This window comes from Hordeum vulgare, chromosome 1H, assembly GCF_904849725.1.
Source record: "Hordeum vulgare subsp. vulgare chromosome 1H, MorexV3_pseudomolecules_assembly, whole genome shotgun sequence".
Classification (NCBI taxonomy): Eukaryota; Viridiplantae; Streptophyta; class Magnoliopsida; order Poales; family Poaceae; genus Hordeum; species Hordeum vulgare.
Window position 1 is genome coordinate 143,389,984 of NC_058518.1, and position 72,089 is coordinate 143,462,072.

Genomic DNA, 72,089 nt, shown 5'->3' on the forward strand with positions numbered 1-72,089 from the left:
GGCATCCTTACACGCAAGAAAATCCTCAGCTATCTCTCCCTCCATAACATAATCCTCAGGTATATCAGGCAATTCATATCTAGGAGAGCTAGATCTAGCAGGAGCAAAAGCAGGTTCTATCTCAATAGTATCGGCAGTTTCAGAAGCATCACAAGCATTGGTAGTAACTCTAGCAATATGAGCATCAAGGAATACCCCTAGTGGCGTACCAGGCAAAGTAGTATCTCTAGCAGTACCAAGCATAGCATCATCAGGCAAAATAGAATCTCTAGCATCATCAGGCAAGGCAGTATCAAGCATAGCATCATGGATAGCAGTATCAGGCATAGCATCTCTAGCAGTATCAGGCATAGCATCTCTAGCAGTATCAGGCATAGTGGCATCATAAGCATCATCAAGCACAGGCGATATATCAAGATTTCTAACAGGAGGTGGTGTCGCAAACTTACTCATAACTGAAGGTGAATCAAGTGTAGAGCTAGATGGCAGTTCCTTACCTCCCCTCGTAGTTGAGGGCAAGACTTTGGTTCTTGGATCTTTCAGATTCTTCATAGTGATCAGCATATATAAATCCCAAGTGACTTAGAGAATATAGCTATCCTCCCCGGCAACGGTGCCAGAAAAATGATGCTTCCCTTCCCCGGCAACGGCGCCAGAAAAGAGCTGCTTCCACTTGCTCAACAATTAGCAATTGTCTTGCAATGGCCCACCAGCATGTGGGGTCGCGACAGTTTTCGAGGGTAGAGTATTCAACCCAAATTTGTTGGTTCGACACGATGGGAGTGAAAGGATATTGTCCAGTATTAGCAATTGAGTTGTCGGCTCAACCACACCTGAAAGATTAGTATCTGCAAGAAGGATATAAGCAGCAAAGGTAGTATGATAGCAACAATGCTAGGAAAGAATCTGTTGACGGTAGATTATTCCTAACTGAAGTATCAATGGCACCCGTAAAGTATTGTAGCAGATAGTAGCAGTGTAACGAGTAACAGCAGTGGCAAGGAACAGTAATAGTGACAGTAGTAGCAAGTAGCAGCTGTAGCAAGTAACAGCAACAACAAGTCACAGTAGTAGCAACAGTAGTTGCAGCAGCGGCAGGACAAAGCAAGTAACAGTAGCAGCAAGTAACAGTAACAACAACAGTAGTAACAGCAGTAGAGAAAAGCAAGTAACAGCAGCAGTGGGACAAACTCGTAGCCAATGGATCGGTGATTTGTTGGATGACATTCATCATGCAACAATTATAACACTGAGAGATATGTGGCTAGCTCTCGTTCGTCAATGTGATGTAGGCATGCATTCTGTGTGTAGTCATACGTGCTTAGGGAAAATAATTTGCATCACATCTATTGTCCATCCCTCCCATGGCAGCGGGGTCCAAAGGGTTACTACGGGATATTAAGGTTCTCCTTTTAATAAAGAACCGGACCAATGCATTAGCACTTGGTGAACACATGACCTCCTCAAACTATGGTCATCACCGGGAGTGGTTCCGGTTATTGTCACTCCGGGGTTGCCGGATCATAACACATAGTAGGTAACTACAACTTGCAAGATCAAATCTAAAACACACATATATTGGTGACAACATCATCATTTCAGATCCGAATTCATGGCACTCGGGCCCTAGTGACAAGCATTAAGCATGGCAAAGTAGTAGCAACATCAATCTCAGAACATAGTGGATACTAGGGATCAATCCCCGTCAAAACTAACTCGATTACATGATAGATCTCATCCTACTCATCACCGCCCAGCGAGCCTACGAATAGATTACTCACGAACGATGAAGAGCTTCATGGAATTGGAGAGGGAAGAAGGCTGATGATGACGATGGCGACGATCTCCTTGATCTGGAGCCCAAAACGGACTCCAGATCTGCCCTCCATGGCAAGACCGGGATGTGGCGGCGCCTCTGGATCGTGAAACGCGATGAACTCTACTCTCTTGATTGTTTCCGGGATGAAAGAGAATAAATAGCGCTGGAATTGGGGGCGGCAGAGCCACGTGGGCCCCACAAGCCTGGTAGCCGCGGCCAGGGGGGAGGCCTTGGCTATACGGCTTGTGACCCACTGGCCCGTCCCTTCCGGTGGATCTTTGCGCAGGTATTTTTCATATTTTCCAGAAATATTCTCCGTAAATTTTTAGGATGTTCCGAGAACTTTCATTTGTGCACAAAAACAACACCATGGTAGTTCTGCTGAAAACAACGTCAGTCCGGGTTAGTTCCATTCAAATCATGGAAATTAGAGTACAAAACAAGGGCAAAAGAGTTTGGAAAAGTAGATAGGACGGAGACCTATCATGGGCTAGTTGAGCCAAAGATAATATCATCCACATATATTTTGCACACAAATAGTTCACCATCAACTCTTGTAGTGAATAAGTTTGCGTCAATTTTACCAGTCCCAAAACCCTTTTCAATGAGAAACTTTGTTAGACATTTGTACCAAGCTCTAGGGGCTTGTTTAAGACCGTATAAAGCTTTACAATGTTTGTAGACATGATTAGGTTTCTTAGGATTCACAAAGCCGGGAGGTTGTTTGACATAAAGTTCCTCCTCCATTTCTCCGTCTAGAAATGCACTTTCGATATCCGTTTGGTAAAGTGTAATATCATGGTGATTGGCATAGGCGAGAAGAATGTGAATGGCTTCAAGTCTAGAAATGGGGGAATATGTCTCACCGTAGATCATACCTTCGACTTGCATGTATCCTTGATCTACGAGACGTGCCTTGTTGAGTACAACTTGACCAGTTCATCTTGCCTATTCTGGAAACCCCATTTTGTACTTATTATGTTGTTCTCGACCTTGGGATTTTCTACAAGTGTCCAAACTTTGTTTAACACCCATGATGTCATCCGATCTTTATTTTGGCTCGGGGGCTTGGACAGGGATAGAAGCACATCTCGTTGTTTTGCAAGAATGGGTATCGTTACAAGTACATGTACACAAGGGATAAGTATATGGATTTGGCTTACACTCGCCAGAAGCTACAACATGAACATCACAATACATCAATATATTCAATCACCATGCAGAAGAGCAGGGTCCGACTACGGACGAAATCAAACAATAAAAGAACGATGTTCATCCATGCTATCCTAGGCTACCGGCCTGGAACCAATCCTATGATCGATGAAGAAGATGACGAAGAAACTCCAAATAGAACGATCATCGCGCTCACGTCAAAGTATCGCCTTACATGTACCTGCAACTTTTCTGTAGTAATCTATGAGCCACAGGGACTCAGCAATCTCATTTACAAAGGTATCAAGACTAGCAAAGCTTAATGGGTGAGGTATGGTTAAGTGGTGAGGTTGCAGCAAGCACTAAGCATTTATTTGAGTGGCTAACTTATAAGTACAAGATTAACAGGGGGGTGATCTACGCATAAATGAACATAAACTAACAATGATATTGACGTGATCCTGAACACCAACTTATGTCAAACATAACCCCACAGTGTCCTATCTGGGATACAGAGCTCACGAGAAGATATAGTCACGGGTACGCGGACAGTTGGCATATTTTAATTAAGTTTACTTAAAGTTTTCTAAGACTGGGTGTTACACAAAGTTTCCAAGTTGCCTCATAACCACGGCACGGCTTTCCAAAAGATTTAACCCTAAAGGGGTGCTCCAACTAGTCCATCACAAACTACCACAAGCTGCATCGGAAACCTTGACCACAGAAAATCCGTGATCTTCTCGGATTCCTCATGGTTAACCTCAACCTCGAGATAGCTCAAAGTATCCTCGGAATCCCTCGCAAAAGACGTTCAAGAAAGGAAAACAAATCTAGCAAGACCGCCTGATGTAGCGACGACCCCGATAAGAGTCGCGTATCTCATTCTCAAGACACGTCGGATAAGCTATGCCTATGGGGACCTGGTATAAATCACCAAGTTGCCCTGGGTTGGCCTGCACAGTGCTCTGGGTTGGACCAACACTCATGAGGAGAACTAGCCCGGGGGTTGATTAATTATCGAAGGTGCCGGCGGGTCCCTATGCTTTTTATTAGTTATTAGCCAATGTAGTACCAATGTTGGGCCTCGCCAGAAGAGTTTTATCCCGAAATGAAAATCAAGGCGGTCCCCATAACAACCCCAAGCATGTTAGGAGCGCTCAATATGGAACATAACACCGGTACACAAGTAATTAGGGCTGCAAAGATGGAACAAAACACAGAGCAAGAAGGCCAAGCCTTCCACCTTTTACCAAGTATATAGGTGCACTAAATTAATTAGGAATAATATGGTGATATAATAAGGAATCCATGTTGCACATGGAAGCATCTGAACCTGAAATTAGCAACGCTATAAGAAGGACTGAGCAAACGGTAACATAGCTAAACAAAGGTTCGCCTGGATGTGGAGGGGATAGAGGCTTTCATGGAAATGTTGGGAGGCTTACATCCAAGTGCTAGGTAACGTGACATAGCAATAGAAACGAGACAACTAGCATGGCAATGATAGTAGTGGTATCTAGGGAAATTATTATCTTGCCTGTGATCCCGCTTGGAAGAAGAACGAATCCGTGAAGTAGACATACCAACGTAGTCGAATCAATCCTCACACTACGAAGCGGTTTCGGAACTCTATCGAGAATAAATAATTTGGAAACAACAATCAACACACGATAAACAAGACAACATATGCATGACATGATGCACAAACACATATGATGTATGTCTGGTCTAATTATGAAAGGCATGGCAAAGCACATCAATCAATTCTACACATTAAGTGAAGCTCAATATCCAACGAGTTGCATATTGACGAAACTCCATGTTCAAATCATTTAGTTCACTCTCGTTTATTTACACGACAAGCTTAAATGTTGTTAAACATGGCAAGAGGTGAAGTATAAATAAACTACACTATCTAATCATTTTAAATGAGGTCGGAAACAACATAGAGCATTTCCAAAATGACCCCATATGTTAATTTCAAAATTGGTTCAGATCTGAACTTAACACATTTTATATTTATTAAACATCAAAATAAAGTAGACCATGTGATTCTACACGTCATTATAATCGATTTACACATATAGATCATCTAAAACGGAGTTAGAGTCTAAAATATATGATCATCACCAGATAATATGTCATGGATGCAAAATGTATGCAAATGACAGCCACAAGCATGTTAACTCATGAATTTAACAAGATATTATGGAATTACATGAAATTCTACGCAAGTTTAAATCAGGCCGGAATAACGAATAATAATTTCGGGAATTCCCCATATGCAAATTAAGATTTTGATATTGTTCTGCCTGTAACGCCATTTTAGTTGTTAAACTGCAAAATAAATGCCACCATGTTATTCTACACATTTTTTAGTCAAGTTACATATATAAAACATTGTAATCAGAGCTACGGTTAATTAGTAACGTAATAAATCATTTTAACATGGCAATTATTCAAATTAGATCAAACAGAAAGCTTAAACATTTTTAACATGTGTTAAAGTTGTAAATTATTAATCTACACAAAATTCTAAACATCTTTCATGTGTAATTTTCTTAAATCCAATGCATAGTTATTTTGCTATGAAATAAATCATTTCAATATGTCATCACACAAAACAATGCAAACGACAAGTTTAAATATTTTTAACATGTGTGGAAGTGGAATATTATGAATCTACACGAAATTCTGGACATTTTACGTATATAAAGTTTTTTACATGCGATGCACGGTTAATTAACTATTGGGATTTTCCTGTAACTATAAAATGCACTAGTTAAATGGATAAATTCGCAGAACGTAAAAAAACAATTACGGGCCTAATCTGTTGGAACTTGGCTGAACAGGGTGGCGCTGAATAACTAAATGATACAAATGGCGATGGGTAGCACCACGCTCCTAACCATTGCAAGCTTGGCCCATGGCGGAGAGGAGGCTGACGCGGCTTGGAGTGGCACTGGGCCTAGGAGTTGGAGCAGGCCGTCTGTTGTTGGGCCTAGCGCGACACAGGGCGGACTGACGACCCATGTGGGATGGAGGCGTCCGAGCCACTCGGGACTCTCCCTCATCCTCCCACACGAGAGCAGGGGACATGGCGGTGGTGCAGCTTCCCCGCGTGAAGCTGGTAGTTGTGGGACACAGGGGCTCTGATGGGCTCAAGGACGGGCGGATCCGGCGGCGGGGCACCACATCCAGGAGGAGCGGGAGCTAGGGGGCGCAAGCAATGCGGCGGTAGCTCGGGGAGGCAGCGGGATGCGAGAAGGGCAATGTCGAGCAACGTCTTGGCGACGATGGGGTCTAGCGGGGCGACGACACCGAAGAGGCGCTCCGATTGGTTCTAGCGATGGCGGCGTCTGGTGGCGGGGGGGGGACCGAAGAGGCAAGGTGTGGCGGCATCAGAGCAATTTGATGAGCTTCATGGCAGTGAGGCAAGAAGGGCACGGGCGGATAGGTCGAGCCCTGATGTGCTCGGATGGGTTTCCCTCAGGGTCGGGCGGGCCGCGGCTAGCTGGGGCGCTGGCGGGGGTGCGTGGCGGCGCAGGATTGGTGGAGGCGGCAAATCGGGGTGACATGGCGTGCCCTGATTGGCGAGGGTCGAGGCTGAGGTGGCGGCTAGACTAGCTGCGGCATGACAAGTGGTGGTGGCAAGGCTGGCTGGCATGGAAAATGAGGCCAGAGGTTGGGGAAGGTCAAAATTGGCAGGGGAGGTGTTTAAATAGGGCAGGGGGATAGGGTTATTTATCTTAGTCTGTTTTCGACCGTTTGATCATGATCGGACGGTCCGGAAGTGAAGGGGGGCTAGCTGGGCTAGTGGGCTTAGTAGGTTGGTTGGGCTGAGAAGAGAAGGAAGTGTCGTGGGTATAAGTCTGACAGTAGATGTGTAGGGTACGAAAGGATGGGCAGAGCCTTAGCTACGGCGAGGTTGTATGAGTTCATGCCCCTCTACGGTGGAGGTAATAGCCCTACGTCTCAGTGATCTGGGAGCTTGTTGTCGAGTGGAATATGGATTACAGTGAATTGCTAACCCTTGCACCAGTGGGGAAGGGCGGCTTATATAGAGTGCGCTGCCCTTCACAACGGTTCGGTGCACAAGGGTGGAGTAGTGGCGAATAAATGTCTACGTTACAGGTAACGTATGTCTTAAATGCTAATAAAGGCACATGGAAACGTATGACCGTTTCCCTCCAGGGGGGTTACGATACACAGAGTGGAATCCAGTCGGTTAGTTTGATACTCTCCAAATGCTCATCTCCGACTGGATGATGGAGGATTCGTCACCGACTGGATGATGGGAAGTCCTTAATTCAGTCGGAACTGACTAAGGGCCTTATCCCTTATGAAGGGTAGTCCTTGGGTAGGACTTATAGGGCAGGCCTATGACCCTACCCTAGGACTATAACCCCATCAGGAAGTTTGTGTCCGGTGGCATGATTTTTAACACCAAAACACCCGACAATTAAACCGGTATAGTGTCGGTTATACATTTAACGGTTTGGGTGTCAACTTGATTTCGATTGCGATGAAATATGGCAAGCAGCCTACCTACACTGTATTAAGACCGCGCACCAACTTTCAACCCAATCCGAGAAAGTTTTATAGACACTTTTAAAAATAATATTTGAATGACATCACAGGCGCGTTCGTATGCGGTTGGTCCCAAAACGGTCGACGCAAACAACAGGGAGAACCGGCAACTGACAACGGATGCAATTCTTGAAAAATGATGATAACAAAGTGTCAATGCAATGCAGATGTTGTGAATGATGCGATGATGAATGCAACAACCAAGTCATTCACACATTGGCAATAAAATAAATGGGGAATCTTTTGGAGAGTCGGTTCCGGTCTATTACACTTTGTTCCTCTCGGAGTTGTGTACATCTTCATGCATGGCATTCACCCAATCTGGGTCTTGAAGTGCTTCTTCAACCTTCATAGGCTCACAAAAGTTAGCTAAATTATATTTAGAGCGAGTGACTCTACTGGTTTGTATGGCACCGAAGATTTGATTCAGCAGATGATCCTTGTCCACTCTTGCTCGAACTTGTGACAACTTTTTCTTGTAGGATGGTGGATCTTCCTCATCATCTTCTTTTTGTCATTGTCGTTGACGGTGTCATCTCCTTGAGGTGGTGGTGAGGAAGGTTGAGGTGGATCTTCACGATGTACTTATTCCTCTTCTTCATCATGTCGTGTACCACTCATGGATGCCTGCAAGTCATTTTGTGGTTCGCCTTGACGCGAAGTGGGGGCTTCCACTTGAGTTGATGAAGTGCTCTCCTTCACCTCCGTGGGACGAATCTTGCCGATAGTTAGATATTGAATGGTTTCTGAAGGTTCCTTATCTCCTACATAATTTGGCAATTGTTTGACTTGCAAACCATTGGAATCAACAAAGTTCACATCTACCATCTCTTCAACTTTTGAGTGAAGTTGTTGTAGACCCGGTAAGTGTGGGAGTTCGATCCATAATAAAGTAGGAAACCTTCATGAGATTTAGGAGAAAATTTAGAACGACAATGATTGTCAAAAATATAGCACTTTGAGTTGAATACCCGAAAGTATCCAACTTGGGGTTTGTTACTAGTGAGTAGTTCATATGTTGTTTAACCGAGAAGCTTGTGTAAGTAGATTCGGTTCGTGGCATGGCAAGTTGTTTCCATGGCTTCTTCCCAAAAGTGCCTTGGCATCTTGTATTCGTCAAGCATCAATATGGCCATATCTATGAGAGTCCGATTCTTCCTCTCAACAATTCCATTTTGTTGAGGTGTGTACGTGCCGAAAACTCATGTGAGATACCCTCTTCATCAAGAAAAGTATCCACATTTGTGTTCTTGAACTCTGATCCATTGTCGCTCTAAACTTTCTTGATCTTCACTTCAAACTGATTTTGAGCTTTTCGAGCGAAGTTCTTGAAGATATTTTGTGCCTGCGACTTATCATCAAGAAAGAATACCCACGTAAATCTGGAAAAATCATCAACAATGACTAAACTATAAGAATTTCCACCGAGGCTCTTGTAAGCATTGGGACCAAAAATATCCAAGTGAAGAAGCTCGAGTGGCCTTCTTGTAGTCATGACGTTCTTCACGAGATGACTTCCACCGACTTGTTTTCCTGCTTGACAAGCACTACAAAGTCTATCTTTGTCAAAGATAACATATTTAACACCAAGAATATGACCACCTTTGATAAGTTTGTCAAGATTACGCATACCAACATGTCCTAGCCTTCTATGCCATAAACAACCTTTAGAAGATTTTGCAATAAGACATGTACGAGGATTGGATTTTTTAGTGAAATCGGCAATGTATAGATCACCTCTACAAAAACCAGTGAAGACCATGTTATGATTATCACAGCGAAACACTTGGCAGTCAACTTTCGTAAATAGCACATTGAAACTCAAGTGTGCTAGTCTAGATACAAAAAGAAGGTTGTAGACTAGGATTCAACAAGCATGACATTTTGAATGGAACTATCATGAGATATGGCCACCCCACTGAGACGAAGTACCTAACCCTTGGAGTTGTCACCAAAGGTCACATACCTTCATGCTCCATGGTTTGGTGTGATCTCATGAAACATGTCTTTATCTCCCGTCATGTCATCGGTGCATCCACTGTCAAGTATCCACTCCTTTCCTCCTGCCATGTAGTCTCTAAGGTTTGCCAAAAGACTTAGGTTCCTCATGGTCTGCTCATACTCAATGTCAAACTCTTCATCTTGATCATAGTAGCCATGCTCCACATTGTTGTCGTCAATTGGTGTTTCCTCGTCATAAGAATCGAGAGATCCGTTATGATTTTTGCCATCAGAACGGTCAAGTTTATGCATGATAATTGCTTCTACAATGATGTTATTAATTGTAATGACATCTCCTTTAGCATGCATGAGGTCACGAAGCTCAAATAGATATTTATCAAAATTACGATCATTGGGCTTCATTTTGTGAAAAGCAATGCATTTATCGAAAATGGTATCAAGATTTTTCAAGGAACAGTTTGGATATCTTTCCTGTAAGTTTTTCCACAAACTATAAGCACACTCAAAATTCTGCATTTGATTAAGCACATTTCTTGGCAATCCTATAATTATGAGATTAACAACTTTAAGATTGCCAAGCACATATCTTTCCTGTAAGGGATTAATGAGAGGCACATATGGATATTCAACATTCTTGATTGAATGGAATTCATTAAATATATCAAGCAATTCATCTTTCCATTGTCTATAGTACTCCCCATTGAGAATAGGCACTCTACAACTAATATTCCCCAAACTAGACACATCCGTCTTCCTCCAATGGTGAGAAAACCAAGGCTATGGAGACCAATGCTCTCATATCAATTGTGGGATCGCTAGAAGGGATGCCTAGACGGGGGGTGAATAGACTACTTGCATAAATTAAAACCTAAACTTTTCCCAAATTTGATTGTTGGCAGATTTTAGCAATTCTAACAAGTCTATTGCACCCTATACATGCTAGTCAACATATATGGTAGCAGAAAGTAAAGACATTGCACATGTAGAATAAGCAGTATAGTTTAGGAAGATCAAACGCAAAGGTTGACATGGTGATTTTTGGCATGGTTCTGATAGGTGGTGGTACCGTACCTCCACGTTAGTGGAGACTTCAACCCACGCAGGGTAAAAGTTGCAAGAGTCCATGGAGGGTTCCACACACAAGGGGTCTATGAAGAAGTGGCCTTGTCTATTCCACCATGGCTTACGTCCATAAAGGACTAGCCTCACTCACGGTAGATCTTCATGAAGTAGGCGACCTCCTTGCTTATACAAACTTCTTGGTTCAACTCCACAAAACGAAGTAGGAGGCTCCCAAGCGACACCTAACCAATATAGGAGGCACCACCCTCCAAAAGATAATATATGTGGTAGAACGATGAACTCCTTGCACTTCTGCTTTAAAAGATAGTTTCCTCGACACTCAATCACTCTCTCACAAATTTGGCATGGGTAGGAGAGATTGATTTTGTGGAAAGGAACTTGGGGAGTCTAGAGATCAAGTTTCAAATGAATGGATTGGAATATCTTGATCTCAACACATGAGTAGGTGGCTCTCTCTCATAAAAAGTAACTGGCAAGTGTGTGTGTTCTGAGTGCTTCATGTGCAAATGAGAGGAGATGGAGGGGTGGATATAGGCATCTCCCAAAATCCAACCATTACAACATTAAATGTGGCTATTTTTGAATTCTTTGTGAGACCGATATATGCATCTCGGAGGTATTGATACAATGACCTAGAGTAGTTTCCAAATCTGAGTGAGACCGATTCCAAAAATTGGAAATTCTTATTCTTGGAATTGACACACCAGCAAGTTGGTCACTGATCTCGGTGGCACCGATTTGAAACTTGGTGGTACCGAGAGATTAGGGTTTGGCAAAGGATCTGTCTAGTGGAAAATCGGTAGGGTCGAGTGGAAAATATTGGTGGCGCCGATTTTGATGTGTAGAGTATGAATAGAGATTCTGTGAGATAATTGCTGAGTATTTTTGGTGGCTATCTCTAAGTACTTGAGCAACCAATTCATCATAATACATCACCCCTTTTAATAGTATTGTCTTTCCTATGGACTGAAGAATGATTTCTCACAAATATGAAATGTAGAGTCTTCTTGCTTGAAGCTTGAGCCAATCCTATTCCTTTCCTTGCATCAAGGGGCTTCTCCTCAAAATCCTTTATCCAATGCTCTCTGTTGACTATATGTGAAATATACTAGGTAAAATTGTTAGTCGAAGAGACAATGTATGTTGTCGTGAATTATCAAAATCACCAAGGGAGCATAGGTGCTTTCGCCATGGCGTGATTACTCTCATGACTTCGTGATCCAATGGCATTTCTTCAAGTGTCGAACCACTGATGATTTGTTCATCAGGTTCGATGATATGAGGGATGATCTGTTCTGGGCCATTGGATCCATCGTGTGTGTCCTCATCTTGCCATACCACAGGTGGCTTGAAAAGCCATTCCAAAAAGGTGTTCTTAGGTACAGGGTCACTCTTGGTGCCATGCGGGCGAGGACGTCAGTAGCTTGATTGTTGTCTCTGTAGACATGGTGGAATTATAATCCTTCAAACAATGTGGATACTTTAACGATGACATTTCTATATGCTACCATCTTTGGGTTTTTACCATCGAATTCACCACTGATTTGAGAGATGGTCAGGTTAGAGTCTCCCCATACCTCGATCCGTTGTATTCCCATTGATGTTGCCATATGAAGTCCATGCAACAGAGCCTCGTATTCGGCTGCATTATTGGAATCAGTGTACATGATATGCAGTATGTATTAGATGTTGTCGCCAGTGGGGGATGTAAGTATAACTACATTCCCCAGTTCACCAAGCATCTTTGATCTGTCAAAGTACATCATCCAATGGGAGTATTTACTATATTCTCTGAGGAGCTCGGCATCCATCCATTCGGCAATAAAATCAGCCAACACGTGAGATTTAATACCTCGGCATGGTTTGTACGCAATTTTGAAGGGGGAGCTCAATGGACCATTTGGCTATGTGGCCAGTGGCGTCCCTATTGTTAATTATATCATTCAGTGGTACTTCAGATGCCACCGTGACCGGACACTCTTGAAAGTAGTGTCAAAGCTATCGGGATGCCATGAAAGTTGTATAGGCTATATTTTGGTAATGTGGATACCTAGTTTTGCACGGGGTGAGAACTTCTGATACGTAGCAGACTGGTTTATGCACCCGTAACTTGTGACCCTCAGCCTCTCGTTCGACAACAATAATCGCACTGACCACTTGATCTGTAGCTGAGATGTACAACAACATTGGTTCATCTATGTCGGGCACTGCTAGTATAGGATTATCAGCTAATAACATGTTAATTTCTTCCAATACATTCGTTTCTTCATCCGTCCATTTGAAGTTTTTGGTCCATTTGAGCAGTCTCTAGAGTGGCAGTGCCTTTTCACCAAGACGGGAGATAAAGTGGCTCAAAGTCGCCACACAGCCTGCTAGTTTTTGAACGTGCTTCAGCTCCATAGGGATTGCTAGTTAGTATAGGGCATAGATTTTAGCCAAATTGGCCGCTGTTCCTCTATGGGAGATGATAAATCCAAGCAGTTTACTAGCAGGAACTCCAAAGACGCATTTATCCAGATTGAGCCGTCTATCGTAAGACCACAGATTATCAAAGGTTTGCCGGAGGTCGTCCACCAGCTGGCTGACGTGTTTGGTCTTGATGACCACATCGTCCATGTATGCCTCGATCATTTTTCTGATTTGATTTTCTAGGCATTTCTGAGTCATGTGTTGGTATGTGGCGCTTGCATTTTTAACCCAAAGGGCATTGTGTTCAAGCAGAATGGCCCGTAGGGGTTGATGAAGCCGGTTGCGGCTTGCCCGGACTCCTTCATTTTCATTTGATGGAATCCACAGTAAGCATCGAGGAAGCACATTGAGTCGTTTCTGGCGGTGGCGCCGATGATCTGGTTAATGCGAGGTAAGGGAAAAGGATCCTGAGGGCAGGCTTTATTCAGGTCTTTGAAATCAACGCACGACCTCCAAGGTTTGTCTTTCTTTGGCACCATGACCAGATTTGCCAACCACCCGGGGTGTTTGATTTCGTGGATGAATTCGGCTTCGAGTAGTTTTTCTTAGTTCTTCACCCATAGCGTGACGCTTAGTTTTAGAAAATCAGCATAGCGCATGTTTGGCTGGCTTGAAGCGTGTGATTATGTTCACGCTATGCTCCTCTAGTCTTTGTGGGATTCCTGGCATATTTGAGGGGTACCAGCAAAATATGTCATAGTTCTTGTGCAGGAATGTGTGTAGTGCTTCGTCAATCACAGGGTCTAGCCGAGCTCCAACGGACGCTGTTTTGTTGGGGTCCGTTGGATGCACCTGAAATTTGACGATTTGAAGGATGCGGATTTGGGCCTCTTACTGAGGATTATGTTATCCCTATCTACCATTGAGCAGAGTGTGGTTAATTCATCTATCGCGAGAGTCTCGGATAGTGCCTCAAGGGCGAGCGATGTTGTTTTGTTTTCGGCCCGAAGAGCTCTATGTGGGTCACTTATAATTGTGATCACACCATTGGGCCCTAGCATTTTGAGCTTCATATACCCATAATGTGGTTTGGCCTAAATTCTTGTGAATGCATCATGCCCCAATAGGGCGTGATAACCGCTATGAAAGGGCACAGTATGGAAGAGAAGTTCTTCGGACATTTAGTTCTTAGGGGTGTCAAATACCACGTCGAGAGTAACTCATCTGGTGCAACGTGCCTATTTTCCGGGGATGATCCCTTGAAAGGTGGTGTGGCTTTGTTCGACGGAAGATTCGTCGAATTGCATTTAGGTTATCCTCATAAATGAGGTTTAAACCGTTGCCGCCGTCCATTAGCACCTTGTGGAGTCTAAAGCCGTCTACTATGGGATTGAGGACTAGGGCGGCAGGTGTTCGGTCAGGGAGGGTTCTCGATTGGTCTGCCTCGCCGAAGGTGATGGGTGTGGTTGTCCATGAATTCATTGCTCCCACCTGGTGTATTTGGTCGGGTTCTCGAAGAGCTCCCTTCCTCTGAATTTTGGAGGGAAATGTCTCATAGATTGGTATGATCTTGACGTTGTTATCCGGTGGCATTGTTGAATGCCTATTTGAGGGTGAGACCCCGAGGATGGCCTCTTCACTCTTTGTGACTTGCCTAACGACCCAGCAAGCTCGAAGGTTGTGAGTCGATTTCGTATTCAGCAGGACGGAGTGTATGAGGAACGGCTTATCAAAGAGTTCGTTAATGACAGTTTAGGATCCTGCAAGGGGTTTATTCTTTTGCTCGACAGGCTCATGTTCGTCCAACCGTCGTGGGGGTACGTGCTTCCTCCGAGCTCTTCTAGGTTCCCCGTCATGGATTGACTCTGTGCACATTTGTTAAACCTCCCAGGCGCTTTCCATGGTGCAGTATTTGCGTACCAGATCCGATAGCTCGATGAAGTTTTGAACATGGTGACGAGCAAGGCAATTTAGGATTCCTTTTACATGGCAGTTATGCCAGAATGTTGTTATGGTTTCCTCGTCTCTCTAGTCCGCTATCCTGTTTTTGACAAGCAGGAATCTAGCCCATAAGTGTTGGATCATTTCCCTTGGCTATGGTTTAATGTACAATAGGTCCCCTCTGCCAGGCTTTCCCATATAACTTGGAGAGTACTCGACGTGGGGGTGGGTGGGAAAAAATATGTATCCCAATAGGGTGCGAGTCCGAAGATTTGAAGATCATGTCATGTACAATCATGGAATCGGACCAGGTTCGAGGTCCAGATTAGCACCCGGGCACTGCGGCATGAACTCCAAGTCATGCGCTGAATCGGGGTTTGATCCTGAACTTCTCTGGGGCAAAGTCCGGATTCCGAACTAGAGGAATGATCTTGATGGTCAGAAACCCGAACATAAACCGTTCTTAGCTCCGATGGTTGAGAGGGCGAACCTTCGGTGGAGTCCTTGAGGGTAGCGACCAAGAGTGTGATAGGTGGGGCGTAAATTTATGTGTAATCGGGTTTAAGCCCAGCTGGTCATAGACCGAGGGTTGGTCGTCGGTTATCCTCATGTCTTGGATCCGGCCGAGTAACTTATTTAATGATGGGATATCGCTGGATTCCATGCTCCTAGAGTACACGGGGTTGATCTGCAGTACCGCTGCGCCATGGGCATTTAAAGTCGCGCCTGGACAGTATTCGAACGAATATGATCTAGGTGTATTGATTGGATCGGGCTTTAAGGCCGGACCCAGGGTGGAGGCCGTCCAAGTGGCAGGATTCACCATTCCCAAAGTTAAGGCGTCAAGACTTGTGAGGTGTTCAAGGGGAGCTAGAAACTTCGTCAGAGTTAGTTCTCCGCGAGAGTTGGTGATGAACTCTAGGTTCTCAAACCTGATCTCCTGATCGGGGGCGAAACTTCCGACCTGGCCAAGGTGGTCGGTCGGATAAGCGTGCAGCATGATGCTACCGAACACGAAGACCTTCCGAAGGATGAAAGCATCCTTTTTGTAGGCATCACTGCTGATGATTATGTGAGCCATCGATCCTTTAGCGATCCCATCATGTAACTCTCAATGAAAGAACCAATGTCATTGTCAAAACCGGCGGATCTCGGGTAGGGAGTCGTCAGCTATGGATCTTGGATCAATGGGGAACAGGAAACACAAGGACAATATTTACCTATGTTTGGGCCCTCTCGAGGAGGTAAAAACCTACGTTCTACTTGATTATATTGATGTGTATGACAATTACACAATCAATCTACCACGAGACCAGATGAACTAAATCGTAGATGAGTAGGATGATGGTCCCTCCTTCCTACGAACTAAACCCTCTGGTTTATATAGACATCAGGGGTACCTGGGGTTACATATGGTCGGTTGTCATCAGGGAATCAACATCCGATCATGCCATCTTGCCTTGGAGGACACACCAAGGCACCAAAGGTTTCCTTCGTGAACACGGAGTCGCCTTATATCCAGGCCTTCAAGTAACAGTCCCACAGTGGCCCGCGTGTCCGGCCCATAAGAGATGGACCGGCGGCCCAAGGATCCCTTAGTCTCGGACTCCCTCACACGTCACCCATGCCTTCTCACTATCTGAGTGTTGGAGCTTGTCCGACTGGCAAGGAGACGTCTCAGTGACCTCGTGGATTTGAAGTGTGCATCTGAATGCAACTGTAGTCATAAGTCTTCAATGACAGTGTGAGCTTAGGTGGGACCTGGATGTCTAATCCATGACCCTATCATTCGTATGTAACCACATCACTACGGGGGGAGGCACTGTTGTTTAGGTAGTTGGGAAGATGAGCTCCGCGTGACAGTAGCCAGAAGCTCGGGCACGAGGGCAACTCTGTGTGGGGGTACCTGGAAGGTCGGGCGTGAGGCGAGCATGGTGCAGCCCACTTGGCACCATTATTTTCTAGACCATTTATTATTTAAATGCCTATGGTGCCTTCACACTATTTGTTTGGGTATCAAATGAACTCCAAATCATTTGGAAATTTATATGTGGTCCCTCTATATTATAAGGACACAAAATACTTCATCCATTTCACAATTTGTTTAACTATTGAACTTGAAAATAACTCCATTCACTTAAATTAATGGGTTTGAAATACAAGTGCTAGCTAGGCTTGTGCTAAAATTGCGAAATAATTTGGATAACTCCCAAATATCACAAAAATAGTGTGTCAAAGATTTTAGGGATGAGTCTCGATGTAGAAGATCAAAAGGGAGAAGAGGTTTACTCATTCACCAATTAAAAGATGGTGAAATAGAATATCAAATAAATTAATGAATGCAACATGATATCGATGCAATGCTTATGAGATGTTGATGCGGGGCACACCCACGGTGGTCGATCATTCCACACTTCGAGGGGGGGAAGAAAGGAAAATCAAGAGAAACACAAGAACTCAAGAACAATCCTCAAATAACACATCCACTAGATCCACATAAACACATGGGGATACACGATCCAAAGTCAATGATAGGATACGTGTGATGATATTCTTCCCTACAAAGAGGGGCCTCGTATCCACGGGGGGGGGGGGGGGGTCTTTTCTATATTAGGGGCCTTGGCAACACATGATGGACATCTCCATGGAAGGAGGATAGTAGATGGAGCTAAGCTCGACAAAGAGTTGTCTAAACATTAGCTAACCCTAAAATGAGGTGGGGTAGGTCGATATATAGTGCTAGGGACGATGGGGTGTGTTAGGTGGGGATACAAGGCCAAAGCCTGTCACGCAAACAGGTGGGGCCGGATGATCCGAGCGTCGGGGGTCCGGTTGGTACGGCTTGAGCGCGAGTGTTCCGAACTTTAGCCCGAGAGTTAGCCGGACGATTCAGAGGTTGGTCCGAACGATCCGGGTCTCCAACCCGAGACTTAGCTGGACAATCCGAACCTCACGCGGGATGAGCCGGGCGACGGTCGGATGATCCGGGCCTGGTTCCGAATGATCCGGGCTCGCCCAGTCTTGCTCCTTCTCGTGTATCTTCTTCATCTTGGCCTTGGGGATACCTCCTTGGTTCTTCGTGTCCATCTCCCTTGTACCTAAGAACACATAGAGTTTCATTGTGGGGTAGCATCCAAGTCCCATTAATATTGATGTCTAGCACGAAGAGGAGAGTTCACCTTAGCTTCAATGTCACAAGTGTGTGCTCTTGTCATAGGACCACTTGGTGTTTGTTGAGGTAGTGTGGACTCCATGGGGATGATGGTGGGATGCTCCGCATCATCTCCCCGTGGGAAAGATCCATCCTCGTATCAAGTACTTCATCACCATGAAAAGGGGAAAGGTCCTTGATGTTGAAGGTGTTGCTCACATTATATTTTTCATGCGGGATGTTGATCTTGTAGGCATTGTTGTTGTAGCGTGCCAACAGCTTCAGAGGTCCATCCGCTCGAGGTAGTAACTTGGACTTTCGATCGGCGAGGAAGCGGTCCTTACGAAGATGTAGCCACACAAGATCGCCGTGGTTGAACACCATGGGTTGTTTGTTGACGTTGCGCTTGTTGGAAACACGTTCCACTTGACATTCGATCATGTGCCTTGTGTCTTCATGCAGCTTCTTGATGTAGCTTGCCCTTGCACTTGTGTCCATTTTCACTCGCTCTTGGAGTGGTAGTGGAAGGATGTCCAATGGTGACAAGGGGTTGAAGCCGTAGACCACTTTGAAAGGAGACTTATCGGAGGTGAAGTGTTTTGCATGGTTGTAGGCATGCTCGGCGATGGGGATGCAATCTTCCCATTCTTTTATATTCTTCTTGATCAACACACGTAGGAGAGTAGATAATGTCTAGTTCATTACCTTCGCTTGGACACCCGTTTGTGGATAATATGCCAAAGAGAATAGGAGCTTCGTGCCGATCTTGGCGCATAGAGTCTTCCAAAAGTAGCTAAGGAACTTGACTTCGCGGTCCAACAGAATGGTCTTGGGGATGCCATGTAGTCACAAGATTTCCCGACAAAAAAGTTTTGCAACATGTGAAGCATCGTCTATCTTGTAACATGGAATGAAGTGAGCCATTTTGGAAAACGATATACAACGTCAAACACGGAATCATGACAAGTTTTAGTTCTAGGAAAACAAATAACAAAGTCCACGCTAATATCTTCCCACAGTTGAAAAGGAATAAGAAGAGGCATGTAAAGACCAAGAGATTGAGATTTTGACTTAGCTTTGCTGGATGTAGAGCATCGATTGGTGAAGCGTGCAACATCACAACACATCTTTGGTCAAATTTACTTGTTGGAGAGTGTGACATATGCCTTGTCTCGTCCAAAGTGACCCATTAGTCCTCCACGATGAGCTTCTTGCAAAAGCAATAAACGAAGAGAAAACCCGGGAATACATAATTTGTTAGCATGCATAAGATAGCCATCTTTCATTCAATATTTTTTCCAACAAGTTTTAGCATGGCATTTAGCAAAAGGGGTCACAAAGAAAGTGACATGCTCATATAAAGCTTTGATATGTTTAAATACAATCGTATTCAATTCAAGTTGCATAATGCGCATGCATTTGCATGAAAGAGCATTCGCTACTACACTTTCTTTACCCTTAATGTATTTCATAACATAAGCAAAAGATTCAATGAATTCACTCCATTTAGCATGTCGTTTGTTCAACTTGGTTTGACCCGTAAGATATTTCAATGTTTCATGATCGGTGTGAATGAAAAATTCATGAGGTCCTATATAGTGTTCCCAAACATGCATGACTCTCACTAAAGCATACAATTATTTGTCATATATAGGATAGTTGGGCGCCCGAAAGTTTCTCACTAAGATAATCAATTGGGCGTTTTCTTGCATGAGCATGGCACCTATGCCATTACCACTAGCGTCACAATGCACTTCAAAAGTTTTATCAAAGTTTGGTAAGGCAAGCAATGGTGCATGAGTAAGCAAGTTTTTAAGTTCAAGAAAAGCAGTGTGTTGCGATGGTCCCCAAACAAATGGTGCATTTTTCTTGCTCAAAGCATGTAGAGGAGATGCAATGGTGCTAAAATCCTTAACAAAGCGACGGTAAAAGCCAGCTAGGCCAAGAAAACTACTCACTTGTTGCAAATTTATGGGTGTGGGACAAGTTTTAATAGCATCAATTTTAGTGCCATCAACGTGCACACCCTTAGAAGATACTACAAATCCAAGAAAAACAATCTTGTCAACACCAAAAGAGCATTTTTTTCATGTTCGCATAAAGTTTTTCATTGCTTAGAACTTGCAATACTTCCCTAACATGTTTAGCATGCTCCTCTAGAGTGTGGCTAAAAACAAGAATGTCATCAAAGTATACCACAACACAACCACTAATGAGATGGCGTAAAACATAGTGCATGACACGCATGAAAGTACTTGGTGCTTCGGATAAGCCCATAGGCATCACTAGCCATTCATATATACCAAACTTGGTTTTAAATGTCGTTTTCCATCCATCACCTTCTTGTATGTGTATTTGGTAGTAACCACTCTTCAAATCAATTTTACAAAATATAGTGGCACCACTAAGTTCATCAAGCATATCATCAAGTTGAGGTATAGGGTGTCTATAATGAACGGTGATAGCATTTATGGGGCGGCAATCCGAACACATGCGCATACTACCATCTTTCTTAGGAGCTAGAATTACCGGAACCGCACAAGGACTTAATCTCTCGCGAACATTCCCATTGTCTAAGAGTTTTTGTACTTGCCTTTGTATCTCCTTAGTTTATTCGGGGTTGACATGATAAGGTGCCTTGTTAGGAAGCGAAGCTCCAGGTATGAGGTCGATGCCATGTTCGATCCCTCTTTTTGGTGGAAGTCCCAGAGATAGTCCGTCAGGAAATATGTCTTGGAATTCCTGCACTAGATGAGACAACACAAGAGGTAGATGTAGTGAAGCATTAGTCCTTACGACCTCATCTTTGCACACAAGTACAAAGTGAAGAACGGTTCATGGGATCTCACTCACATCCCTCAAGTGTCTTTTGGTGGCTAAAAGAACTATATGTCTCTTGTCCATCATCATGAAGTTACTCAATTTTGGCTTGTGGCGCTCACTCTCTTTTAGGTGGTTCGCTCTCTCACTTTTGTCTCCATGATGGGATGTATTTTGTTTGTCAGTGATGACTTGACTAGGAGTCATTGGTTGAAGCACATATTCCTTGCCCTTCATCTTGAAGCTATAGTGTTGGACCGTCCATCGTGGATGACACCACGGTCGAATCGCCAAGGTCTTCCAAGTAGAAGCTAGAAAACGGACATGGGAACCACATTACACTCTAACGTATCTTCATATGCACCAATATTTGAAGGGTACTTTCATGTTGTGTTCTACTTGAAGTGTGTCGAAGTCACTAAGCCATCGTACCTTGTAGGGGCGTCAATGCTTATGCTTGACCAATTGCAGCTTGGAGCAAAGCTCCTCGCTTGCCGAATTGTGGCGACTTCTCTCGTCGATGATGACCTTGACGGATTTTCCTTGAAAGCCCGCCTTGGTGTGGAAGATGTGGCAACGTTGGTCTTCGTCTTCTTGTTGTTGAAGAGTCAACACCTTTAAAACAACGAGAGTAAGGCTTGAATCATTGTCGCAATAGATTTGCGCATCTTCATGTTCATTTACTTGTCGGTGCATGGCCGCATGTTCCAAAGCTTCCATTTCGCCATCGCTCAAGGAGTCAGAGGTGTTGTCATCTTGTAGGATCATCATGCGTTTTGTGGGACACTCCTAAGTCTTGTTGCCGCGGCCTTGGCACGTGAAGCACTTGGTGGAGCTCATTTTAGCGGTGTCATACGGTTTTGGGGTAGAGGATGAGGCTCTGGTCTTGTAGTTGCATGTTGTAGGATATCGGCTTGACGAAGTCATCTTTCCCTTGTAGCTTGACTTGTTGCTGGTTGTTGTAGTAGGCTCATAAGTCAAAGGCGGTGTAGTTGGAGAAGCTTGAGCACCTGAGTCGTAGGTCTTGGAAGACAACTTGGAATACTTGTAGTCATCCTGCACTTGCATTTCACCTTTCATGCTTGATGCACTATCTCGAGTAAGTTGGTGTACAGTTCGAAATCTGCAATTTTCTTGACTTGGTAGTTGAGACCATTCAAGAAACATGCCATTGTTTGCTCCTCATCCTCCTTGACATTGGCTCAGATCATGTCCATTTACATCTCTTGGTAGTATTCTTCTACCGACTTGGTGCCTTGCTTGATTAGTTGGAGCTTCTTGAAGAGGACACGGTTATAGTGAGTAGGCACGAAGAAAGCTCTCTTCAGATCCTTCATTTGGTTCCAAGTGGTGACAAGAGGATCACCCTTTTATCTTCTTTGCTCAATCGCTTGTGCCCACCAAATGAGAACATAGTCTTGGAACTCAAGTGAGGCCATGGAAATTTTCTTCTCTTCATCAAAATTGTGTAGACCAAATATCTTGTCAACTTTGAGTGCCCGTGAAATATAATCTTCGGGATCATTGCTTCTGGAGAACTTAGGCATGGCGAACTTGAGATTGCCGAGGCGATGCTCTTCATGGTTGTTGTTTCGGCGTTGCCCTTGTCTTGGCGGAGGGTCTTCGATGTTAATATCGACTTGGCATTGTTGTTCTTGCCATGGATCTTGGTCATCTATTGTCTCATCATCCTTTGCTTGATGTTGTTGACGAGGTCATCTTGTGCAGGGTCGTAGCTCTTGTCCTCCTCTTGGTGTGCGGTTTCTTCTTGATGTTCACACCGGAGTGCGTCTTGTTCTTCGCGCTTGGCGGTTGCGTTCTAGCATAGCGCATGTTGTGTCGCGTAGGGCGCGTTGAGCTTCGAGTGCTTGCTCTTCACGTCGTCGTTCATCTTCATAGCATTTTTGAATGCATGCTTCCTAAAAAGCTTCTTGTTCTTATCGACGGCGTTGATCACGCTTGCGAAGTCGATCTTGAGATTCATTGCCATGGAAGGGGTTGTCTGAATCTTGGTTGCGGTGATGGTCATCACGTTGATGATGTCGAGCTTGTGGAGGACTTGCGCCATAGGAGTACTCGTCGAAGTGGCGACTTGAGTGGTGCCGCCGCGATGAAGTAGATGTTGAGGATGCGCGGTTCACAATCAATTCTCGGATCTCGTCCATTTGGTTTGATAGCTTTTCATCAAGGTAGTCCCTCATGTGCATCTCGGGTTCATGTAAGTCGGTGGCGAGTTGCTCGATGCGGTCATTCATATTGTTGTGTATTTGGCGCATTCTTGTTTGGGCGCCAAAGAGTGTAGTTTGGTGACGTAGTTGTTCTTGTCGATGTCTTTCTCCTTGAAGGTCGAGTTTGACATGATGGTCCTATCCATAGCACTCAAAGAGAATAAAAGTGGAAGAGTGAGAAGACAATATCAATTAGGGATCCAGAAGTTGAAAATGAACAAAGATCACCCAAAGTGCAATTATGGAAATAGTAGAATTGGTACCAAGGATTGTCCTTCTCACACCTACACAAATAAAGATTTTATAGGAGCTTGGTTAGGACGGTGGCAGAAAATTCAAGCAATTCGAAGATGAGAATCAATAATGTTGAAAGAAATTCGCTAATTCGCAAGTAAGACATGCTAGATCAATAGAATGAGTATACACGGAAACACACATACGAATAGAAAAGGGGGGTCATGCAACCAAAGGATGAGCACAAAATGTGGTTTCCGCGGAAACGCTCGTGTTGCACAACACTAGAGAGACGCTAGCATGATTGCTCAAATGGGCGTGATACGAACTTGTGCACAACCTATGAGAAGAAACCTGTGTCGTCTTCCTATATGTACGAGGCACAATGTCTCTCGCTCAAGTGATCTAAGATGATCAAGTATGATATGTTATGATAGCAATGTTATGCAATTTGGCGATGCTATTGCTCTTTGCACTTGCTTAAGAGCTTTGCTTTTCTTTCCTTTGGTTATTGAGAGATCGATATAAGATGTGTCTAGAGGGGGTGAATAGACTACTTGTCAAGATAAAAATTCTAGCCTAACCTAATTTCTAGGAGGGCAGAAATCTAGCAGTTGTAACGAGTCTAGGTCACCCTACACATGCAGTTCTAAGAGTATAGCAGAGGAAAGTAAAACTTGCAAGTGTAATGTAGAGGAGTAAGGTAGGGAGATCAAATGCATGAGGTTGACACAACGATTTTTCCTATGGTTCCGATAGGTTGCGCTATCGTACGTCTATGTTAGTGGACACTTCAAACCACGAAAGTTAACGGCTGCGAGAGTCCACGGAGGGCTCCATCCAGAGAGGGTCCACAAAGAAGCGGCCTTGGCTATCACACCACATCTTCCGTCCACGGAGGACTAGCCTTACTCACGATAGATCTTCACGAAGTAGGCGATCTCCTTGCCCTTACAAACATCTTGGTTCAACTCCACAACACGAAGTAGGAGGCTCCTAAGCAACACCTAACCAATCTAGGAGGCACCACCCTCCAAAGGGTAATAGATGTCGTAGATCAATGAACTCCTTGCTCTTTTGCTTCTAAAGATAGTCTCCTCAACAAAAATCACTCTCTCACAAAATATGCAAGGGTAGGAGAGGTTGATTTGGTGGAAAGCAGTTTGGGGACGCTAAAGATCAAGTTTCAAATGATTGGGTTGGAATCTCTTGGTCTCGACACATGAGTAGGTGGTTCTCTCTGAGAAAATGGATCTGGAAATGAAGTGTGTGTTCTGAGTGCTTCTCCCATGAATGAGAGGTGGGTGAAGGGGTATATATAGGTAGCAGCCAAAATCCAACCGTTGCACACAAAAGAGCAAACTCGGTGACACCGAAGTTGGAAACTCGGTGGTAGCGACTAGAAAGGTGTGAACTTTTCAATCTCAGTGAGACCGATATACACAACTCGGAGGCACCGAAAAGGTGACTAACGATCAGATGGCCAAACTCGATGGCACCGATACTCAAACTCAGAAATTCCGATTTTTTGTATCTTGGCAACAGGATGGTGGTCACCCAAACTCGGTAGCACCGATGCAGTTTCGGTTGCACCGATTCGATGGGAATGGCTAGTGTTTTGTCTAAGGTTCAAACTCGGTGGGTTCGGTATGGAAATGTTGGTGACACCGAATTTTTGAATGTGGAACTGGACAGAGTGGATGTGTGGGAAAAATGACTAGGTGTTTTGGTGGTTAACTTTGAGCATTTGAGCAATCAGTTCATTTTACTACCTTACCCCCATTTAATAGTATTGGTTTTCCTGTGGACTCAAAAGTGATTTTTCAAAAATATAAAATGAAGAGTCTTCTAGATTGAAACTTGAGCTAATATTGTTCCTTTCTTGCATCTAGGGGTATATCCACATAAACCTTAAGCCATAGCTCTCCATGGACTAATCCTGAAATATCTAGATAAAAGTGTTAGTCCTAGAGACATTGTATGTTGTCATGAATTTGCAAAATCACCAAGGGAGCATATGTGCTTTCAATCTCCCCCTTTTTGGTAATTGATGACAACATACGATCAATGATTCAAATAAAGATACTCATACGGAGATGACAGCTTTGAAGGAAATATGACCTAGGGACAATAATAAAATAGTTATTATTATATTTTCTATTTTAAGATAATCGTTTATTATCCATGCTATAACTGTATTGAATGGCAACATAAATGCATGTGTGGATATACAGACAAAACTATATCCCTAGTGAGTCTATAGTTGACTAGCCTGTTGATCAAGGATGGTTAAGGTTTCCTAGACATAGACAAGTGTTGTCACTTGATGACAGGATCACATCATTAGGAGAATGATATGATGGACAAGACCCAAACTATAAACGTAGCATACGATCGTGTCATTTTTTGCTACTGTTTTCTGCATGTCAAGTATTCATTCCTATGACCATGAGATCATGTAACTCAATGACACCAGAGGGATGCCTTGTGTGTATCAAACGTCGCAACGTTACTGGGTGACTATAAAGTCTACAGGCATCTCCGAAGGTGTCCGTTGAGTTAGCATGGATTAATACTGGGATTTGTCACTCCGTGTGACGGAGAGGTATCTCGGGGCCCTCTCGGTAATACAACATCACATACAAGTCTTGCAAGCAAAGTGACTAAAGAGATAGTCATGGGATCTTGTATTACGGAACGAGTAAAGAGACTTGCCGGTAAGGAGATTGAAATAGGTATGGAGATATCCACGATCGAATCTCGGACAATTAACATATGAAAGGACAAAGGGAATGGTATACGGGATTATAAGAATCCTTGACATAGAGGTTCAACCGATAAGATCTTCGTAGAATATGTAGGATCCAATATAGACATCCAGGTCCCGCTATTGGATATTGACCGGAGAGTGTCTCACGTCATGTCTACATAGTTCTCGAACCGTGGGGTCTCCACACTTAAGGTTCGGTGACGTTTTGGTATAGTTGAGTTGTAGGTGTTGGTAACCAAAGTTTTGCTAGGAGTCCTGGACGAGATCTCAAACTTCACGACGAGTTTCGGAATGGTCCGGAAATAAAGATTGATATATAGGAAGTTGGTATTTGGATTCCGGAAGGATTTCGGGCATTACCGAAAGTGTACCGGGAGTGATGAATGGGTACCGGGTGTCCACTAGGTGGGCGCACCACTCCTCAAGGGGGGCACGTGGACTTGATGGTGGCACAAGAGCCCTTGATGGGTTGACTGGTCAACCAAAGAAAGGCCATGAGGTAAAAGGTGGAAAAACCAAAAGAGGTGGACAACATGGGGAGGAGTCCTAATCCAAGTAGGATTGGAGGAGGACTCCTCCTCTCCTAGTTCGGTCGAGCCCAAGGGATGCTCCCTTGGTGCGCAAGCCTAGCCCCTCCATCCTCCTATATACACTAGATGTTTGAGGGTTTTCCAGACATAATTTCAGCCTCGTGCTACCCTCTCCTCTAGTTTGTAGTTCTTCCTCTAGATTGGATTTCTGTGGTGCTTAGGCGAAGCCCTGCAGGAATAGATCACCACCATCACTGGCACGACGTCACGCTGCCGGAGAACTCATCTACTTCTCTGTCTCTCTTAGTGGATTAAGAAGGCGGAGATCTTCATCGAGCTGTACGTGTGCTGAACGCGGAGGTGCCGTCCGTTCGGTGCTAGATCGGGACAGATCGTGGGACGACGGAGATTTGGATCTCGAAGACGTTCCACTACATCAACCGTGTTTCTTAACGCTTCCCGCTTAGCGATCTACAAGGGTATGTATATCCGATCTCCCTCTTGTAGATGATCATCCCCATGATAGGTCTTCGTGTGCGTAGGAATTTTTTTGTTTCCCATGCAACGTTACCCAATAGTTGCATCATGAGCTAGGTTCATGCGTAGATGAAATCTCGAGTAGAACACAAAAGAGTTTTTGGGCGTTAATGTTCAATTTGCTGCCCTCCTTACTATTTTCTCGATTCAACAATATTGTTGGATTGAAGCTGCCCGAACCAACCTTACTCGTACGCTTACGAGAGACTGGTTTCATCGAATGACATGCAACTTGTTGCATAAAGATGACTTTCAGGTGTTCGTTTCTTCAACTTTTGTTGAATCAGATTTCGCCGAGGCGGTCCATGGAGAAGGTTAAATAGCAATTTGCATATCACCATTGTGGCTTTGCGTAAGTAAGATGCGATCATACTAGATACCCATAGCAGCCACGTAAAACATGCAACAACAAATTAGAGGATGTCTAACTTGTTTCCGCAGGGTATGCATGTGATGTGATATGGCCAAAGACATGATGTGATATTTGGATGTATGAGATTATCATGTTGTGATAGTTAAATATCGACTTGCACGTCGATGCTACGGCAACCGGTAGGAGCCATAGGGTTGTATTTAAACTAACGTTTGTGCTTGCAGATGCATTTACTATATTGCTAGGTAATAGCTTTAGTAGTAATAGCATAGATAGCACGACAACCTCGATGGCGGCACAATGATGGAGATCATGATGATGGAGATCATGATGATGGAGATCATGATGATGGAGATCAAGGTGTGGTGCCGGTGACGATGAAGATCATGTCGGTGCTTTGGTGATGGAGATCAAGAAGCACAAGATCATGGCCATATCATGTCACTTATGATTTGCATGTGATGTTAATCCTTTTATGCACCTTATTTTTCTTAGAACGACGGTAGCATTATAAGGTGATACCTCACTAAAATTTCTAGATAAAATTGTGTTCTCCCCGACTATGCACCGTTGCGGCAGTTCCTCGTTTCAGGACACCACGTGATAATCGGGTGTGATAGACTCAACGTTCACATACAATGGGTGCAAGATAGTTGCACACGCGGAACACTCGGGTTAAACTTGACGACCCTCGCATGTACTGACATGGCCTCGGAACACAAGATACCGAAAGGTCGAGCATGAATCATATAGTATATATGATCAACATGGAGATGTTCACCACTGAAACTATACTCAACTCACGTGATGATCGAACATGAGTTAGTGAATTTGGATCATGCGACACTCGAATGACTAGAGGGATGTCTATTTAAGTGGGAGTTTATTAGTAATATGATTAGCTAAACTCAATTGTCTTGAACATAGTGTAAGTAATCTTTGCAAAACAATTATGTTGTAGATCAATAGCTCACGCAGTAGCAACCCTGAATTTCAATACGTTCCTAGAGAAAGCTAAGATACAAGATGATGGTAGCAACTTTGTAGACTGGGCTCGGAATCTAAGGCTTATCCTCCAAGCTGGGCAAAAGAATTATGCCCTTGATGCAGCGCTAGGAGATGAACCACCCGCTACGGCTGACCAAGATGTTTTGAATGCTTGGCAAGCTCGCAAGGATGACTACTCACTAGTTCAATGTGCAATTTTGTATGGCTTAGAACTGGGACTTCAAAGACGTTTTGAACGTCATGGAGCATATGAGATGTTCCAGGAGTTGAAGTTTGTCTTTGAAAAGAATGCCCGGATCAAGAGGTATGAGACCTCCGATAAATTCTATGCTTGAAAAATGGAGGAGAATTTGTCTATCAGTGGACATGTGCTCAAAATGTCTGGGTACTCAAACCGTCCAACTGAGCTGGGGATCACTCTCCCGCAAGAAGCTATCACTCACAGGATTCTTCAATTACTGCCACCTAGCTACAAGAGCTTCGTGTTGAACTATGACACGCAAGGGATGAATAAGTCACCCGGCGAGTTATTTGCGACGATGAAAGTCATTGAGTCGGAAATCCAGAAAGAACATCAAGTGTTGATGGTCAATAAGAACACTAGTTTCAAGAAGAATGACAAAGGCAAGAAGGGTAACTCCAAGAAGAGTGGCAAAGATGTTGTCCCTCCGACGAAGAAACCCAAGGCTAGGCCTAAGCCGGAAGCTGAGTGCTATTATTGCAAGGGGACTAGTCACTGGAAGCGCAACTGCCCCAAGTATCTGGACGATAAGAAGGCGGCCAACGCCAAACAAGGTATATATGATATACATGTTATTGATGTGTACCTCACAACTCTCGTAGTAGTGTGTGGGTATTTGATACTGATTCTGTTGCTCACATTTGCAACTCGAAACTGGAACTACGGAATAAACGAAGGCTGGCGAAGGATGAAGTGACGATGCGTGTGGGAAATGTTTCCAAGGTTGATTCGATCGCCATCGGCACGGTCTCACTTCATTTACCATCGGATTAGTTATGAACTTAAATAATTGTTATTTAGTGCCTGCGTTGAGCATGAACATTATATCTGGATCTTGTTTATTGCGAGACGGTTACTCATCTAAGTCTAAGAATAATGGTTGTTCTATTTATGTGAGTAATATCTTTTATGGTCAAGCACCCAATGTGAGGGATTTGTTCATATTGAATCTCAATTGTGATGACACTCATATCCATAACATTGAGGCCAAAGGATGTAGAGTTAACAATGATAACGCCACTTTCTTGTAGCATTGCCACTTAGGTCATATTGGTGTTAAGAGCATGAAGAAACTCCATGTTGATGGACTTTTGGAGTCACTTGATTTTGAATCACTTGACACATGCGAACCATGCCTCATGGGCAAGATGACTAAGACTATGTTCTCTGGAACAATGGAGCGTGCGAGTGACTTATTGGAGGTCATACATACTGATGTGTGCGGACCAATGAGCATAGGGGGGCACGGTGGATATCATTATTTTCTCACCTTCACTGGCGATTTGAGTAGGTATGGCTATATCTACTTGATGAAGCACAAGTATGATATGTTTTTAAAGTTTAAACAATGTCAGAGTGAAGATGAAAATCATCATAGTAAGAAGATCAAATTCCTACGATCTGATCGAGGAGGAGAATATCTGAGTTACGAGTTTGGTGCTCACTTAAGAGAATGTGGAATTGTTTCACAGTTGACACCGCCTGGAAAACCACAGCGTAATGGTGTGTCCGAACGTCGTAATCGTACTTTATTAGATATGGTGTGATCTATGATGTCTCTTACTGATTTGCTACTATCGTTTTGGGGCTATGCATTAGAGATAGCTGCATTCACTTTAAATAGGGCACCATCAAAATCCGTTAAAATGACACCATATGAGTTATGGTATGGCAAGAAGCCAAAGTTGCCGTTTCTTAAATTTTGGGATGTGATGCTTATGTCAAAAAACTTCAGCCTGAAAAGCTGAAACCCAAAGCGAAAAAGTGCGTCTTCATAGGATACCCAAAAGAGACAGTTGGGTATACCTTCTATCTCATATCCGAGAGCAAAGTGTTTGTCGCTAAAAACGGAGGTTTTCCTGAGAAAGAGTTTCTTTTGAAAGAATTGAGCGGGAGGAAGATAGAACTTGATGAGGTTACAGAACCTCTACTTCAACAAGATAGTGGCGCAGGGCAGAAAAAAATTTCTGTCGAGGCAACACCAGTTGAAGAGGAAGCTAATGACGATGATCATGAAGCTTCAGATCAAGTTATTGTCGGACCGCGCAGATCGAGAAGAGCACGTACTGCTCCCGAGTGGTACGGGAATCCTGTCTTGTCTATCATGTTGTTAGACAACAATGAGCATGTGAAGTATGGAGAAGCAATGGTGGGCCCAGATTCCAACAGATGGTTAGAAGCCATGAAATCCGAGATAGGATCTATGTATGAAAACAAAGTGTGGACTTTGGAAGTATTACCTAAAGGTCGCAAAGCTATTCAGAACAAATGGATCTTTAGGAAGAAGACGGACGCGGACAGTAATGCGACCGTTTATAAAGATCGACATGTGGCAAAGGGTTTTTCACAAGTTCAAGGAGTTGACTACGATGAGACATTCTCACCCGGAGTGATGCTTAAGAACGCCTGAATCATGTTAGCAATAGCTGCATTTTTCAATTATGAAATCTGGCAGATGGATGTCAAAACGGCGTTCCTCAACGGGTTCCTTAAGGAAGAGTTGTATATGATACAACCCGAAGGTTTTGTTGATCCAGAGAGTGCTGACAAGGTGTGCAAGCTCTAGCGATCCATTTATGGACTGGTGCAAGCATCTCGGAGTTGGAATCAGCGCTTTGATGAGGTGATTAAGGCGTTTGGGTTTATACAAGTTTTTGGAAAAGCTTGTATTTACAAGAAAGTGAGTAGGAGCTCTATAGCAATTCTAATATTATATGTGGATTACATATAGCTGATTCGAAACAATGTGTAGTTTATAGAAAGCGTAAAGGATTACTTGAATAAAAGTTTTTCAATGAAAGACCTAGGAGAAGCTGCTTACATATTGGGAATAAAGATCTATAGAGATAGTTTAGACGCCTAATAGCTCTTTCACAAAGAAAATATCTTGATAAAGTTTTGAGGAAGTTCAAAATGGAACAATTCAAGAAGGGATTCTTGCGTGTGCTACAAGGTATAAAGTTGAGTAAGACTCAATGTCCAGTAACTGCAGAAGATAGAGAAAAGATGAGTCTCGTCCCCTATGATTCAGTCATAGGGTCTATCATGTATGAAATGTTGTGCACAAGACCGGACGTCAGCCTGGCCATAAGTATGGAAGGCAGGTTTCAAGGCGGTGGTCAAGAATATTCTGAAGTACCTGAAAAGGACTAAGGAAATGTTTCTCGTTAATGGAGGTGACGAAGAGCTCGTCGTAAAGGATTACGTCAATGCAAGCTTTGACACTGATCCGGATGACTCTAGGTCACAAACCGGATACGTATTTATTCTTAACGGGGGTGCGGTAAGCTGGTGCAGTTCCAAGCAAAGCGTCGTAGCTGATTCTAAATGCGAAGAGGAGTACATAGCTTCCTCAGAGGCGGCCAAGGAGGGTGTCTGGATGAAGCAGTTCATGTGAGATCTTGGAGTAGTGCCAAGTGCACTGGATCCAATCAATGTGTTCGGTGACAGCACTGGTGCCATTGCTCTGCCCAAGGAACCAAGGTTTCACAAGAGGACCAGACACATACAGCGACGCTTCAACATCATCCGCGATTAAATCAAGGAGGAAGACATAAATATTTGCAAAGTGCACACGGATCTGAATGTTGCAGATCCGCTAACTAAACCTCTTCCACGAGCAAAGCATGAACAACACCAGAACTGTATGGGTGTTAGATTCATTACATTGTAAATCACATGAAGATGTGAGGCTAGATTATTGACTCTAGTGCAAGTGCGAGACTCTAGGAAATATGCCCTAGAGGCAATAATAAAATACTCCCTCCGTCCCAAAATAATTGTCTTAACTTTGTACTAGCTCTAGTATAAAATTGTACTAAGCTTAAGACACTTATTTTGGGACGGACGGAGGGAGAATGATGTGATGGACAAGACCCAAACTATAAAAGTAGCATATGATTGTGTCATTTTGTTGCTATTGTTTTCTTCATGTCAAGTATTCATTCCTATGACCATGAGATCATGTAACTCACTGACACCGGAGGAATGCCTTGTGTGTATCAAACGTTGCAACGTTACTAGGTGACTATAAAGGTACTCTACAGGCATCTCCAAAGGTGTCTGTTGAGTTAGCATGGATCAAGACTGGGATTTGTCACTCCGTGTGATGGAGAGGTATCTCGGGGCCCACTCGGTAATACAACATCACATACAAGCCTTGCAAGCAATGTGACTAACGAGTTAGTCACGGGATCTTGTATTATGGAACGAGTAAAGAGACTTGTCGGTAACGAGATTGAAATAGGTATGGAGATACCGACTATCGAATCTCGGGCAAGTAACATAATAAAGGACAAGGGAATGTTATACGGGATTATATGAATCCTTGACATAGATGTTCAACCAATAAGATCTTCATAGAATATGTAGGATCCAATATGGTCATCCAGGTCCCGTTATTGGATATTGACCGGAGAGTGTCTCAGGTCATGTCTACATAGTTCTCGAACCCGCAGGGTGTGCACACTTAAGGTTCGGTGACATTTTGGTATAGTTGAGTTGTAGGTTCTGGTGACTGAAGTTTTGTTTGGAATCCCGGATGAGATCCCGGACATCACGAGGAGTTCCGGAATGGTCTGGAAACGAAGATTGATATATAGGAAGTTGGTATTTGGATTCCGGAAGGATTTCAGGCATTACTGGGAGTGACAAATGGGTACCGGGGGTCCGCCAGGTGGGCCCACCACTCCCCAAGGGGCCACATGGACTTGATGGTGGCGCAATAGCGCTTGATGGGCTGACTGGTCAACCAAAGAAAACCCATGACGTAAAAGGTGGAAAAACCAAAAGAGGTGGATAACTTGGGGAGGAGTCCTAATCCAAGTAGGATTGGAGGAGGGCTCCTCCTCTCCTAGTTCGGCCGAGCCCAAGGGATCCTCCCTTAGTGCGCAAGCCTAGCCCCTCCTTCCTCCTATATATACTAGAGGTTTGAGGGGTTTTGAGACATAATTTCAGCCACGTGTTACCCTCTCCTCTAGTTTGTAGTTCTTCCTCTAGATTGGATTTCTGCGGTGCTTAGGCGAAGCCCTCCAGGAATAGATCACCACCATCACCGACGCACTGTCACGCTGCCGGAGAACTCATCTACTTCCCCGTCTCTCTTGGTGGACCAAGAATGTGGAGATCGTCATCGAGCTGTACGTGTGCTGAACGTAGAGGTGTCGTTCGTTCGTTGCTAGATCGGGACGGATCGTGAGACGGCGGCGATTTGGATCATGAAGACGTTCCACTACATCAACCGCATTTCTTAACGCTTCCGATCAGTGATCTACAAGGGTATGTAGATCCGATCTCCCTCTCGAAGATGATCATCACCGTGATAGTTCTTCATGTGTGTAGGAAATTTTTTGTTTCCCATGCAACGTTCCCCAACAGACTAGTACAAGCTCCCCCTAAATGTGTGCAATCCCTTTAAAGGATAGTTGCTTCGGAATGCATGGGCACACACAAGGTAGAAGGAAAAGACAAGTCATAGGAATATTGGCTATATGCATCAAACAAATGTGAATGAAAGACTTCCATGTTTAACACTCCCTCTTGCAAACAATATGTGCAAGAAACAAGAGGTCATCATGAACAAGGATGTGATGCATATACATCCCTTGAGGATCTTGAGCAGCTTGACATAGGAGTACACTTGGGAAAACAAATGTTAGATAACACAAGAGTACCCTGTTTTAAAGATGCAAAGAAGTTCAAAAGTACCAAGAAATTGAAGACATAGTTAAGATAGGATTTGATGAAAGAATATGTCTCCAAGGAACAAGAACTTTTTATTCCCTAAAAAAGAGTATGTGCAGTTTCCTCTCCCCCTGAATCATGGCATGTAGATATTGGGAGTAGGTGGGGGAAATAAGTTCAAACCAATAAAGCCAATTAAAATGGTATTTATCTCTCTCCACCTTAATGTGTAGGGTTTGATACAAGTATCTCCCCTTAGTGTTGTTTCTCCCTCTTTTGTATAAGCATGTTGCTAGAATTTGATAGTATTTCTCCCCTATAAATAGGTTCACTGAATGGAATCTTTGATGATATTTCTCCCCCTTTGGCACAATTACCAAAAAGAGAGGTCAGAGGGAAAGGGCCCATTGAGAGAATAAAGAGGTTCTTGGATACTTCTCTCTTTTGTAAGGGTTCATGGAATTTGTCTTTTCTCCCCCTTAGATATTTTGTAGGTTTCATTGAATGTTCTCCCCCTTAGATATGGATAAGAGTTCCTTGAATGATCTCCCCCTGGGTTAGGGATCCTAGAGTATTCTCACTCTTATATTGCATGGGATCACTGAGATTTTCTCCCCCTAGAGAAGTTATCTCCCCCTAAGTCAATAGTCCGAAAGAAATTATCACAGCAACAAAGTCATAAAAACAGAGTCACCGAGGCATAATGATTCGGTAGAACCAAGGTTGATATTTAGGCCTCTTGGAGTAATCGGTTGGACCGAGTAACCCAATTCGATGAAGACGAGTTGCAATTATAGTCAACTCTTTAACACAAAGAATTATTTCAAGAGGTCAAGAGTAGGGCTGCAAGAAAATCTCGAGGCTCGTGAGACACTCGTGATTGATTCGTCTTTTGGCTCGACTCGAGATTGACTCGAAAATAAACGAGTTGAGTATGGACATTTTTTGTAGCTCGATCGAGAAATGAACCGATCTTGAGCAAATACTCGCTCACTCGATTTTAGCTCAATAGCTCGGCTTAACATGACTATGTTAAATGATCCTGCCATATATTGAATGAAAATTGATAAATTTATTACCATATATATTGTCCATGATTTTTGTCCATTTTACTTATTAGCAAAGATGGAAGTTTAATCAAGTGTAGTGGAAGTTTAGGCCTTATTATGGTATGCGATCGTCTGTGTGTTAATATCTTGTTGATTTTGGCCAGAATTCCCAAGCATATGCTCTTTCATTTTCATGTCTCGTTTAGCTCGAAACTAATTCGAGATCGTTACAAGATGAGCACGAGTCATGTTTTACATCTCGACATTGAGCTTCACTTAGTTTGAGCTCGCTCAAATTTGAAAATGAGCTGAGATGAGAAAAGTACAACTCGCTGGAACTCGACTCGTTTGCAGCCCTAGTCAAGAGTCCAACAGAATGATAATTCCAATTGAGACAGTTAAACAAAAGTAAGAATAATAAGAGATGTTTTTTTGATAATACACACATATATATGAGAGTGGAATGGTTCTAAAAATGTTAAAGATCACATGTGAACCATACGATATTCTTCATCTAGATGTGGGGTGGTGACTAGGTCACCTATATTAGAGTATTTGACTTGAGGAGCCAAGCAAGGATGCTTGATCATATGTCATACTCATGTAACATTCCAAAATTTATATGCTTGATCATATGTCATACTCATGTAACATCCCAAAATTATAAATTTTGGAATGTTAATATAATTATTAGATTGACTGCTTGTTTGTTTGCTGAGTGATTGAAACTTGCGTGAAATTAAAACTTTTTGAAACTTTTGAAAGAGAGGGAATACAATGACTTTCCCCTTCTCCTGCGAATTCAAATTCAAGCTTTTAAAAGCAACGAGAGAAGATGACATGACTTCTTCGATTATAAAGAATTTGAACGGAGATATTTGCATTGATTTCTTTTGCATTTCCTCGCGCGAGAAAATCCCGGAGAAAAATACTCTCTTGCACGCAAGAGAGAGAGAGGAGGAAAATGACACTGCAAAACTGCGGGCAATTTATTGGAGTGGAGATAATATGACTTCTCCCCTGTCGAATTAAAGTGCATAATGTTTCGAATATTATTTGGAGTTATCTCACTGGGTTTGGAAACTTTATAATCTCTCAAATTATTTTTAGTGGTGTTTTTTTAAATGCGCTTTGTGTGGCCTATTGCATAAAAGCTATTTTCAAAAAATATGCATTAGGTGGAACTAGGATTTCTTTATAATTTATTAGGGGATTTATTTTATACTTATATATATGTGTCTATATTAGCATTTTAATATATATATATATCTATATGTATACATATATATATATATATTGCTATATGCGTATGTATTATTTTTATATACATATGTATATATATTTGTATACGTATATCGGTATTATTTTCTCTATTCGTTTTTTTTAAATATATATATTATTTTAATACTTTTTTTGTGTGGTTTTCAAAAAAAATAGAAACTAGCTCGCCAGGCCGAGCCAAAGGCTCAGCCCAGCCAACACCGTTGTGCCCATGCCCACGAGGCACTTGCCCACGTGCCCGAGATCCCCTGGGATCAAATCCGCTTGAGAGAGTCCCTCCCCAAGTCCCTCTCCACATCACCCTCCTCTCTCTCCCCCACGTCTCTTTCCTTTCTTCTACCTCTCTCCTCTCTTTCCTTATTTCTTTCTCTGCACCAAGACCGACCAGGGAACCAGCGATTCCTTCCCTGATCTCCTCCTCCTCCCTTAACTCTCCCTCTCCCTGCCCCCTCTCTCTGCGGGTGGACCACCCCTGGCCGAGCTCCTCTCTCCCACGTCACCTCCTCTCTTCTTCCTCCCTCGTCCCTTCCTTTCTTCTCTGCAGACCAAACCGACCCCTCCTCCCTCGCGATTCCCTTCCCGTATCCCACCTCTCCTTCCTTAACCCGAGCCCCTCCTAGCCTATATATACTCCCCATCCCGAGCGTACCCCGTTCCCACCCCCGCCGCCGCCTCCCCGCCACCGCAGCGCCGCCACCGCCGCCCACCGGAGCAGCTCTACTGCCCCGTCTACCCCTACAGGGGCAGCCCCAGCGCCACCCGTCACCACCCCCTGCACGCCACCTTCGGCCCCTCCACCGCCGCCCCGTTCCCACGCCGCCGCCGCCTCCCCATCTCCCCTCGCGCCCGCTCGCCGAAGCAGCAGCAGCAGCTGCTGCCACCCCTCGGCCTCGCCCCGGAGCGCCACCCCGAGCTGCCCCGAGTCCCCCGAGCGCCACCCCGCGGTGGAGAAGGACCCCGCTGCCGCCTCCCCATTTTCCTCACCGCCCCGGAGCCCCCCTTCCCCCTTCGCCGGCGACGTGCCTCGCCGGAGCACTACCCAGCCACCCCAGCACGGTACTCCCTCCTTCTTCCTCTCTGTTATTCTCTCTCTGTGTTTTTAGCCGTTAGATCTTGATATAAGGCCTAGATTAGAGCACTAGGTAACCCTTCGGTCTAATTCAGAAAACCGACGGTTTTTAGTTCACTTAAGAATTAGCCAGTAGCTTTTGCTAACCATCGGCCGTTTGCCCGAAGCGTAGAAACAAACGTTCCCCGCAGCCAAACGTAGCAGGACACGTGTACCCCTTGGTTAGTACTAGCTAGCTGCAGTTTTCTATCAAAAATAGCAAAAACAGCAACTTTCAATCTTGTTTTGGCCACAACATTTTATCCCGAAGTCCAATGACTTCGATTCATTTTCCAGTAGCTCAAAAATTTCCTGTAGTTTTTAAAAATATATAATTTGTCTATGTTTGAAATTTTTAAATATAAGTTAGAGAAGATTTATTTTAAACACTGTTTTGCCTATTCCAGGAGTTTAAAAATAGCTTTTAATTTGATTCCTTTTGGTACTGATACCTAGTGATCATATGTATCAGTGGTAAACATTTCAGCTTTGTTTGGGTATTCTAACTCATTATTTCATGTGAAACAATTTCTGTTTCACCGCTTTTCGGTTTTCGGCTATTTCATTTTCTACTTTTGTTTTAAAATACTTACTTTATTATTTCAGAAACATTATTATTGTTTTGGTTATGTTAGTTAACAGTAGTTTTGCAACAAGTTCTTATTTTAGTTTTATTTGTTTTTATGAAATCAATTCTAGCTCCGTAGTAACGTGCAATTGTTTTCACCGTTGTTTCAAATCCCGTTTGGGAATACTTTCAAAACGTTTTGTGAAAAATACTTTATTTTATCTTAGTTAAACTTATATCTTAGTTCCTTGCTATTATTTTCTGTTAGACAAAACTATTTAGTGGTTGACGTAGTAGAAGACTCTTTAGTTCTATTTGAAGTTTCTTTCGGTTTCTCATTCGCTCTCTCTCTTTTGTTTGATTGCTAGAACGATTGCTAGTGAGTGCTTATGTGAATGTTATGTTTGCTATATAGATTTTCATCGGAGAGTGACGAGTAGTCTATCAAGTTATTTACTCGAGAAATTCTTCTTCGTCAACATCACAGGCAAGTCACTTTGATCATACTTTCACCTATGTTTTATTCATTGTAGTTCTACCATCCTATGCCCATTTGCATGCTGCCTAGGTACTTGGAAACTTTATTGTTAGTAGTAGTATCATGTGGTAGGAACACAACAACCCCGATACTTGGCCCCGGGACGACAATTTCTTAATGTTATGATTGAGTAGACGGGTTATCGGTTGAGTGTATTCCACGAGTGATGTGAGATTGATATAATAACCAAGACCGGACTAAGACAAGATTTTCAAGACCTCGGACGCAATGCAACACTGGGTGAAGGACGGTTGACCGGCTCCCTGGAAAACCCAGTGGATGACCGGGATGCTGGAGAGGCCATGTCATCCTGCGGAAAGCTTCACCCAGGCTCAAAGAGACGGATGGATATTTTCAAGACCCAAGGCTTACCTGCACAGCCACAAGTCATTATGGGCTCTGGCTTGGTTGGACAACGTGGCGACTCTGGACAGGCGGTGCTAGCAGATGTAGACGAACGGTAGGAATGGATGGGCACCGAGAGGGATTCAGAGGGACCCGTTGAAAGACCATGTTTTGATCATCCGTTCTTCAAACACCCTGAAGTGCGAGGACATACACAGAGGCAATCAAATCTTGTGGGGAACGTGTGCAAAACTCTGCAGAGTACTCAAACCTAATCGATTTGTCGTGTCCACGGTCATGGACAACTTGAGCCAAAGGAACTGAAGTTATCTGGATTTCTCAACACCATTATATATATTTGATGAGGGTAATTATTGACAACTCGGGTACGAGAACTGGTTGGCGGAACCATCTCGTTAACAACAAACATTGTAGTAACATTTTGCTTTCGACCCCTCTTGTTGTAGGATAAAACTGGCTTTATGCAAAACTTAGCTCCACCGACCAAATATGCATGTAGAGATAGTTGATTATTACTTTACCCCTCTCTTATGTGACTTGCCGACATATTCAATATGCTGACCTACACGGCTGCAACGTCTTATGTTGCAGATATTTTTCTTCGACGAGTAAGAGTACGATTCAGGGTTACGGTCTACACTGAACTTGCCGTTGGTGTTTATTGGGACTCCACTCCCTTGACCGCTTCCGCTGAGATATTTAAGGTATATATCAGTTTTACGCTATTTTACATGTGATTGCACTTTGATATATGCATTGTTGTACTGTGTGTGCCAGCATACTGATCCAGGGATGGCACAGATACACAGAGGCTTGACTCGTCTTGAGTCGGGTCGCTACAACTCATCGTTAAGCGCAAAATGGGGTTGCCATTTTTTGATTAAGTATTTCAATGTCTTCATATCGCTTGAGTTGTCGTACACCATGAATTGGTGCAAAGCTTTATCAAGGATATGAGTACATACCTTCGAATGATGTTGATCACGTGGCATGTAGGTGAACTTGTCGTGGATGCTCAATGTTGATGATGATCATCTTGAGTTGGGAGCTATCCATGTCGTTTTGGTTCAATTTTCACCTACAATGGTTTGTCACACAACGAACAACCTAATATATCCAAATGACATGAGTGAAATTCAATATCATAGAATTGTCAAGGATATGATTTTTTTTGTCTTCTTCCTTCATCTCCGAAGAAAAGTTTGTTGATACTTGGCCATGTCAAGATTGCTTTTGGTGTGTGTTGATTGCAATCTTGTGGAGTGTATTTATTCCAAGTACCTACAAAAGGTTAGATTCAATACAAGGGAGCATAGTTTCCAAGACATAAGATAGTCATATCAATGGCATCAAGGAACAGTCAGTCAAGCTCATGCCCTTGCATGCATCCGAGTGAGTCTAGCTCAAATTTGAAGCATCAATGATGTTCAACTCACTCCTCAAATGACAGAACACTTTCTCATCAAGTGGTTTGGTGAAAATGTCAGCCAATTGTTTGTCAGTACAAACATGCCTAAGATCGGTATCTCCTTTGGCAACATGATCACGGATGAAATGATGTCGCACTTGGATGTGCTTGGTTCTAGAATGTTGCACAACATTATATGCAATCTTAATAGCACTTTCTTTGTCACACAAAAATGGGACTTTTCTAACATGAATGCCATAATCCTTAAGCGTTTAAGCCATCCATAGTAATTGAGCACAACATGATCTAGCAGAAATGTATTCAGCTTCGGTGGTTGATAAGGATACCGAGTTTTGTTTCTTGGATGTGCAAGAGACAACAGTTCTCCCAAGAAATTGACATGTACCCGAGGTGGATTTTCTATCAACCTTGTCTCGAGCATAGTCCGAGTCGAAATAGCCAACAAGATCAAAAGAACATCTCTTGGGATAACATATGCCAAAGTTTGGTGTATGTATAAGGTATCTCACTATCCTTTTCATAGCCAATAGATGACACTCTTTAGGTGCTTCTTGGTAGCGGGCACACATGCAAACACTTAGCATGATATCAGGACGATAGGCACATAGATATAACAATGATCCAATCATTCATCGATAAACCTTTTGATCAACGAGTTCATCATCCTTAGTGAGGCCAAGATGTCCACTATTAGGCATGGGGGTTCTCATACCTTTGCATTCTTGCATGTTGAACTTCCTGATCAAGTCCTTGGTGTACTTGGTTTGAGAGATGAACGTGTTGGAAATATGCCCTAGAGGCAATAATAAAGTGGTTATTATTATATTTCCTAGATCAAGATAATTGTCTATTATTCATGCTAATTGTATTAACCGGAAACCGTAATACATGTGTGAATATATAGATCACAATGTGTCCCTAGTGAGCCTCTAGTTGGCTAGCTTGTTGATCAATAGATGATCATGGTTTCCTGATCATGGACATTGGATGTCATTGATAATGGGATCACATCATTAGAAGAATGATGTGATGGACAAGACCCAATCCTAAGCATAGCAATAGATCGTATTGTTCGTCTGCTAAAGCTATTCTAATGTCAAGTATCATTTCCTTAGACCATGAGATTGTGCAACTCCTGGATACCGTAGGAATGCATTGGGTGTATCAAACGTCACAACGTAACTGGGTGATTATACAGGTGCACTGCAGGTATCTCCAAAAGTGTCTGTTGGGTTGTACGAATCGAGACTCACGTTTGTCACTCCGTGTGACAAAGAGGTATCTCTGGGCCCACTCGGTAACCCATCATCATAATGAGCTCAGTGTGACTAAGGATTTAGCCACGGGATTATATGTTACGAAAAGAGTAAAGAGACTTGCCGGTAACAACATTGAACAAGGTCTAGGGATACCGACGATCGAATCTCGGGCAAGTATCATACCGGTAAACAAAGGGAATTGCATACGGGGTTGATTGAATCCCCTACATCGTGGTTTATTCGATGAGATCATCGTGGAACATGCGGGAACCAACATGGATATCCAGACCCCGCTGTTGGTCATGTCTGCATGGCTCCCAAACCCGTAGGGTCTACACACTTAAGTTTCGATGACGTTAGGGTTATTATGGGAATTGTATACGTGGTTACTGAAGGTTGTTTGGAGTCCCGGATGAGACCCAGCACGTCACGAGGAGTTCCGGAATGGTCCGGAGGTAAAGATTCATATATATGAAGTGGAGTTTTGATCGCCGGAAGAGTTTCGGAGAATGTCGGTATTGCACCGGGACCACCGGAAGGGTTCCGGGGGTCCACCGGGAAGGGCCACCATCCCCGAAAGGCTACATGGGCCACGAGTGGAAGGGAACCAGCCCCTAGATCGGCTGGTGCACCTCCCCTTCATCCCAAGGCGCACAAGAGGGGAGGGTGGGCTAACCCTAGGTGTGGTGGGCTTGCCTTGGGTGGCAAGCCACCCTAGGGCGCCGCCTCCTCCTCCACTTGGTCGCCGGACCTCTCCCATCTTGGGTTGCTGCACCACCTAGTGTGGAAACCCTAGGGGTGGTGCACCCTTCTCCCTCTCCTTCTATATAAACACAAGGGTTTGGGCTGCTATAGACAAGTTCTTCCACCTCCAAGGCGCAACCCTACCTCTCCTCCTCGTCGTCCTCCATAGAGCTTGGTGAAGCCCTGCCGGAGTACCATGCAGCTCCACTTTCACCACGCTGTCGTGCTGCTAGAGCTCTCCCTCAACCTCTCCTCCCTCCTTACTGGATCAAGGTGTAGGAGACGTCACCGGGCTGCACGTGTGTTGAACGCAGATGCGCCGTTGTTCGACGCTTACATCGGAATCCACCGCGATATGAATCGCTACAAGTACGACTCCATCAACTGCGCTCTAGTAACACTTCCTCTTAGTGATCTTCAAAGGTATGAAGATTCTCTAGACCATTGCCCATTGCTGGTTTCTCCTAGATAGATCCTTGTGAGCGTAGGAATTTTTCTTGAAATTACTACTGTCGTGGGTATAAGTCTGACAGTAAATGTCTAGGGTACGAAAGGATGGGCAGAGCCTTAGCTACGACGAGGATGTATGAGTTCAGGCCCCTCTACGGTGGAGGTAAAAGCCCTACGTCTCAGTGCTCTTGGGAGCTTAGTGTCGAGTGGATTATAGGATTACAGTAAATGCCAACCCCAGCACCAGTGGGGAAGGGCGGCTTATATAGAGTGCGTTGCCCTTCATAATGGCCCGGTAGACAGGGGTGGAATAGTGGAGAATAAATGCCTATGTTACAGGTAACGTATGCCTTAAATGTTAATAATGGTGTATGAAAACGTATGACCGTTGCCCTCCTAAGAGGTTACGATGTACAGAGTGGAATTCAGTCGGTACGTTAAATACGCTCCGAGTGTTCGTCACCGACTGGATGATGGGGGGAGTCCTTAGTTCAGTCGGAACTGTCTAAGGGCCTTGTCCTCTATGAAGGGTAGTCCTTGAGTAGGACCTATAGGGCAGGCCTATGACCCTACCCTCGGACTATAACCCCATCATTAGTCCCCGAACGGATCGGGGTTGGAACGATAAAATGATGCCTGGAGTACGGATCCGACTTGTATGGATGTGACTTTGGTGTTGTTTGCCTCGATCCATTTTATCCTTTCAACCAGTGATCCGAATGAATATACCAGTGAAACGAACCGTCAGGGACCGAGTGCTTCCGCGGAATCTTTCGATGTGACCGGTCAAACTGACAGCGGCAGATTTTCTGGGATCCTCAAATTTCGGTTGCCGCGCTAAGCGGGGATGACGACATCGCCATCGAGTAGTTTTTGCCGCCTCGATTACCGTGCCTTTATCTTCTCCACTAACATCGCAGCAGCCGGTCGGGGGGATAAGATTTCAGGGCCACCTGTTAGTGACTCAGTCGGAAGCTTATTTAAGTCCCTCCGGCGGGGATTTCTTGTTGCCCTGCTCTTCTTCCTCGCATTAACCTCGCTCCTCCCGCAACTCCTTGCGCGCCCCAAGCCTCCTCCTTCCTCTCCTCCTCTGCGGATCTGTTGCCCTCTCCATGACGAAGGGGCAGAATAGAAAACTCGAGACGCAGAAGAAGAAGAAGGGGACGGCCCCTGCTCAGCGGCGACAGCGGGCACTGCCGGTGCATTGGATCCAGGGGGATTTCCTCCCCTCCACAGTGACGCAGGACGACTTGCTGGAGCTGGTGGAGCACGCCATGATCGCCAACAAGTCGTGGAAGCTGCCGGAGGGCGAGACAGAGCTGGCACCGAAGGAGGGGGAGCGTGTTCTGCTGCTCAGCCATGTGTTCAGGGGCTTCTCCTTGCCTCCCCACCCCTTCTTCCGAGGTATTACGAATCACTTCGAGGCGCAACTCCATCATTTTCCTCCGAACGCCATAGCCCACCTTGCAGCATTCATCACCCTTTGCGAGTGCTTTATTGGATGTCCCCCCCCCCACTGGGGGCTCTTTAAGTACGTCTTCTCCGCTAGGTCCCAAACCGTCAAAAAGCTTAGCTAGTCGGACGATAGGACCCATCTCCTCCAGCTCTGCGGGGGCTTAGGCTTCCAGAAGAAAACAAAGAGTAGCTACCCCCCTCTCAAGTTGTCTGAGTCAGTTAGGAACTGGCAATCGACCTGGTTCTATTGCCAGGACATCGCTTGTCCGAATGCTGCGACTGGGTTGCCACCGTTTAGCCTAGACCGTCCGGCCCCTCCCAGGCAGCTTGCGCTCTCAAAGGTGGAAAAGATCCAGATCCAGCCTCTGGTCGACGCGCTGATAGCCGTCGTCCGCAAGGGAGTCACCGGCACGGATTTGCTGGAGACTTTTTTGGGTCGGCGCATCCAGCCGATACAAGCCCGACACCACGCCATGTGGCACTACGCGGGGCCTGAGGATTCCACTCGGACTCATCCAAAATGCATGACCGGGGAGACTGTGATAGCGTGGATCCGCGGCGTCACAGGCGCATGCGACAACTCCCGAGGAGCCCTGGGGGTGAAGCCCTTCCACGCCGATAATCCTCCTCCGAATGAGGTGTGCACATCTTGTCGAGTGCTTTCGATCTTCTTAGATTTATCACTTTTCTTGTACCGCCGCCTGACGTCTGACGTTGCCGATTGTGTTTTGTGCAGGAGTGGACTAATTGGCATTCTGCCGTCTCGAACGGGAATCCAGCTGAGGAAGAGGAGGGGAGCCAAGAGGGCAGCGTGGACAGTGCCGAGTATGTCTCCAACAGTGGGGAGACGGAGGAGGAGACCGAAGAGGAGGAGGAAGAGGTTGGGGAGCAGAGCTCGCCACCTCCACCATTAGAACATAGAACAAAGCGCCGTCACGATCCCGCGACTCCGCCGGCTCCTCCAGGGGCCCCGAGTGCTCCGCCAGCCCCTCCCGTAGCTCCGAGTGCTCGGAGCGTGAAGAGGACTAGGGACGCTGCTGCCGAGCCCACGGACCAGCCATACAAGGTGGCCAAACCTAGCGGGCCCAAGCCTCGGAAAGCTTTGCCTCGGATGAGGATCACTGTTCCAGTCGCCTGAGCGTAAGTGTCTTGTTCTCCCATCTTCCTTGAGTATCTGATTGAACTCATGCTTATCCGTCGAGTGGATTTCACTCAACAGAGCTGCTACCTCCGCCACCTCTCTGCCACACCAGGACGATGATCCCATGGACACAGATAACGCTGCCACATCCCAGCAAGGTACGTTGTCACAACTCTGAGAGTTTGTATTATTGTTTCGCGAGTGCTGCCTTTAATCTTGCCCTTTTTCTGTAATTTCATGTTGTTCAGTCGGGCTTCCTTCGGAGGTGATTCATCTCGAGGACGACGACCAAAGGGGGTCAGGGCCAGCTTTGGCGCCTGTCCTTGAGGTTGTCCCATCTGCTGCTACTCCCACCATGAACATGCCACCGACTGAGACGATGCCGCCGACTGAGATGGTGCTCCTCGCGGCGGAACCGACTGGAGCGGAGCTTGGGATGCCCAAGGAGTCTTATGTCGTGTCGGGCCCGTCAACCATTCAATATGACGCCCGACACCTCCCGGAAGACCAGGTGGGGGCCGCCAAGGACGCCATGGTGCTAGTGGAGCTGATGGTGGGTGACGCCAAGGGAGCGTATGACTCCATCGCATCTTTATACAAGAAAAGCTTGGAACTCCGGGACGATATCCGAGTAAGTGCGCTAGTAAGTGTTTACTTTCCTCTTGTTACCCACTGGGGGTTTAAGTGATATACTCGGATACGGTAGGATTATTTTGCAGTGGCTTCACTCCGAGTGAACCCAGTGGGTGTAGTCCCCGAGACTTTTGTCGAGTGCTTGCACTGGCAGTTGTCTTTATGTGTATTTCCCATGATCTGAGCAGATCAGAGCTGATCTGCCCGAATATTACCAGTGGGGGCACTCGGAGTGCACCTAGTGGATGTAGTTCCCGAGAGTAGTGTTACTCAGGTCAGGTAATAGCATTCTCGTAAATTTGTCTGTTTGTCATGGAGCTCAATAGGGCCGACCTATTCGAGCTTCATGCCAGTGGGGTCACTCATAGTGAACCCACTTGGTGTAGTCCCCGAGACCGCTGTCGATTGCTTGCATCGGCAGGGGTCTGAAGAACTTTGATTGTTTTGTTATATGAGTCGCTACTTTTTCCTTGTTGCATGTGTCTGATCTTCCCTTTGCTCTTATTTGGCAGAAGACTTCCGAAATGGGATCCGCGTACAATGCTCTGAAGGCTTAGAAGATTCAGCTTGCTGCGGACTTGGAAGCGGCTGTGAATGACCTGGCTGGTGTGAAGGGGGCTCTTGCTGACCGAGAGAAGTCTTTGGAGGAGTCCCGGGAGACCAACAAGGCATTGCTAGCCGAAATTGAAAAATTGAAGAGTCAAAGGACCGAATGGATGGGCCAGCTAAAGTTGATGAACACTCGGTGCATGGCACAGGAGAAGTACGTCAGCGACTGGGCAAGGAAGATGGTTGCACTGCTTGGTGGTAAGTTTTTGCCGAGTGCTTCTTGACTTTGGAGTTCATTCTGCGTTTACTTTCTGCTTGTCTTTTCTTTGCAGACTTCTGTCGGGACACTGAGGCTGAAGCAGCCAACATTGAACGGTCGGTTGTTCCAAACGTTCCACTCGGCGACGAAGCAAACCAGGACTTGCTCCGAGCGCATATTCGCCTTAGCAGAGTGGGACCTTTTGTTGGCCGCCTGAGAGAAGTCATCGGTCGGATCGACAAGGAGTTATGACCGGAAGACGATTCCCGGGAAGAAATAGATGGGTTGATGACTCGGCTGGAGGACGTCCCGAGCAGAGTGCAGGCATGGAAGAAATCTGCCGCTCGTTGTGGTGCGGACGTGGCGCTATCTCCGTTCCGAGTGCACTGCAAGGAAGCTCGCGAAGAAAAGCTGAAGACGTTGCAGGTCGCCAACACCAAGAAGCTTCGATTCGAAGATTTCATGGAGACCTTCCTCGACACAGCCACTCGCATCGCAAACGGGATCGACCTTGGCACCTTTGTGGAGCCTGCCAGTCCTGGTGACGCTTGAAAAACTTTATGGTGAACACACATTTACCTCGGTATGCCGAGTGGTATGTGTATCAAACTTTGGCCACTGCTGTTGGCCTTCACATTCGTGGTTCCAACTTTGAATTCGAATCGAATATTTCGCTAAGTTTTTTTTTGACACGATTTTGGCTCGTGGTTTTTGTTTGGCGTTTCTTGTTGAAGCCAATGGCAAACATGCGGAGCATGTAGTTGTGAGTTGTCTTCACATCCACATGAGCCTCAATGAGGGTCTGCCAAGTCTCCGAGTGCGCACTCGGAGCGAGCTTTTACTTAGGCGACTCAGGGTCGCGGCTAAGTCTCCGAGTGCGACTTTTAGTGCACACTCGGAATGAGTTGTTACCCATGTATTTGTCAGTTGTCTTCACATCCACATGAGCCTCAATGAGGGTCTGCTAAGACTCCGAGTGGATCTCGAGTATACACTCAGAGGAAGCTTTTTACTTAGGTGATTCTGAGTCGCAGCTAAGTCCCCGAGTGCGATTTTTCATGCACACTCGGAATGAGTTGTTACTCGTGTAGTTGTCAGTTGTCTTCCCATTCACATGAGCCTCAATGAGGGTCTACTAAGCCTCCGAGTGGATCTTGAGGATACACTCGAAGGAAGCTTTTTACTTAGGCGATTCTGGATCGTAGCTAAGTCCCCGAGTGCGACTTTTCGTGCACACTCAGAATGAGTTGTTACTCATGTAGTTGCCAGTTGTCTTCACATCCACATGAGCCTCAATGAGGGTCTGCTAAGCCTTCGAGTGGATCTCGAGGATACACTCGAAGGAAGCTTTTTACTTAGGCGATTCTGGATCGCAACTAAGTCCCCGAGTGCGGCTTTTAGTGCGCACTCGGACCGAGTGTGTACTTAGGCGATTCTGGATCGCAGCTAAGTCCCCGAGTGCGGCTTTTAGTGCGCACTCGGAGCGAGTTTGTACTTAGGCGAGTCTGGGTCGCAGCTAAGTCCCGGAGTGCGGCTTTTAGTGCGCACTCGGAGCGAGTTTGTACTTAGGCGATTCTGGGTCACAGCTAAGTCCCCAAGTGTGGCTTTTAGTGCGCACTCGGAGCGAGTTTGTACTTAGGCGATTCTGGGCCACAGCTAAGTCCCCTAGTGTGCCTTTTAGTGCACACTCGGAGCGAGTTTGTATTTAGGCGACTCTGGGTCGCAGCTAAGTCCCTGAGTGCGACTTTTAGTGCGCACTCAGAGCGAGTTTGTACTTAGGCGATTCTGGGTCGCAGCTAAGTCCCCGAGTGCGGCTGTTAGTGCGCACTCGAAGCGAGTTTGTACTTAGGCGATTCTGGGTCGCAGCTAAGTCCCCGAGTGCGGCTTTTAGTGCGCACTCGGAGCGACTTTGTACTTAGGCGACTCTGGGTCGAAGCTAAGTCCCCGAGTGCGCCTTTTAGTGCGCACTCGGAGCGAGTTTGTACTTAGGCGATTCTAGGTCGCAGCTAAGTCCCCGAGTGCGACTTTTAGTGCGCACTCGGAGCGAGTTTGTACTTAGGCAATTCCGGGTCGTAGCTAAGTCCCCTAGTGCGGCTTTTAGTGCGCACTCGGAGCGATTTTGTACTTAGGCGATTCTGGGTCGCAGCTAAGTCCCCGAGTGCGGCTTTCAGTGCGCACTCGGAGCGAGTTTGTACTTAGGCGACTTAGGGTCGCAGCTAAGTCCCCGACTGCGACTTTTAGTGCGCACTCGGAGCGAATTTTTTAGACCGGAGTCTGCAAACGCGGAAGAATTTTGAACCTGCAAGAAATCAATCTGCTTTGTATTACTTCAATAATACTTGTTCTTTACATTGTCTCCGTCGGCGGTCTCGTGTAGAAGCGTTTCAGGAGATCTCCATTCCATGCTCGCGGCTCGTCCGTTTCCCTGTCGAGGATGTAGAGTCGATATGCTCTATTGTTCAGAAACATAGAGATGATGAAGGGTCCTTCCCAGGCGGGAGCCAACTTGTGAGGTATCTGCTGATCCACTCGGAGCACCAGGTCGCCTGCTTGGAATGTGCGACTCCTGACATGCCGCGCGTGAAATCGCCGCAGATCTTGTTCATAAATTGTTGAGCAAGTCAGTGCCATCTCGCGCTCTTCTTCTAGGAGATCCACTCCGTCTTGCCTGGCTTGCTCTCCTTCGGCTTCGGAGAAGAGTTCGACTCATGGAGAGTTGTGAAACAAGTCACTCAGAAGGACTGTCTCTGCTCCATAAACGAGGAAGAATGGGGATCGCCTTGTAGATCTATTCGGAGTTGTGCGGAGGCCCCACAGCACCGAAGGCAGTTCACTGACCCATGCGCCGGCGGCATGTCCAACTTCTTGCAGGAGTTGATGCTTCAACCCTTGAAGAATAAGTCCATTCGCCCGCTCTGCTTGCCCGTTTGTTTGGGGGTGCGCCACAGATGCAAAATCCACTCGGATACCTTGGCCAGTGCAAAAACCTTTGAATTTGTCCGAGTCAAAGTTTGTGCCATTGTCGGTGATTATGTTGTGCGAAACCCCGAATCTTGCGATGATGTCTCTGACAAATTTGATGGCCGTAAGGGCGTCGAGTTTCTTGATGGGCTTGGCTTCAATCCACTTGGTAAACTTGTCGACTGCTACCAACAGATGAGTGAATCCCCCTTGGCCTGTTCTAAATGGTCTGACTGTATCTAATCCCCACACGGCGAACGGCCAAACAAGAGGGATTGTCTTTAGCGCAGATGTTGGCTTGTGGGACTTGTTCAAATAGAACTGACAGCCTTCGCATCGGTCGACCATATCTTTTTCCATTTCATTCGCCTGCAACCAGAAGAAACCAGCTCTTAATGCTTTGGCGACGATTGCTCTTGAGGAGGCATGATGGCCGCAGGTTCCCGAGTGAATTTCTTCCAAGATGAACTGTCCCTCCTCAGGGGAGATGCACCGCTGAAGGACGCCTGAAACACTTTCCTTGTACAACTGGCCATCGATGACGGTGAAGGACTTCAATCTGAGGACGATCTACCTAGCTTGGACTTCGTCTTCTGGTAACTCTTGCCTCAGGATGTACGCGATGAACGACACAGTCCATTTGGGGACAACGGCAAGAATCTCCATAATCAAGTCAACCACAGCGGGGACCTCGACTTCAGTCAGATCTGTTGAACTCTTCAGTTGTACCGGTTCCTCTGTAAAGGATCTTCTTTCACCGAGGGGAGATGTAGGTGCTCGAGGCAGACATCACTCGGGACTGGTCTCCGAGTGGATCCAAGTTTTGCCAATTCATCAGCTGCTTGGTTTTTCAGTCGGGGAACATGGTGAAGTTCCAGACCTTCAAACTTCTTCTCGAGCTTCCTTACTGCGTTGCAGTATGCGGTCATGGTGGGGTTCCTTATGTCCCATTCCTTCATCACTTGATTAACCACCAGATCTGAATCGCCATAGACCATCAGGCGACGGACGCCGAACGTGATGGCCATGCGCAATCCATAAAGGAGAGCTTCGTACTCTGCCTCATTGTTGGAAGAATCGGAATGGATCTGCAACACATACTTGAGTTTATCACCTTTTGGCGATATGATCACTACGCCAGCGCCGGAGCCATTCAACATCTTGGACCCATCGAAGAACATGGTCCAATGAGCCGAGTAGATGTGAGTCGGTTGATGTTGTTCTACCCATTCTTCTATGAAGTCAGCTAGAGCTTGAGACTTTATAGCCTTCTTGGCTTCGAACTTGATGTTGCAGTATAACATCTCCATTGCCCACTTCGCCACTCGGCCTGATGCGTCCAGATTGTGGAGGATTTCCGACAACGGAGCATCAGAAATGACAGACACCGAGTGGTCTTGGAAATAATGAGCCACCTTCTTTGCAGTCATGTAGATGCCATAAATAAGCTTTTGATAATGGGGATACCTCTGCTTGGAAGGAGTGAGGACTTCGGAGACATAATATACTGGCCGCTGAACCTTGTACGCTTTGCGTTCTTCTTCGCGTTCGACTGTGAGAACAGTGTTGACGACTTGATTTGTAGCCGCGATGTACAGAAGAAGGGGTTCTTTACAGAGCGGGGCAGTAAGAACCGGCTGGGTGGAAAGCAGGGCTTTGAGGTCGTCGAATGCGATTTGGGCTTCGTCTGTCTACTCGAAAGTGTCTGATTTCTTCATGAGTCGGTACAGAGGTAACACTTTCTTGCCGAGTCGAGCGATAAACCTGCTCAAAGCCGCTAGGCAACCTGTGAGCCTTTGAACATCATGTATTCTCACCGGCCATTCCATTCGGCCGATGGTCCCGATCTTTTTGGGGTTGACATCGATCCCTCGTTCGGAAACGAAGAAACCGAGTAACTTCCCGCTGGGAACACCGAATGAACACTTGGCTGGGTTGAGCTTGATATCGTACCTACGTAGGTTGACGAATGTTTCTGCCAAGTCAGTCAGCAGGTCGGAACCTTTGCGTGAATTGACTACGATGTCATCCATATATGCCTCCACATTTCGACCGATCTGGTCAAGGAGGCATTTTTGGATCGTGCGCATAAAAGTTGCTCCTCCATTCTTCAAACCGAATGGCATAGTGATGTAGCAGAAACACCCGAATGGGGTGATGAAGGCTGTTTTTAATTCATCCGGACCATACAGACGGATCTGATGATAGCCCGAATAGGCATCAAGGAATGATAAACGCTCGCAGCCCGCAGTCGAATCAACAATTTGATCAATGCAGGGGTGCGGGAAATGATCTTTCGGGCAGACCTTATTGAGATGCTTGAAATCGATGCACATACGGAGAGACTTGTCCTTCTTGGGCACCATGACAACATTGGCAAGCCACTCGGAGTGGTGTACCTCGCGAATGAAGTTGGCCGCCAAAAGTTTAGCCACCTCCTCTCCGATTGCCTTCCTTTTCTGCGCGGCGGACCGACGCAGGCGTTCTCGGACGGGCCGAGAAGCAGGATCCACATGCAGTCGGTGCTCAGCCAACTCCCTGGGTACACCTGGCATGTCAGCGGGCTTCCATGCGAAAATGTCCCAGTTCTCACGGAGGAATTGGATGAGCTCGGCTTCCTATTTTGGATCAAGGGTGGTGGAGATGTTCGTCGGGGCAGCGGTGTCATCCGTCGGGTGGATGCTGACTTTCTTCGTGTCTCCCGCCGACTGGAATGCGGACTCCGAAGCTGGCTTCTTCGAACGCATCAAGTCAGCGGGGTCGACGGTCTTCTTGTACTCATCCAGCTCGAGGATAGCCATCTGCTGATCGGCAATCCTCGACCCCTGCTGCAGACACTCCTCGGCCCGCTGCCGATTGCCTGTGACCGTGATCACACCTTTGGGACCCGGCATCTTCAGCTTCAAATACACGTAACATGGACAGGCCATGAAACGCGCATATGTCGGACGGCCCAAAATCGCATGGTATGCACTCTGGAAGTCCACCACCTCGAATGTCAGCTTTTCCTTGCGGAAGTTCTTGTCGGAGCCGAAAACGACGTCCAACGCGATCTGGCCGAGTGACTTGGCCTTTCGTCCTGGGACGACTCCGTGGAACTACATGCTGCTCTCGCTAAGTTTGGACATCGGAATGCCCATCCCCTTGAGAGTGTTGGCGTACATGATGTTCAAGCTGCTGCCGCCGTCCATGAGGACTTTGCTCAGTCGGACTCCTTCCACCACCGGGTCGACGACCAGATCTTGCCTCCCTGGGGTGGGCACGTGTGCTGGATGGTCCGACTGATCAAAGGTGATCGCAGTCTGAGACCATTTGAGGAACGTGGGGTTGGTTGCGGTTGCCATGTTCACCTCCCTGTTCACGAGCTTCAGTCGACTCTTGCTTTCCACGTCAGCAAAAATCATCAATGTTGCATGGACTTGGGGGAACAGATCCTCCTTGTCCTCATCATCCCGCTCGTTGTGCTTTTCACTCGGTTGCCCTTCGCCGAACCCTTGGATCAGGAGGCGACATTGCCGAGTGGTGTGCTTCGGGAATATGGCGTTGCCTTCTTCGTCCATCTTCTTGTGGATTGGACATGGCTGATCCAGGATGGAATTTCCGAATTGTTTCTTCTTGGGGGTATACTGAGCTTTCCCATTACCCTTGAACTTGGTATTCGTAACGGCTGCTGCCTCTGCCTGCGGAGTAGATGGAGCTTTCTGCTTTTGCTTCCGATTGATGTTCCCATCTCCGTCGGCGACTGCCTTATGCTTGCCGCTACGTATGCGGTCCTCTTCTTCGTCATTTGCATAGCGTGCGGCTATCTCCATCATCTTGCTCATGGAGATATCGCCTGTCCGACCGAACTTCAGGTACAGATCTCTGTACCGCACGACTGCCTTGAAGGTGCAGACTGCTTGGTGCTCTGTGACATTCTCCACCATGTGGTAGAGGGTCATCCAGCGCTGGATGAAATCGCGCAGGGGCTCATTCGGCTTCTGGACACAGTGCTGGAGCTCCACGAGACCAGCAGGGCGTTTGCATATGCCCTCGAAGGTCCTGATGAAGACTCGGGACAGATCTGCCCAGCTGTAGGTGCTTGACGGAGCCAACTGGTTCAGCCACGCTCGTGCCGAGCCGTCGAGCATCAGGGGGAGATGTTTCATGGCGACCTGGTCATCTCCGCCACCGATCTGGACCGCCACTCTGTAGTTGTCCAGCCATGTTTCTGGCTTGGACTCTCCTGTGAACTTGCTGATTCCCGTCGCCAATCGGAAGTTGGGAGGGATGTCAGCTGACCGGATGGCCCGAGTGAAGCACTCGGGACCAGAGACGATGGTCCTGCTTCCACTCGGACGGTCTCTATCGTGACCATCACGGTGGGCTCGACTCCTGTCGACCTTCCTCTGGGCGATGTACCCTCTTGCGTCGGGCCTTGGATCATACGCGTCACCGACTGAACGCCGATCATCGTGATGCCGGGGCCCGTAAGGCCCGCCCCGCGGAGGGGCGCGTGAACGACGACGATCTTCGGGATTCCTGCAACGGCTGCCCCCTCTGCGTCGCTGATGAGAGTCGGGGCTGAAAACCGACGATGCGTGTTCGCGTGAACAGAACTGTTGTGGATCCTGTTGTGCGACTGGGAGACCGCCGAATTCTGCTGCTGCGCCATATGCAACAGGGCGCGGATCTGCTCGATCCCTCTACCAGCCTCTGAATCAGTCGGTTGGAGGTAATCGGCTATCTTGGAAGCGACAGCCAGGTTGAGGACGGGTGTGCGGAACACCTCGACGTTGCTCTGGCGAGTGCGTCGACTGGCAGAACGGTGGTGTTGACGACGAGCGCCGGATGATTCGTCGATCTCATGCTCGTTCCGGCCAGTTCGGAGGGGACTTTCATGGGAATCGGCCATGAGAACTTCGGCTGCAGGCCCGCGACCCAAGTACTGGAAGGTAACTCAGTCGGAACTGAGTCCAAGCACTCGGACGGCGGCGCGACCACAACCGACTCGAGGACCGCCACTTGGGAGGACGCGTTCTGTCGCGCCTGGGCGTGTCGTACCCAACGCTGGAGCCGCGGACGGTGGGACCGCTTGTTGCGGTGCGTGACAGGGGCGAAGATCGACACCGGGGCCGATTGCTGGAGAAGAAGGACGCCGCGGGAACCGGCACGGAAGTGCATAGCCCCGCGACTGGGGAGCGCCTCGACATCGAGGGGCGCATCCCGAAGCCATGACGAATCGTCAACGATGAAGGAGAGCGCGTCGAAGAGGATCTCATGACCCATGCGCAGATCCCCGCCGGACGACATGATGAAAAGATGAAGTCGCAAACTCGCTGGAAGTCGCTTAGACGCCTGCCCCATCGTGGGCGCCAACTGTCGTGGGTATAAGTCTGACAGTAGATGTGTAGGGTACGAAAGGAAGGGCAGAGCCTTAGCTACGGCGAGGATGTATGAGTTCAGGCCCCTCTACGGTGGAGGTAAAAGCCCTACGTCTAAGTGCTCTTGGGAGCTTAGTGTCGAGTGGAATATAGGATTACAGTAAATGCCAACCCCTGCACCAGTGGGGAAGGGCGGCTTATATAGAGTGCGCTGCCCTTCATAATGGCCCGGTGGACAGGGGTGGAATAGTGGCGAATAAATGCCTACATTACAGGTAACGTATGCCTTAAATGTTAATAATGGTGTATGAAAATGTATGACCGTTGCCCTCGTGAGAGGTTACGATGTACAAAGTGGAATTCAGTCGGTATGTTAAATACACTCTGAGTGTTCATCACCGACTAGATGATGGGGGGAGTCCTTAGTTCAGTCGGAATTGTCTAAGGGCCTTGTCCTCTACGAAGGGTAGTCCTTGGGTAGGACCTATAGGGCAGGCCTATGACCCTACCCTGGGACTATAACCCCATCAACTACGTTCCCCAACAGTGGTGTCCGAGCCAGGTTCTATGCGTAGATTCTATGCATGAGTAGTACACAATAGTTGTGGGCAATGATTTTTTTCAAGTGCTTGTCATTACTAGTCTTATGTTGATTCAGCGGCATCATGGGATGAAGCTGCCCGAACCGACTTTACACGTACTCTTACGTGAGACTGGTTCCACCGACTGACATGCACTTGTTGCATAACGTGGCTAGCTGGTGTTTGTCTCTCCCACTTTAGTAGGATCGGATTCGATGAAGATGGTCCTTATGAAGGGTAAATAGCATTGGCATATTAACGTTGTAGTTTTCACGTAGGTAATAAGTGTTCTTTCTAGAAACTCAAATCAGCCACGTAAAACTTTCAACTAAAATTAGAGGATGTCTAACTTGTTTTTGCAGGGTATGCTATGTGATGTGATATGGACAAAAGGATGTGATGTTACATATGTGATGTATGGGATTGATCATGTTCTTGTAATAAGATTCACGACTTGCATGTCGATGAGTATGAAAACCGGCAGGAGCCATAGGAGTTGTCTTGATTTATTGTACGAGATGCAACGCCATGTGATTACTTTACTTTATTGCTAAACCGTTAGCTATAGTAGTAAAAGTAATAGTTGGCGAGACGACTTTGCGATGACAAAATGATGGAGATCATGATGATGGAGATCATGGTGTCATGCCGGTGACAATGATGATCATGGTGCCCCGAAGATGCAGATCAAAGGAGCAAGATGATATTGGCCATACCATCTCACTATTATTGCATGTGTTGTTTACCATGTTTTGCATCTTATTGCTTAGAACGACGGTAGCAAACATAAGATGATCTCTCATTAAAATTTCAAGATAAGTATTCCCCTGAGTGTGCACTGTTAAGAAGGATAGTTGTCTCGAAGCACCATGTGATGATCGGGTGTGATAGATTCTAACGTTCGTATACAACGGGTGTAAGCCAGATTTACACATGCAAAACACTTAGGTTGACTCGACGAGCCTAGCATGTATAGACATGGCATCGAATACGAGAGATCGAAAGGTCGAACATGAGTCATGTGGATGATACGATCAGCATGGAGATGCTCACTATTGATGACTAGTCTGTCTCATGTGATGATCGAACATGGGGACGTGGATCATGTATCACATGGATGACTAGAGGGATGTCTGTCTAAGTGGGAGTTCATTATATAATTTGATTAGATGAACTTAATTATCATGAACTTAGTCTAAAAGTGTCTTTACAAATGTTGTAGATCCAATGGCCAACGCAAATGTCCCATTCAACTTCAACGCATTTGATGACGAGTTGATGTACATACTTCTCGCCCCTCGTTGGTTACCCCAAGTGGAAAGTGGAGATGTAGTCAGTAGCAAATTTCCCTTACACGGAGACTGTAATGTTTATCGAACTAGGAGGACTCCTAGGCTCAACAAGTAGGTGTCCTCCACCTTGGCGCTAGCCGAAGACGTGGACCTGCACACACAACAAATAACTTTGCTCCCAACGAGTACAGAGAGGTTGTCAATCTCTCTGGCCTTGTAGTTTGCAAAGGATCAAAACACAATCGGGGAGGTAATAGTGATTACAACGAAAAAGTAAATAAAGACGTAAATAGTGGAGGTGTAAACAATGATAGTGATACGGACCGGAATCACATGACGTTCACTAGTGATGTCTCTCTCCCAAAAGTCGATAAACAACTATGCGAGGGTAAACAAATCACAGTTGGGAAATTGACAGAATTATGATCGCACCGCAATGCTAATTATGCACCTTGATAGTTAGAGGTTCAATAGTAATGGGCAGTACGCTGAAACAAGTAGACCGTTTATTCATCAACATCTACTTACTAATAATCCACCTTGAGATATCTATCCAGAACATCTCTCTGGTATTAAGTTGCGAGTACCAGCCAAAGTGTAAACTCAAAGCAATGGACAACTGCATTAACGAACTGTGCATAAGGTAAACAATCCTTGCAACCTTGGTCACAAGCATCGTTGTTTTCTCCCTGGTGGAAACAAGCACATCCCCTAGTCTCATGTTTCTGTAACTCAAGCTAGACATCCAGGGGCCCAAACCCACAATCATGCATAACGCTCCCTCTTGGAGTCACGATCTACTACTTGGTCAAAGCAATATAAAGCAACGAAGAACATGCATGAATCACTAAGGAACATAATATAAAAGGATAATCAAATATATAACTCACAACAATCTGAACATAATCTCATAATCCATCGGATCCCAACAAACCGCGCATAGCAATATCAAGAGAATTACATAGATGCCTTGATCATGTAGGGCAGCTCAGAAGGACTAACCATTGAAGCACAAGATTGGAGAGAAGCCATCACATAGCTACTGGTCATGGACTCATGGTCCAAGGGAAACTACTCACGGCACATCTGGGAGGTGTCCATGGTGGTGGAGAAGGTCCTGAAGGTCAATCCTCCCTCCGGCAGGGTGCCGGGAAGAGGTCTCCTGGCGCTCCCGATCTCGGAATCGCTGCGGTAGCGGAGCGATGGAGAAATTCGCGATTCCAGAAATTCTGCGAGGGTTTACTCATGGATCTCTAAATATAGGACAAAGGAGGGCACCGGAGGAGGTGGGACCCACCCAGGAGACCTCCTGGCGTGGCCTAGGGCCTGGCCGCGCCAGCAAGCCGCCTAGGAGGCCCCTGGCCCCCCTCTGGCCCTCCTTCGGTGATCCCGAAGCTTCTCTTTCGCTGATTTTTTATATATTTTTTCTGGATTTTTTCGGGCTTTGGAAACTTGGGTAAAAGCCCGTGCAAAAAAGACATCAGCAGACAGAAACTGACACTGGGTGCACTGAGTTAGTAGGTAGTCCAAATATGTGTAAAATGATATAAAACTGTAGGAGAACATGTAGAAATGTCACCCAAAAGATCATGAAACGAGCAGAAATTATAGATACGTTTGGGACGTATCAACATCCCCAAGCTTAATTTCTTCTCGTCCTCGAGTAGATAAATGATAACACAATAATTTATGTGGTGACATGCTAACACACATATAAGAACTTCAAAGTAAAGCAAGTGAGATATGCAATTCAAGTAAAGACAATAACAAGCAAGAGTCTATATCTAGTATTGATTTTAGCAAAGTAAGAACATAAAGGTGCAAGAGCTCTCACTGTCTGTGACTCGAATGTCTCCTAATGGTGTTTGCATGCAAGAAGTGGGATATGGGTTCAGAGATAAAATATTTTTTTAATTGAGAACTCAATATACTAAACCTCACACTTAGTCTCCTTTGAAATCTTATTTTGACTCATCCCCAGACCACTTGTCACGCACAAGTCAAAATGACCCTCTCCCTTTCGACTTTGAGCACTCATCCAATGGATGAGCGTAAGCAAGATATGTTGGCACTTAGGATGGCAAGTAGAATAATGATGGGGAAGGAAGACAAAAAGGTGTGAAAGGCTCACATCAATGAGGACAACCATAGGCGAGAGAAAGCCAAATGATAGATATGATGTGAGGAGTAGGGATTGCCATGTAATGGATGGACATATGAGCTACGGTAAGCTCTCCAATGGAACTAGTGGGGGTGCATCCAACTTGTTTGCTCATGAAGACCTAGAGCTCATTTGAGGAGGCTCATCATTGGAATATGTGTACCAAGTTCTATAGTGTAAGCGTCTCCACATAGTTATGCATGAATGATAATCTCTATGTAGTACCAATATAGTAATGGGGTACGAGTGTTGATCTTTCAAAAGGAATAATAGTGTTGCCCCCCTTCTCTCTTTTTACTTCATTTTTTCTTTTTCTTTTTCTCTTTTTTTGTGGCCTCTTTGGCTCTTTCTTTTATCTCTCATTTGTCCTCTTTGGGATATTTTGTTTGTCCTCTTTGGGATCTTTACCTCACTTAAGGGCAACACTCTATGTTTTACATGAATAGAAAGAAAAATCATCACACTTTATAAGAAGTACTCAACATAAATACAAGTGAAAACTATCATGATGTATGCAAATGTATACCTCTACCAGTGTAGCAGGATATGCAATGATACTATTGCGTCATGTAGCAATAATTTGGACAAGGCCCAACTATCATGCGGCTCTATGATCAATCAAAAGCATGTATGACTTGAAGATCAAGTCATGAGATGATGGATGTTACATGGCAATGTATCTCGGAAAGGCTATGGAAATGCCTTAATAGGTAGGTATGGTGGCTATTTTGAGGAAAGATATAATGAGGCTTATTTATGACAGAGCATATCATGTCATGGGTTTGGATGCACCGACGAAGTTTGCACCAACTCTCAATGTGAGAAAGGGCAATGGACGGTACCGAAGAGGCTAGCAAAATATGGATGGTGGAAGTGCCAACAATCGAATACTCACATTATTCCGAAGAACTCGTACCCTTATTATTGGTAACTCTCTATCTAGTTAGGAAATTCTCAAATAGACAAGTACCCCGAGGAGGAATGTTTGGGGGTTTGGTTATCCTTGCGCATCCTCGACTCATGGTAACGTGAGGGTACTCTATATATTCCAACCCCTCCAGAAGTTAGCGATCAATTTAGTAGCTAGAGTTCTCAACTATTTTTTAGTTTTTGAAAAACACACGGATTTCCCAAAATATGACACCTATCACTAATAGGCTCAAGCTCTTGGCACCAATAGTCCAAACATTACTCAAATCAATACCTCAAAACTATTGCAAGTTACTACTATACTTAAATAGCAACCTCAATTACCTATTCATGCAAGACACACAACTCAGTGCAACAAGCCAACTCTCTAAACAAGATAAGCATGATAACTCAAAAGAGTTCCAAAATCAACCTAAGTAAATTCTCTTAAAAATATAAGCATTAAAGCTAAGAGCTAAGCATGACAGTAGCTACGTAAAGATGAAGAACACACAAAAAGAATAATCATGAAAACCTATGTCGTGTTCTAGAATGGAATGGAGCGTGTGTATCTCCCAAACAAGGTAGGCTAGGTTCCGAGTTGTTATGAACAACAAGAAAAACTAAAACAAACTAAAAAGCAAATAGCGGGATGCTCCAAGCATAGCACATATCATATGAAGTGGTAAAAATATAGCATGGAGATGGACGACCTGATGATTGTGGATAGAAAAAGGGATGCACGGGGGCATCCCCAAGCTTAGACGCTCCAGTCTCCTTTGAATATTTCTTGGGGTGCATGGGGCATCCCCAAGCTTGAGCGCTTAACAATCCTTTATCTTCTTTCATCATCTCTCCCATCGCATACTTAAAAACTCCCTTCATACGAAACTCATCATAAGTTGATTAGAGTGGTTAGTTCCCTTAATAAAATAATTCAATGCCTGTTGGAAATAAAGATTTTCATGAAAATCTACTGCTTCTCATGATTTCCAAAATATTTTTGCAAATAAAAAGCAAGCTTAGGATTCGCAAAACAATGAAAACACAAAACATGGCACAATCTATGAAAAATAGAACAACATGTAGTAAATAATTTATTCGGAGCAATTCTTCAACTCAAATCAAAAAACTCAAAACAGGTGCCAGAAAGGCAATTATAGAGAGCATGTTGTCAAAGACATGCACATCAAAAAGATGATCTCGTGATTTTTGGCGAATTTTTCCGTCAAGCAGACAAAATCTGTTTCCGGACAGCATGTCACAATGTTTGAACTTTCTTGCAATCAGAGGCTATAACTTGGCACAAAGCTTACAAATAAAGATAAAATGATGTTGCTACAGTAGTAACACACATGAGGACCACTAAAACAGAAAGTAAAAACATATTGGGTTGCCTCCCAACAAGCGCTTTCTTTTATTGTCACAGCCCTAGCTTAGCTTTGCTTGCCAAGCATTCATGCATGCATATTTAAATTCTTTTAAATCTGAAATGAGGAAGTGATCAAGCCTCGGGAACCAAATTTTGGAAGATAGGCAATATAAAAATAGCTTTAAAATGATCTGAATATTCTGTGAAAATATTGGCATGAGGTAAACTTCAAATCAATATTTTTGGATCACAGAAACATTTTATATTAGACTTTTGAATTAAACAAACAATTATTGGTTCGGAATTATAATTTTTAAATATAAATTATAGTTCCAATTATTCTGAAACTTTTTATGTGGCATTGGAAAAATCCACTATGGCCACATGATTATTTCCACGATATTTAAAAATGGCTATATATCTATTTAATTTCAAAACAAAAGTCATGAAACAAATAAAAGCAGAAAAGAAAAAAAGAGAAGGAGATTACCTAGCGCTTACCTTCGGCCCAGCCCACCAAGGGTAGAGCCGTCTTCCTCCTCTCGCCAGAGCAGGCACGCAGCTCGCTGTCGAGCATGCGTGCAGCCGACAACCACCTCCTGTCGCGCCCCCGAGCTTATCTCCTCGCCTGGAGATGCCCCGGAGCCCCCTCTCTCTTCTCCACCCCTCTCTGGTTCCTCCCCCTCCCTCTGCTCTCTTTCCCCTCGCCATGGCCAAGCATGCTCGAGAAAGCCCCCGTAGTCAGCTAGCTCCCGCCATTGCCTCGCCCCTCTGACCCGACCAGAAGCTCTGCCTAGATGCTATGAAGCTCATCGCCGCTAGAATCGGGCTCGGGAGCCTCGGAGCGCCGCCACTTCTGTCATCCTCAACCTTCGGTCGCCGGAGCTCGTTGTCACGATTCATCGGCGAGAAGACCTCCCCGAGCCTGCCGTCACCGCAAATGGAACCGCCATGAGCTCATGTGCGTTTCCCCTCCCTTTCCACGCTCTCCCGTGCCCCGTAGCCCCGCTCCACGCATCGACCGAATCCCACCGCCGCGCGAGCTCATCTCCGGCACCTCCTCCGACCACCCTAGCTTCCCTGCTTACCCTTGGAAGAACAGCCGCTTCGCCAGCTTCGCGTAACCGCAAACCGCGCTCAAAACCGTGCTCTGTAGCGGCGTTTAGGGCAACTTCGACAAACCCTCCGCCGCGGCTATGGTCGCGGGCGACCACCCTCCGGTGGGGGCCGACGTGGCCAGCCACTAACCGCTAATAACCCCCCTAGTCATTGACTGAGGGTCCCACGTTTGAGTCAAACCCCCCATTAGGGTGGGTCAACGCGGGATTAAACCGTGGGTCACTAACCAGTGGACCCCACTGGTCAGGTTTGACCTGGCCCACATGATGTTGACTGATGACATCAGTCTGACGTCACTGTGACGCAATAATATAATTTATGATTTTAAATAATTCAGGAATAATAGCAAAACTTCAAAAATTCATAGAAAATAAAATATAAATCATATAAAAATAATTTATATATGAAAAATTATCACAAAAATTCAAGGAATCTTATTATGGCTTTTTCATGCATGTTTGAGAAAGTTAACATCACCAAGTAGGTAAAATGATGATTAGGGTAAATTTAATAAATTGTTTGGAGATGGAATTTAGTATACCTTTGAATTCCACTTCAATTAAAAAGACCAAACGTTGAGCTAGGAAAACTCAGTACCTCAATATGCCATCTTCATGCATGATAAAACAAGTTATGCCTCGGCATCACGTCAGATCAATTAAAAGGGTATCTGGAACAATACCTTGCTTAAAGTAATATTTGAATTCTAATTCAAACCAGCTTCAACATAAAAAATGCTAGCTATATTTGCCTTGCCACTTCTCATTTTCATATCATGATCATGCATCATAGTGTTGCATTTCCGTGAAGTAATTATTGTTTTTTCTTGTTTGCCAGTGTTGTTCCCTCTCGGTAGACGATGGTTCCGACGATGCGATCATTGCCATTGTGAAGACTCATTGCTATCTTCAGACGTGTCAGGCAAGCAAACCCCCTTGAGCATACTGATATAAACCCATTCTCTCGCTCCTGCTCTCATTTATTGCATTAGGACAAACACGATTCAACTGTACCATGTTCTCGGTAGTTGAATCCATTCCTCTGCATGACCTGATTTTGCCACAGTAAATAGTTGAAACCACTTAGCATGAGTAGCAACTGCTTGAGCCTTGTTGTGCTTACTCATCCATGCTTGCTTACAATGCCTTCTATGCTTAGAGTCATGTCGGTTCTGATCCATCTGGATGATGAATCGGAATGATTGTGTTCATGTCCTACAGCGTGAGAGTAAAGGTGTGAATCCGATTAAGTAAAGGTAGCGATGAGAGGCCATGTAGGAGTACATGGTGGGTTGTCTCATTGGGACCGTCCTTAAGAACTGAGTTCTGTGTATGTTATCCAAGACAAGATACTACCATGCATCGGAATGCTTATGTGCCCCTCTCGGCTTATTAATCGCCTAGATCTCTATCCAGGAGTTGCAACTAGTTTCTGGTGTTTGTAGGAAAAGTGTTGGCGGCCGTGTTTAGCTCTGCCCGATGGGGTAGGCTTCTTTGCGGAAGATACACAGTGGCACGGTGTACCAAGTGGCACCCGAATGGTGGGCTTGGGAACCCTGCGCACATCATTTGGGGCCGTTAAGGAAACTTCGGCCGGACTTCCTTGTGGGTTTCTTCTCAAATAGGCGATAAACCTGGACTAGGGTCTTGTGTGGTTAACAGCCATGGCCAACACCCACGCCAGTGCTTCCGCTTGAAGGTTGCCGAGATGCATGACGTGCATATGGTGCTAAGTGGTGAGAGCATGTGGGACTAAGTATACCCCTGCAGGGTGATTTAATATGTTCGAATAGCCGCTGATACGTCTCCGTCGTATCTACTTTTCCGAACTCTTTTGCCCTTGTTTTAGACTCTAATTTACATAATTTGAATAGAACTAACCCGGACTAACGCTGTTTTCAGCAGAATTGCCATGGTGTTGTTTTTTCACAGAAATAAAAGTTCTCGGAATGACCTGAGAATTAACGGAGAATTTTTGTGGAATTTATGAAAAATACTGGCGCAAGAATCAGCGGAGGAAGTGGGGCTGTGAGCCCACAATCCCACCAGGCGCGGGCCGACCTGGCCGCGCCTGGCCGGCTTGTGGTGCCCACAACGCTCCACCGCCTCCAAATACAGCTCTATTTAGTCTGTTTCGTAAGGAAAAAAATAAAGGAGAAGAGTTCATCGCGTTTTACAATAAGGAGGCGCCGCCACCTCCTGTTCTTCATCTAGAGGGCAGATCTGGAGTCTGTTCTCGGCTCTGGAGAGGGGAGATCGTCGCCATCATCATCACCAACCTTCCTTCATCGCCAATTCCATGATGCTCTTCACCATTCGTGAGTAATCTCATCTTAGGCTTGCTGAACGGTGATAGGTTGGATGAGATCTATCATGTAATCGAGTTAGTTTTGATGGGGATTGATCACTAGTATCCACTATGTTCTAAGATTGATGTTGCTACTACTTTGTCATGCTTAATGCTTGTCACTAGGGCCCGAGTGCCATGATTTCAGATCTGAACCTATTATGTTGTCGCCAATATATGTGTGTTCTTGATCCTATCTTGCAAGTTGTAGTCACCTACTATGTGTTATGACCCGGCAACCCCAGAGTGACAATAGCCGGAACCACTCCCGGAGATGACCATAGTATGAGGACTTCATGTATTCACCAAGTGTTAATGTGTTGGTCCGGTTCTTTATTAAAAGGAGAACCTTAATATCCCGTAGTTTCCATTAGGAACCCGCTGCCACGGGAGGGATGGACAATAGATGTCATGCAAGTTTTTTTCCCTAAGCACGTATGACTACATACGGAATACATGCCTACATTAGATTGACGAACTAGAGCTAGTTACATATCTCTCCGTGTTATAACTGTTGCATGATGAATAGCATCCGGCATAATCATCCATCACCGATCCAATGCCTACGATTCTTTTACTACTGGTCCTTGCTATGTTACTTTGCTGCTACTGCTGTCACTTCTGCTACTGTCACTCTGTTGCTACAGCTGTTACTTTGCTGCTACTGCTGTTACTTTCCTGCTACTGGTTACTGTTTCTACTGCTGCTATCACACTACTTTGCTGCAGATACTAAGTCTTTCAGGTGTGGTTGAATTGACAACTCAAGTGCTAGTACTTGAGAATATTCTTTGGCTTCCCCTTGAGTCGAATCAATAAATTTGGATTGAATACTCTACCCTCAAAAATTGTTGCGATCCCCTATACTTGTGGGTTATCAAGACCTTTTTCTGGCGCCGTTGCCGGGGAGGCACAGCTATATTCTCTGAGTCACTTGGGATTTACGTCTGCTGATCACTATGAGGAATCTGATAGATCCAAGAACTAAAGTCTTGCCCTCAACTACGAGGATAGGTAAGGAACTGCCATCTAGCTCTGCACTTGATTCACATGCTATGCTTGATACTGCTTTGCCACTAGGTGCATTCCTTGATGCACAAATTGCTAGAGTTGCTGCTAGATGTGATGATACTTCTGAAACTATTGATACTATTGAAGTAGAACCTGCTATTTTGCCTGCTAGAACTAGCTCTCCTAGACATGAATTGCCTGATATACCTGAGTGTTATGTTATGGAGGGAGAGATAGCTGAGGATTTTCTTGCGTGTAAGGATAGCTATGATGTTGAGAAATTACTACTCAAGTGGAAACAAAAATCTCTAAACGCTAGGATGAAATACGACCCGAAGTTTGCTACTTCGCCTATCTTTGTGACCGATAAGGATTATGAATTCTCTGTCGACCCTAAGTTAATCACTCTGGTCGAGTCTGATCCTTTTCACGGTTATGAGTCTGAAACGGTTGTAGCACATCTTACCAAACTGCACGATATAGCCACCCTATTCACTAGTGAGGAAAAGATCCGCCACTAATATATCCTCAAGTTGTTTCCTTTCTCGCTAAAGGATGATGCTAAGACTTGGTTCACTTCTCTTGCTCCTGGTTGTGTGCATAGCCCCCGGGATATGGTCTACTAATTCTCTGAAAAATATTTCCCTGCCCATAAGAAGCAAGCTGCCTTGCAGTAAATATACAACTTTGTGCAAGTTGAAGAAGAGAGTCTCCCACAAGCTTGGGGGAGGCTCATCCACCTACTAAATGCTTTGCCTGATCACCCTCTTGAGAAGAATGAAATACTTGATATCTTCTATAATGGACTTACCGATGCCTCTAGAGACCACCTAGATAGTTGTGCTGGTTGTGTTTTTAGGGAACGAACAGTAGAACAAGCTGAGATCCTACTGAATAATATCTTGTGCAATGAGAATGCTTGGACTATTCCTGAACCACATCCGAAGCTAACCCTAAGAAAAGAGGTATCCTATTCCTCAGTCCTGAAGATATGCAAGAAGCTAAGAACTTTATGAAAGAGAAAGGCATTAAATCTGAAGATGTCAAAAATCTACCACCTATCGAAGAGATCCATGGTCTTGATAACCCGATACAAGTAGTAGAAGTAAATTCTCTGCGTAGGTTTGATGAGAGTGATATTCCTTTTGATAAACCTGCTAGCTTATGCCTGGATGAATTTGATAACTTTGTTGCCAAACAACATAGTTTCAATGATTATGTTAGCAGACAATTGGAACAGAATGCTCGTATGCTTAGTCATTTAAGTGCTTGTGTGGACAGAAATGTCAATGATCTTAAGCTCCTAAGTAAACATGCCTCTATAGTTACTACTCAGATAGAACAAGTACTTAAGGCTCAAAATGACTTGCTCAATGAGTTGAATGACAATTCTAACAGAGTCGTTACTAGAGGCGGTAGAATGACTCAGGAACCTTTGTATCCTGAGGGTCATCCTAAGAGAATTGAATAAGATTCTCAAGGAGTTAGAACTGATGCACCTAGTCATCCTAGAAAGAAGAAGAAAGATGATAGGAACCTGCACGCTAGCAACCCAGATGCTGATACACCTGAGAGTCCAAACAATGTCTCTCTTTCTGATGCTGAAACACAATCTGGTGATGAACATGAGCCTAATTATAATATCAATAGTGATGTTCATGTTGATGCTCAACCTAGCAATGATAAGGATGTGGAGATTGAACATGTTGATCTTGATAACCCACAACCTAAGAATAGAAGATACGATAAGAATGACTTCACTGCTAGGAAGCATGGTAAAGAAAGGGAACCATGGGTTCAGAAACCCATGCCCTTTCCTCCTAAACCATCCAAGAAAAAGGATGATGAGGATTTTGAGCGCTTTGTTGAAATGATTAGACCTGTCTTTCTGCAAATGCGTTTGACAGATATGCTCAAAATGTCTTCGTATGCTAAGTACATGAAAGATTTTGTGACTAATAACAGGAGGATACCAGAGACTGAGATTTCCACCATGCTCGCTAACTATACCTTCAAGGGTGGAACTCCTAAGAAACTAGGTGATCTTGGAGTGCCCAATATACCTTGCTCCATTAAAGGCAACTACGTTAGAACTGCTTATGTGACCTTGGAGTCGGTGTTAGTGTTATGCCTCTCTCTCTTTATCATAGACTTGAACTGGATAAGTTGACACCCACTGAAATCTCTCTGCAAATGGCTGACAAATCAACTGCTTTCCCTATCGGCATTTGCGAGGATGTGCCTGTTGTGGTTGCTAACGTTACTATCTTGACGGACTTTGTTATCCTGGATATTCCCGAGGATGATGCCATGGTGGTCATCCTCGGAAGACCCTTTTTAAACACTGCATGGGCTATTATTGATTGCAACAAAGGCAATGTCACTTTCCATGTCAACGGTAATGAGCATACGGTGCACTTTCCGAAGAAACAATATCTAGTACATTGCATCAATGTTATCGAAAAAACTTCATCGATTCTTATTGGGAGTTTTGAATGCCATATCCCTCCTCTTAAGATGAAGTATGATTTGCTTGTTGGGGAGATACACATCCCCATTGAGGTGACCTAGTGGCTATTCGAAAATTCTCTGTTCTCTTTTGCGATTCGGAAAAGGTTTGTCAAGGAGACTTGATCAACCTCATTAACGGATTTCTTTCGATGACCATGAGATGGATGAATTGAGGAGTCACAAATCTCTGTTCCAAGCTTTCACCTTTGGTTGCTTAGAACAAAAATGATAGGTTTAGTTCAGTTTTCCCTGTTTTCTGTTTTAGCGTCCCGTAGAAAAGTACCCCGAAAATAAAAGTTCTCCAAATGCCGTGAAAATCAAGTATGATTTTTTCTGGATTTTTTGAAAAATACTGAGACGAAGAGCTAGTCTGGGGGTTGCACCAGTGGGCCACAATCCCTGGAGGCGCGGGCACCCCCTGGTCGTGCCTACTAGGCTTGTGGGGCCCACGTGCACCCCCTCCATTCATTCTAGCTCTCATCTACTTCTCCTACCTCCAAAAAAATCGTTTTGCAGATCAAACCCGTGTTCTTGCTCTTCTTGCTGGGATTTTCGATCTCCTTGCTCAAAGCACCATTCTCCAAACTGTTTTGGGGAAATTGCTCCTTGGTAAGTGACTCCTCCATTGATCCAATTAGTTTTTGCTCTAGTGCCTTATACTTCGCGTATTTTTGCTGCATTGGTGACCATGTTCTTGAGCTTTGCATGCTAATTTTAGCTGGACCCAAGTAGTTTGGATGCGTAATATGGCCTCTAGGCGCTTGTGGGAGTAGTTGCTACGAGTTTAGTTGAGCCTTGTTCACTTTTCCTTAGTGTCACTGAAAATTTCAGAAGAGGAAGATGTTCAGGAGAAACTATCATGGTGGTTCCTCAAGCAAGAGAGGTCCCCGTCTCGCGATTTGGGAGCCCGGTCCTTACCAACCAAGGAATGCACAGGTACAACCATGTGAATGGCCTTATAATGAATTCATGATTGAGGCAGGTTTCAAAGACGAGTTTGATACACTTGTTCACAACGTCGGACTCGAAGAATTCATCTCCGGTAAATGTGAACAGTATGTTCCTCTCGCTGCCTCTTTTGTTCGTAGATTCAAATTTTCAGTTGGTCGTGAGACATCTGTACTGTTTGATCACTATGAAAAATCGTATACAATGGATTTACAGGATTTCAATAGAATTTGCAAGATACCTATTTGGGGTAGTCTCAATGATCCTCCTAAATCTTCGATTAGAGATTTTTTTCTCTGGTATAACTGTTGGAGAAACTAGAGATATTACGCAGGCTACCATGGGGAGCATTCATTTTCCTGCCTTGCATTACATTGCCCACCTCATAAGCAGATGCATTAATGGCAAGATTGAGCATTGTCACCTCTGCGCACCCGACCTTAGTATTCTTAAGAGCGCAGCTACGGGTGATAGAAGTTTCAACATGGGAGCTATAATAGCAAGGAGGCTGAATAATAATGCTAATGAAGGGGATTTCTTCGGTGGGATCTATGCCACTCGCATAGAAAATTTTCTTGGAGTACCCATCCGCGAAGGAGATCCCCCGCTCCATACAGCTTTCTTTGACCGCGTCGCTTTGACACGCTACCAGTTCCTTGAGAGGGATGATGAATCCCTCCTATACCGTTTAATATTTAACCGGCAGCGTGTTTTCCATATTACCCTTCCTATTCCTGCCTTCTTTGACTTTCAAGTAAAATGGAGATATTATATAACCAGAGGAGAGGCAGAGGAGTATGAGAGGGAGGCAAAGGTTGCTCGTCTCCATGAGGCAGCTATTCAGGCAGTGGCTGCAGCGCTCCCGTTTAACCCCCATTATGATTTTGGGTATCGCCCGGACCATCCTTGGGAGTAGACCAACTAAGGCCAAAATCCTAAGCTTGGGGGAGTACGTGTTTCTCACCGAATTTATATTCTTGCTTATGCTTTCACTTTGTTTGTCGGTGTTCACACTTTGCCACTGTATCATCCATGCTAGTTTATTTTCTTTTTCTCGTTTTCTTTTCGTGTGTCTGTCTAGTTTGAGAAAACCCAAAAAGATTTTCTTGTTCTTCTTTTTCTTGTTGGGATTTTTCCCGTGTAAATAGTTTTCTTTATCTTTGGGTCAAGGTACAAGACCATGGTTACACTATTTAATGGCTCTCGCATGCATATGTGTTTATCTGTTAAAGAACCATATTGCTTTGTCTTCTCCTTTGTGTTTGCTTGCAGATTCCAGCTTAGTCCAATGCACGAGCATGCTTATTATTGTTCACATTGTTCAGTCGTGCAAGTGAAAGGCAATAATGACGATATATGATGAAGTGATTGAGCGTGGAAAAGCTGGTATGAACTCGATCTATTTTTTTTTTGTAAATATGACTAGCTCATCATTCCTGATTCAACTTTGTTGCGAGAGAAACATGTTTGCAATGACAACTTACAGATCATAGTTTTTGATGCCATGCTTAATTAGCTAGGAGCTTATAATGGTTTGTCTTGGATGCCAGCATGAATGTTGAGATGACTATGATGTAGTATGATAGGATGGTATCCTCCTTTGAATGATTCAAGTGGCTTGACTTGGCGCATGTTTACGCATGTAGTCGAAACAAAATCAACATAGCCTCTATAATGTTCATGTTCATGGTGATTTATGTCCTACTCATGCTTGCACTAAATGTTGGTTAATCTCAATGCATCTTAATGACTCTTGTCGCTCTCTAGTTGGTCGCTTCCCAGTCTTTTCCTAGCCTTCACTTGTACTAAGCGGGAATACTGCTTGTGCATCCACTTCCATCAACCCAAAGTTGTTCCATATGAGTCCACCATATCTACCTATATGCGGTATCTACCTGCCGTTCCAAGTAAATTTGCATGTGCCACTCTCTAAACCTTCAAGAAATAATTTGTTTTGCATGCCAGAACCGCTCATGTGGTGACAGGGGGCTATCAGTATCTTCCATGCTAGGCGTGTTATCCTCGATATGTGTTTATTCACTATCATTCACGAGAAAGGGGCCGGTAATCGGAATGCCCAGTTCCATGCTCAAATCAAAACGATAATTGCAAACAAAACTCCCCATGGATTGATGTTGGCTAGTCGTGGAGTGTGAT